The 69,584-nt window shown below is 48.0% G+C and overlaps 7 protein-coding genes across 8 annotated transcripts; 2 read left to right on the top strand and 5 right to left on the bottom strand.

The window, feature by feature from the left end:
• The first annotated feature begins 10,409 nt into the window (after positions 1 to 10,409).
• LOC100273462 (Pentatricopeptide repeat-containing protein mitochondrial) lies at positions 10,410 to 14,749 on the top strand. The gene is made up of 2 exons (NM_001147899.1): positions 10,410 to 11,677; positions 14,363 to 14,749. The coding sequence occupies exon 1, from the start codon at positions 10,474 to 10,476 to the stop codon at positions 11,653 to 11,655; it is 1,182 nt and encodes a 393-aa protein (NP_001141371.1). The 5' UTR covers positions 10,410 to 10,473; the 3' UTR covers positions 11,656 to 11,677; positions 14,363 to 14,749.
• Positions 14,750 to 34,954: 20,205 nt separating this feature from the next.
• On the bottom strand, positions 34,955 to 39,075 carry LOC100276151 (F1F0-ATPase inhibitor protein). Its single transcript, NM_001150007.3, has 3 exons — positions 38,747 to 39,075; positions 35,961 to 35,999; positions 34,955 to 35,523 (listed from the first exon to the last, which is right to left on the bottom strand). Exons 1-3 carry the CDS (start codon positions 38,849 to 38,851, stop codon positions 35,311 to 35,313), a joined length of 357 nt encoding a protein of 118 aa, NP_001143479.1. The 5' UTR covers positions 38,852 to 39,075; the 3' UTR covers positions 34,955 to 35,310.
• Positions 39,076 to 39,270: 195 nt separating this feature from the next.
• Positions 39,271 to 41,153, top strand: LOC100283674 (40S ribosomal protein S25-like). The gene is made up of 3 exons (NM_001294291.1): positions 39,271 to 39,329; positions 39,406 to 39,615; positions 40,756 to 41,153. Exons 1-3 carry the CDS (start codon positions 39,327 to 39,329, stop codon positions 40,867 to 40,869), a joined length of 327 nt encoding a protein of 108 aa, NP_001281220.1. The 5' UTR covers positions 39,271 to 39,326; the 3' UTR covers positions 40,870 to 41,153.
• Positions 41,154 to 41,799: 646 nt separating this feature from the next.
• Positions 41,800 to 43,432, bottom strand: LOC100502180 (uncharacterized). 2 transcript variants are annotated; one of them, XM_008675123.4, is made up of 3 exons: positions 42,517 to 43,432; positions 42,285 to 42,423; positions 41,873 to 42,198 (listed from the first exon to the last, which is right to left on the bottom strand). In XM_008675123.4, exons 1-3 carry the CDS (start codon positions 43,356 to 43,358, stop codon positions 41,986 to 41,988), a joined length of 1,194 nt encoding a protein of 397 aa, XP_008673345.3. In that variant the 5' UTR covers positions 43,359 to 43,432; the 3' UTR covers positions 41,873 to 41,985. The 2 variants fall into 2 exon arrangements, with proteins under 2 accessions (NP_001183586.1, XP_008673345.3); NM_001196657.1 differs by having other exon boundaries at positions 41,800 to 42,423; positions 42,517 to 43,280.
• A 334-nt stretch (positions 43,433 to 43,766) lies between these two features.
• On the bottom strand, positions 43,767 to 44,484 carry LOC100191569 (uncharacterized). Its single transcript, NM_001136999.1, has one exon. The coding sequence runs from the start codon at positions 44,410 to 44,412 to the stop codon at positions 44,023 to 44,025; it is 390 nt and encodes a 129-aa protein (NP_001130471.1). The 5' UTR covers positions 44,413 to 44,484; the 3' UTR covers positions 43,767 to 44,022.
• Positions 44,485 to 48,050: 3,566 nt separating this feature from the next.
• On the bottom strand, positions 48,051 to 48,675 carry LOC100277429 (uncharacterized). Its single transcript, NM_001150991.2, has one exon. It carries the CDS (start codon positions 48,511 to 48,513, stop codon positions 48,202 to 48,204), a length of 312 nt encoding a protein of 103 aa, NP_001144463.1. The 5' UTR covers positions 48,514 to 48,675; the 3' UTR covers positions 48,051 to 48,201.
• Positions 48,676 to 51,646: 2,971 nt separating this feature from the next.
• Positions 51,647 to 52,612, bottom strand: LOC103651120 (uncharacterized). The gene has a single exon (XM_008676719.4). It carries the CDS (start codon positions 52,277 to 52,279, stop codon positions 51,914 to 51,916), a length of 366 nt encoding a protein of 121 aa, XP_008674941.1. The 5' UTR covers positions 52,280 to 52,612; the 3' UTR covers positions 51,647 to 51,913.
• Positions 52,613 to 69,584: the final 16,972 nt, after the last annotated feature.

Raw genomic sequence — 69,584 nt, 5'->3', positions numbered from 1 at the left:
ACTTTCATTATCGGGACAGTTAGCAATGAAATGACCAATCTTACCACATTTGAAGCACGAGCGCTTCTCCTTTGTCTTGGTCTTGCTTGGCTGTCCCTTGTGACCTTTAAGCGCCGTCTTGAAGCGCTTAATGATGAGGGCCATCTCCTCATTATTTAGCCCGACCGCCTCAACTTGCGCCACCTTGCTCGGTAGCGCCTCCTTGCTCCTCGTTGCCTTGAGAGCAATGGGTTGAGGCTCATGAATATGACCGTTCAACGCGTCGTCCACGTATCTTGCCTCCTTGATCATCATTCGCCCGCTTACGAACTTCCCAAGAACTTCTTCGGGCGACATCTTGGTGTACCTAGGATTTTCACGAATATTGTTCACCAAATGAGGATCAAGAACGGTAAAGGACCTTAGCATTAGGCGGACGACATCGTGGTCCGTCCATCGCGTGCTTCCGTAGCTCCTTATTTTGTTAATAAGGGTCTTGAGCCGGTTGTATGTTTGGGTTGGCTCCTCTCCCCTTATCATCGCGAATCGTCCAAGCTCGCCCTCCACCAACTCCATCTTAGTGAGCAAGGTGACATCATTCCCCTCATGAGAGATCTTGAGGGTGTCCCAGATCTGCTTGGCATTGTCCAATCCGCTCACCTTATGGTACTCGTCCCTGCACAGAGAGGCTAGCAACACAGTAGTAGCTTGTGCATTTTTATGAATCTGTTCATTAATAAACATGGGACTATCCGTACTATCAAAGTGCATTCCACTTTCTACAATCTCCCATATGCTAGGATGGAGAGAGAACAAGTGACTACGCATTTTGTGACTCCAAAATCCGTAGTCCTCTCCATCAAAATGAGGAGGTTTACCAAGTGGAATAGATAATAAATGAGCATTAGTACTTTGAGGAATACGAGAGTAATCAAAAGAAAAGTTCGAATTGACCGGTTTCTTTTTCTCGTAGTCGTTGTAGTCGTCGTCCTTTTGGGAGGAAGTAGACTCATCGCTGTCGTAGTAGACGATCTCCTTGATACGTCGTGTCTTCTTCTTCTTCCCATCTTTGCGTCTGTGGCCCGAGCCCGAGTCGTTGGACTTGTCATCCTTTGGCTCGTTGACGAAGGACTCCTTCTCCTTGTCGTTGATCACGATTCCCTTCCCCTTAGGATCCATCTCTTCGGGAGGTTAGTCCCTTTCTTGAAGAGAACGCCTCTGATACCAATTGAGAGCACCTAGAGGGGGGGTGAATAGGTGATCCTGTGAAACTTAAACTTATAGCCACAAAAACTTGTTAAGTGTTAGCACAATAATCACCAAGTGGCTAGATAGGAGTCTCAACAAAACACAATACCACAAGAGATCAAACATAGAGATGACACAGTGGTTTATCCCGTGGTTCGGCCAAGACCAACGCTTGCCTACTCCACGTTGTGGCGTCCCAATGGACGAGGGTTGCAATCAACCCCTCTCAAGCGGTCCAAAGACCAGCTTGAATACCACGGTGTTTTGCTTTGCCTTTCAATATCCCGTTTGCGAGGAATCTCCACAACTTGGAGCCTCTCGCCTTTACACTTGAGATTCACAAAGAAATACGGAGTAAGGGAGGAACTAGCAACGCACACAAGACTCAAAATCAGAGCGACAGCACGCACACAAGTCGCAACAAGAGCTCGCAACACAACTCAATGAGTTCACAACTCAACAAGAGCTCTAGATGCTATCACAATGAACCAAATGCGCGAAATCGATGTCTTGGTGCTTAGGAATGTTGTAGGAATGCTTGGTGTGCTCCTCCATGCGCCTAGGGGTCCCTTTTATAGCCCCAAGGCAGCTAGGAGCCGTTGAGAGCAAATCTAGAAGGCTGATCTTGCCTTCTGTCGACTGGTGCACCGGACAGTCCGGTGCACACCGGACATTGTCCGGTGCCCGATTTCCTTCCTAATATGGCGCGGCCGACCGTTGCAGATCTGGAAGCCGTTGACGCACCGGACATGTCCGGTGCACACCGGACATGTCCGGTGCACACCGGACAGTCCGGTGCCCCCTTCCGACCGTTGGCCCGGCCACGTGTCGCGCGCAGATTCTGCGGCCGACCGTTGGCCCGGCCGACCGTTGGCTCACCGGACAGTCCGGTGCACACCGGACAGTCCGGTGAATTTTAGCCGTACGCCGTCGGCGAATTCCCGAGAGCGGCCACTTCACGCCGAGTCAGCCTGGCGCACCGGACACTGTCCGGTGCACCACCGGACAGTCCGGTGTGCCAGACTGAGATGAGTCTTGGCTGTACACAGCCAAGTCTTTTTCACCTCTTCTCTTTTCTTCTTCTTTCTGTTTCTAACACTTAGACAAGTATATTAGTACACAAAACAAATGTACTAAGGCTTAGAAACATACCTTTACTCTTGATTTTCACTTTGTCCATCCATGAGCATAAATTCTCATTTAAGCACTTGTGTTGGCACTCAATCACCAAAATACTTAGAAATGGCCCAAGGGCACATTTCCCTTACAGGTGGCTACCACTTAAGATTAACACACTAAATCTGGAGGGGTTGTTGGCGTTTCGGACCCGCGAGGACCCTCAACCGACCAGTGAATTTGTCGATGCGTGTCCCTGCCCAGATGGGTTGATGCAAGATGGAACACAAGCGGGAGGAATGAGGCTTATATTATCTTGCACCGGGGTGCTCGTAGTAGGGGTTACAAGCGTCGCGAGGGGGAGAGAGAGAGAGAGAGAGAGAGTCCGGCCTGGTGGCGAGGTGTCTGAGTTAGCCTCCACCACGTCTCTCCTACTCTGCCTGCTTCTGTCTGCCCCCCTTAGGAAGGCCCTGGACATCCCCTTTTATAGATACAAGGAGATGCCCAGCTGTACAATGAGGGTGTAGCTATGTGCTAACGTGGCTGGCGGAGAAGTGCCTTGAGCCCTGTACACGTGCTAACGTGGCCGTCGGAGAAGTGCTTGAGCCTCGTAGAAGCGTAGCTGACGGTGCGGCCCGGGGTCCTGCTGACGTTTCCTTGCTTCCGTAAGGAGCTGAGAACCATCGACGTCATGGTCGCACGCGGGGAACCATCATTACCTGCTATCGGAGTAGTTTGATGTGACTCCGGTCTTGTTCCTTCGTAGCAAGGGGTGGCTAGCTAGCGGTAGGGTAATGATGTATCCCCTGTAGCGTAGTCGGTCCGAGGCCGAGGTCGGGCGAGGCGGATACTTCTCCTGAGGCCGAGGCTGAGGTCGGGCGAGGATGTGCCTCCTCCCGAGGCCGAGGCTGAGGCCGAGGCCTGGGGTCGGGCGAGGCGGAGACCTTCTTCTGAGGCCGAGGCCTGAGGTCGGGTGAAGCGGAGCTCCTTGTTGCGCCCGAGGCTGAACTCGAGGGAGGTCGTGACTCAGCTTTACCCTGGTGGTTGCCACAGTAGTCGGAACAGGGTGAATAGTGCTGTTTTCCTGTCAGAACGGTCAGTAAAGGGGCGAAGTGACTGTGGTCACTTCGACCTTGCCGACTGAGGCGCGCATGTCAGGATAAGGTGTCAGACGATCCCCACATTAAATGCACATGCGATACAGTCGGTTGGTAAGGCAATTTGGCCGAGGTCGCTGCACGACAAAGTCTGCCCGAGCTGGGCTTCGGGCGAGCCGAGGGTGCGCCCACTGCCTGAGGAGGCCCTCGGGCGAGGCGTGAATCCGTCCGGGACTACTGTTCCTGCCCGAGGGCGGGCTCGGGCGAGGCGAGATCGTGTCCCTTGGTAGACGAGGCCTTGACTTGAACCGTGCTTATCAGCCTTTGCAGTTTGTTCTGAAGATGTTTTCCAGCCAGGTTAAGGAGCATTGGGGGTACCCCTAATTACGGTCCCTGACAGTAGCCCCCGAGCCTCGAAGGGAGTGTAGGTACTCGCTTGGAGGTTCTGTCGGAGTTTTTTCAAGGGGACCAGCCCTTCTCGGTCATGTTCCGTTCCGATGGGTGCGCGCGAGCGCACCCGTCGGGTGTAGCCCCCGAGGGCTCGAAGGAGTGGTTTGACTCCTTTGAGGTCTTAATTCTTTTTGTGATGCCTCGGTCAGCATTGTTGTTCCCTCATGCGGCCTAGCCGTAGCCCGGGTGCACGGTCAGGCTCCAAGTTTTTAAGCTGGTTTGTTGACGTGGTCAACAGTTTGGCCGTAGCCTGGTGCGAGAGCAGCCCCCGAGCCTCTGCACGGAGCGAGAGGATGATCAAGGACTGTCTCGACTTTTATTGTACACCCCTTCATCGCCTCTCCGCAAGGAGGAAGGGGGAAAGCGCCATGTTACCCTCGAAGGGCACCAAACATGGTGTTTCCAGTGAGTTGCTAACGAGTGATCCGAGTGGACGCCCGAGCCCCGTTCGATAAGGGTCGGCTAGTGGCCCAGAGGCGCGCTCTAAAAATACCTGTAGGTGATTTGCTGGACCCGGACCCATTCGACAGGGTCCGAGGGCTCGATGCCTCCCTCCGGTGGGATTCCATTACAAACCGTTCCCGCTGGTCTCGGAAATGTCCTAGGGTACCTTGGGAGCGTAGTCCGAGCCTCGGCCATGTAACAGACGTACCCAGGGTCATCCCTGACTCTGCGTGCTCTGGGGCGGCTATCGAACCCTTCCGAGGGGCCAGCCTTCGAACCCCTGATCAGTAAAGGGCTCGGAGCCCGAGTGCTATGGGGTGGTTGCCGAACCTCGCAGGGCGCAACCTTCGAACCCCTGATCAGTAGGAGGGCTCGGGACCCGTTTCCTTCGCTGGGAAGGGTCCCTTTTCGAAATATCCCCTTTCTCGATCCCTATGGCAAAAGAGAGAGAGAGAGAGTAAAAGAAAAAGGATATGAATTTAAATAATGTGGCACACCTTTTTTGACACGGTCATCGTGACGGAGGTGAAACGGCGCCCGCTTCGCCTGCCAGAGGTGTCGCTTGCCTTGCCAATGAGTTAATGCGTCAGGACAGGCGATTCGCGGGGCGTCTGTTGCGCGTGCGCGAGTCGTTCGAGGAACAGAACACAAGTGCATCTTCTTTACGCCGTGGGAGAGGGCTCCCCTGCCGCTTCGTGAGAGGATGCGAGCCTGTAGGTGATTGGACCGCTGCTTCCGCACGTCTGTTGCTGCAATTACTGCCGGCCCGCCTCTGGTCATATCAACTCGTGCCTATCCCCGCGGCTGAGTGACCCATGATCGTCGCACTTAATTGGCACTGTTGGGTCACGCGCAAGGCTGCCTTGAGTCACTGCACTGGTTCTGCAGTCGAGAAGACGCGGCATTGGCGCAAGTGGCGGTGCGGTTTCCTTGCACGTAGCAACCGGCGCGCCGGTTACATGACATGTGGGCCTGGGCCTCCATGCTGGACCGCCGGATGCGACGAAGCCGAAAGGGTGCACAACCGTGGTGCGGTTGCATGCTTCTTGCGTGGCGGTCCACCCTTTCGACCGCTGGTTTCGGCGAGGATGAGGGAATGCTTATAACCGCGGGGCAGTTACATGCTTCGCGTGCGGCGGTTTGCCTTCTTCGCGTTTCGGGTCGGCTCGCATGACGTGTGGGACCCAGCCCCCGTGTCGTAGGGTGGGAACCCTGGAGCACGTCGGTGGAGACTTTGCCCGTGACGCCTGGGGGTGCGAGTGAGGAGATCTGCCTTTAAAAAGGGATCGACCCCTCGGGCGGTAGCCATGCCTTCACACTCCTCGCATTCATCGCGTCTTTCCACCTTCTGAGCCCCCAGATGGGGTGCACCTGTGTTGCCTTCTTCTTGCTGCTGTTGGAGGAGTGTGACCTTGTGGGGGTTGGCGCTCTTCAGTCATCGCTCGGCTTCAAGGATTTTCATCATGCAGCCCGACTGCAGTCCCCCGCCGGCGGTCACCCAGGATGATGACCGTAGGCCTCGTGGTGGGGAAGAGCGAGCCGGGCCGTGGCCTCTCCCTTGCCCTCACCTTCAAGGATGTTCATCATCCGTGCTGGGGAGGAGGGCGAGCCGAGTTGGGTCCCGCCTCCACGTGGGCAGCGGCTCGCTCCTTCCCTCATTGTTCGGGGGAGAAGGGCGTTCGCCGTCCGTGGCGCCGTCAGCTGCCGCGTGTCTGGCTCCCCGGCCTAAGCGGCTCTAGTGCTGCTTCCGGTGCCGCCTCCTACCGCTGGGGCAGAGCATGGCAGCCCATCCGCCGCATGGGTGTCGTTCGCGCCGTGCGCGGGCCGACCACGTCCAGGTCCTTCTTGCGCCGCCGGCTGCACCGGGGGGTCGCACAACACGTCGTACGCCACGAGGGCGGTGTTCGTGTTCTGGGACGGTCCCGTCCTCGTTCTTGTGGCAAGGACGGGAGTGAGGACCTGCCGGTGCGCACTTGGGCGGCCGCCGTTCGCCGGTGCGGTGTTGGTGGGCAGGTGGCCGCTGTCGTCGGTGTTGAGGTGGTGGTCGTCATAGGTGAGGCTTCCCCTTGCAGAAGCGGTTGCCTCCGCCGACGAGACTGTCAGTGCCACCTGCGCTCTGGACCTCCGGCTCTTTGGCTTTAATGGCTGGTTCTCGTCCCTCGTAAAGGGACGTGAGCGAGGGCCTTTTCACAGTAGCGTTTGCCCTGAGGCAATCGTTGCTGCTGTCTAGCCGCCCGAGGCGGAGGTCGTTGTCGTTGTTGGTGCAGTGGTTGCCGGCGAGCCGCCTGGAGTTTGTTATCCCGCATGCCTTCTGGTGTGGAGGTAGTTCATTCCCGCGGGAATGGAACCAGAGTCCCGTTTGTAATGGTACTTTCTTGAGAGCAAGATGTAACTACTTCAAGTACTAGACATCTGCCGCAGGTCGGTAAAACCGCCGAGGGCGCTGCCGACGTCTAAGTCTAGATACCATATTTATCCCAAGTACGTGTGTTTGTTCTTTGTGGCTGCTGAGGCCTGAACATTCGGGTATTCGAGTATAAAGTCGTGCTTCTTTCCTCTTGTTTCGAGCATTAGGACTTGTTCGTCGATAGCAGAATCACTTATCCGAGCGTGAGCTACCTTTCGCGGAAGGTGATGAGTGATGTATCCGTATCCCGGAGGCGTAGGAGTCCCTCGGCTCGGTCGTCCTTGCCGTTCAAGGTCTCTCTCGCTCGTCATTAGGATTCCGTTATCGACGCAGTCGAAAGACACGAAAGTCGTTTTGGCGGAAAACTTTTCCGAGGAAAATTTTGACACAGAGGGGGTTCCCCCTCTTCCAGACCCGAGGCGACCGCTCGGGCTGGGACCCTTGCGGAGGGTCTGGAACTTGGCACGGACAGAGGCTTAGTCGGCCCAGGAGCAGGTGGCTTCACAGGCTGAGGGGATGCAGCAGCGGTAGCTGGAGCTTGGCCAGGTTATCGGCGAGCGGGACCAATTTCGGAGCCAAGCTACCGAGGTCGTGAGCCGGGCTGAGGCCCTTAGGGTTCAGCTGGCTGAGGCTACGAAGCGGCTAGCCGAGGCGCCCGCTCGGGCCAGGACCCTTGCGGAGGGCCTGGCCGTGGCCGTCGGGTCTGCCAGTGTGCCCAAGCCGTGGCCTCGCAGCAGCGTGCCCGGGCCGAAGGTATGTTTTGCCCACTTTGTGACTTTGTTTTTGTCTCTATTCTTCACCTCGTGTCTGAAGGACACTGTCCGGCTGTCTGCAGGGTTCGAGACGGCTCTTGACGAGTCCGTCAAGAACTGCAAGGCGCTTGCCCAGGCGACTGAGCAGAAGGAGGCCGACCGCATGGCCATGTCCGAGGCTATCTCGGCTTTCTGCCAGGCCTTTGGCCTCGACGACGTCCCCTCGGGTAGCTCCCTCCAGAGTCGCCTGCGGGCCTTGGGCGGCCATGTGCGCAGCAGACTCCGCGGGGCGCTGCACCACGGTGTTAGGCGGGCCTTCGTCGTGCTCGCTTCCCACTACGACGTGGATCTGGAGCGGGTCAGCGAGGGGTACTGCTTACCCGACGAAGAGGAGGCCGCCTTAGCCGAGGTCCAAAGGCTTGACGCAGCTGTCGAGGGCCTAAGCGCGGCGCTGGCTTCCTCCTTTGAGGTGGAGGTCCTTCCGCCCGTGTCGCCGTCTGAGGCCGGGCCAGATTCTGCCGAGGGTGGAAACGACGCCGAGGGTGCTGCTCCTCCCCCAGCCGATGTCTGATCCTGCAGGAACAGTTTGTTCTAAGTATGTGTATGTTTTTTGCGGCCGCTGAGGCCTAAACATTTTTATTGTCGGATTATAAAGTTGTGTTTTCTTTCCTCTCGTTTCGTGCGTTAGGACTTGTTTGGTAGCAGAATCGCTTATTAGAGCGCGAGTTGCTTTTCGCGGAAGGTGATGAGTGAGGTATTCGTATCCCGGAGGCGTAGGAGTCCCTCGGCTCGGTCGGCCTTGCCGTTTACGTGTTCCTCTCGTCGTTTTAGGATTCCGTTATCGATATAGTCGAAAAGCACGAAAGTCGTTTTGGTAGAAAACTTTTCCGAGGAAAAATTTGACGCAGAGGGGGTTCCCCCTTCACTGTCGGCGTTTCGGACCCGCGAGGACCCTCAACCGACCAGTGAATTTGTCGCTGCGTGTCCCTGCCCAGATGGGTTGATGCAAGATGGAACACAAGCGGGAGGAATGAGGCTTATATTAACTTGCACCGGGGTGCTCGTAGTAGGGGTTACAAGCGTCGCGAGGGAGAGAGAGAGATAGTCCGGCCTGGTGGCGAGGTGTCTGAGTTAGCCTCCACCGCGTCTCTCCTACTCTACCTGCTTCTGTCTGCCCCCCTTAGGAAGGCCCTGGACATCCCCTTTTATAGATACAAGGAGATGCCCAACTGTACAATGGGGGTGTAGATATGTGCTAACGTGGCTGGCAGAGAAGTGCCTTGAGCCATGTACGCATGCTAACGTGGCCGTCGGAGAAGTGCTTGAGCCCCGTAGAAGCGTAGCTGACGGTGCGGCCCGGGGTCCTGCTGACGTTTCCTTGCTTTCGTAAGGAGCTGAGAACCATCGACGTCATGGTCGCACGCGGGGAACCATCATTACCTGCTATCGGAGTAGTTTGATGTGACTCCGGTCTTGTTCCTTCGTAGCAAGGGGTGGCTAGCTAGCGGTAGGGTAATGATGTATCCCCTGTAGCGTAGTCGATCCGAGGCCGAGGTCGGGCGAGGCGAAGACTTCTCCTGAGGCCGAGGTCGGGCGAGGATGTGACTCCTCCCGAGGCCGAGGCTGAGGCCGAGACCTGGGGTCGGGCGAGGCGTAGACCTTCTCCTGAGGCCGAGGCTGAGGCTGAGGCTAAGGCCTGAGGTCGGGTGAAGCAGAGCTTCTTGTTGCGTCCGAGGCTGGACTCGGGGGAGGTCGTGACTCAGCTTTACCCTGGTGGTTGGCACAGTAGTCGGAACAGGGTGAATAGTGATGTTTTCCTGTCAGAACGGTCAGTAAAGGGGCGAAGTGACTGCGGTCACTTCGACCTTGCCGACCGAGGCGCGCGTGTCAGGATAAGGTGTCAGGCGATCCCCGCACTAAATGCGCATGCGATACGGTCGGTTGGTAAGACGATTTGGCTGAGGTCGCTGCACGACAAAGTCTGCCCGAGCTGGGCTTCGGGCGAGCCGAGGGTGCGTCCACTGCCTGAGGAGGCCCTCGGGCGAGGCGTGAATCCGTCCGGGACTACTGTTCCCGCCCGAGGCTGGGCGCGGGCGAGGCGAGATCGCGTCCCTTTAGACGAGCTCTTGACTTGAACCGTGCTTATCAGCCTTTGCAGTTTGTTCTGAAGATGTTTTCCAGCCAAGTTAAGGAGCATTGGGGGTACCCCTAATTACGGTCTCCGACAGAGGTGTTTAACACAATAAACTTACAAATGGAAACTTATAAGTGAATATATACAACTTTCCTAATGAGAAAATAGAACGAAGAAAGTAGCAAAAGAACATATATATCATATAGTATAATTATGTTGGTGCAATCGTTCAATAAAACGATACGAAATGCTTAAGCAAAAGTTAACTTTGACTGCTAATTTATATTTAATATCTTTCATCTTAAACACAAACAGTAGTTGCCTCATTTTTTATTAAAAACAATACTAGATTGTTTGATTCAGATTACGCTCCGTTTGGATCATTAAAATTAAATTCTATTTTAATAATAGTAATTTAAACTTATATCAATTAAGCTAATTCGGCTTTTATGTAAAATATATTTATATATTATTAATAGCAAGATGTTGGAGATATTTATGTGCTACATTTTTACTATATATGAATAGAATGAAGAGTGTCATGTAAGTTATATAGTAGAAATAAATTTTCTAGTAATGTATAAAATCATTTTATATTCTCCGCCCTATAAATTTGAGATAGTCTTATATCTGAACTTTGGAAAGTGGTGGAATGTAAAATTCCAAACTAAATAAGTTACTTTATTGAGTGAATTCTAATTCTGAAGAGATAGTATTATTTGTTGCGCATGATATTTTTCCAAAGTAGCAAATGGGATGGCAGTTTGGGACCCGTACGCTGACGATAAGTTGAGCGAAGATCAAGATCACTCACTCCCAGTTCTAAACCCTAAACCTGACGCCGCCATGGCCGCCGCCGTTCGCCACATCGTGCGCCGCCGCCTCTCCACGGCCGCCGCCATCACTGCACCGGTCCCCACTCCGGCCTCCATCCTCAACCCGTCCTCGCCGAGCACTCCCCTCACCTCGCGACATAAGACCCGACTCGCCATCTCCCTCCTCAAGTCTTCCCCGCCGCCTCCCCCCGACCAGATCCTCTCCATTTGCCGCGCCGCGGCACTGACCCCGGAGACACACATCGACCGCATCGCGCTGTCGCTAGCCGCATCAAAGCTCTCCTCCGCTCCGGACACCCTCCGTGACCTCGCCTCCACCGTCCTCACCCCGCGCCACGCACCCCACGCCATCGCGCTCTTCGGCCAGGCACACCTCCTCCCCGACGCCATCTCCACTTTCCAGTCCTCCCCCTCCACCCGCTCCCTCAACGCCCTCATCTTCGCGTGCATCGTCTCCGGTAACCACACGGAGGCCGCCCGCGTCTTCCAGACATTCCCAGACGCCCATGGCGTCAAGCCCAACACTGAGACCTTCAATGCCATCATCAAATCATTCGCCGAGTCTGGCACCATAAGGTCCTTTTACTCGGTTTTCGATGAAATGTGCAAGAAGGGCTTGAAGCCCAACTCCATCACATTTACCACTGCGCTCGCTGGTTTCTACAAGGAGGAGAAGTTCGATGACATCAAGAAGGTATTAGAGCTCATGAAGAAGAATGGATGTGGTGAGTCCCTGCCGGTATACAATGTGAGGGTGCAGAGTTTGTGCAAACTCGGTCGGAGTGGTGAGGCGAGGGCATTAGTGGACGAGATGATGAAGAAGGGCACAAAGCCAAATTGGGTGACCTACAACCATCTGATTTATGGATTCTGTAAGGAGGGGGATTTGGAGGAAGCAAAGCGTCTGTACAAGGAGATGGGAAGAAAGGGGCTTGTTGGGGATAGCGATTTCTATTTTATGCTTATTTATTACCTTTGTAAGGGTGATGATTTGGACACTGCCCTTGGACTATACAATGAAATAGCAGCTAAGAATTGGGTGCCATGCTTCTCAACCATGAAAATGCTTGTGAATGGACTTGCTGGGAGCTCAAGGATCGATGAGGCAAAGGGAATCATTGAGAAGATGAAAGAGAAGTTCCCAGATAAAACTGAGGGGTGGAAGGAGGTGGAGGAAGCATTTCCTCATTAGAGTAAAACATCGATGATCTCAGGTATTCTTTTTTGCTGGAGTACATAGCAAAGTGGAGATAGAGGGAGAGTTCAATTTACATGTTTTGGTAATTCAAAATAATAGTGCTGATAGGACGGATATTCTGATTTTCTTTTTGATCTATCTTTTGCACATTGACATTTTTTTTACTCATCCACTGTATGAAATGCTGACAATGAGTCATCACATGCTATTGCATTTCTGGGATTTTTGCAGCATAACTTCCAGTTGTGGTGGTGCTGAGTGATATATACAATGACTTGTACAAAATAGGTGTTTTCCTTTATGAATATGGTTAAAAACAGTATATGAACTACATCGTGACTGACTGACTGCGAGTCTATTACACTATGTAGTTCTTAGTCTGAGCCTGCAAGAAACAAATAGACCAAGAGAGAGCTCCATCTCCCACTCCTTTGCATGTTTCAAACTTTCAATGCCATAGTTTGATGCTTGCTACTCATGTCTATTGCTTCCACGATTGGTCACAGCTCACAATACATATGAATTTCAGTAAATAATTGTTTCATTTAGGAAGAATGTTCATCATTTAGACTTTAGAATGTGTGATTGTAGGACTTAATTTGTGTTGAAAGTTGAGGGACTCTGAATGTATGGTCATACACTATTGATAGAATTTTAGAATTAGGGTTGATCGTAATAAGAATTACTATTGCTCAAGTTTATTTTTTGAACCAAATTTGAAATTTTAATTATACTAGATAGCAAGGTTATTAAAACGTTAAAACGTTATGAACCAACTTTTCAACGTTTAAACGAACGTTGAAACGTCTTTTCAGACTTGACATAGAATTTCAAATATAGAATAAGTTCATACGTAAGTTGAGTTCACAAACCAAATAGCATTAGCATAAAAAGAAACAGATCAAGTTTGAGGCTGGCTGCTGCTGGTCTTGCTCAGCCAAATCAACAGAAGTGGGCGGAAGTTGAGTTCATACATAATGTGAGCAAAATCAACAAATTAATTTGAGGCTGGCTGCTGGTCTTGCTCAGCAGAAGTGTGCGGAGGCGGCTATGGACTGGCGGCAAAATCAACAAATTCACTGTCAAGTGTCAACAAATTAATTCACTGTCAGCAGAACTGGGCACTGGCGGCGGCTATGGGCACTGGGAGCTGTGGGCGGAGGTAAAAGGGAGGAGGGAGGAGGGGGGCCGGCGACCGGCGGCGTACCTGGCGGCTCTGGAGTGGCGGCGGCTATGAGCACTGGGGCACTGGGAGCTGTGGGCGCCGACGGAGGTAGCGGGCAGCGCAGACCACAGAGGACGTCGGCTGGGCGGCTGGACGTCGGCTGGACGGCTTGGCGGCTGGCTGTGGAGGCTTAGAATTTAGGGTTTGAGGAATAAGGACGGCTAAAGGCCCAGGAAGGCCCATTAACTCTAGAACGTCCAAAACGCTGTAAAACGCGTTTCAGACGCTCAGAGGACGCTTAAACGTCCAAAACGGACGCTCTAAGCCTTTTTCGTAAACGTGCGGACGTTTTACTCCTTAATCACGTTTTACTGTTTAAGCGACGCTTCAATAACAATGCTAGATAGTATAGTGGATTTTATGAGGTAAAGTTTGTTGTTCTGGAAATGTCAAATTTCAAATAGAGAATGTGAAAGTAAATTTGGGTGTGCTAGCCTACTAGAATTTCTTCATAGCTGGTACAGCCTTCTAACTGCTTGGAAAATTGTTCAGTTTTTGTATGTCAACTTTCATGTTAAGTATAAGCTGTCTTGAACTAACTGCTAGGGAAACTGCTATAGTTTCTTTTGGAATATAGGGGTTAGAGGAAATTAACTTAATAGAATTGGACTTATTATATATATATGGATTCCACTAAACCTTTGTAGTTTAAAGTTACGTCTTAATACAATTTGGGTTTTCAACATGTAAAAATCATGCCTTTTGACCCTATAAGGCTAACCTAAGCATCTCAACCCTGTAATATGTAGGAAAATCTAGATCCAGCTGATCTGTGCACCTGCTTTTCTTGGAGAAAATAATGGGTTTCCTTAAACTACTGTTTGAGCATGCAAACATAAAATTATTTAGTAGCTGATGTATTGCTCCTCTTGTCTTTCTTTTTTCATGAAAATGACTTCTATCAATTAGCATTCACGAACATCAAGGAAACTTGAATGCACTCACTTGTGGGGGGTAAGACAGCCCCGAGAATTGTATTAAGAAGTCATTCTCACACAAGTCGAGAAAACCCCCGAACCCCTGCCCCACCCATACACAGCGGCATCGAAGCCCATGTGAGAACGACCATGATCGGTACTGAGCCTTAGACCTGTGCTTTGGCGTGGGACAGACGAGGGAATTGTTTTAACCACAGCCTGAAATTCACTCCCACGAGGAGTCGAACCCAGGACTTGAGGAGTGCTACTCGGACCACCTAATCAACTCGACTAGAGGCTCTTTCGCGGAAACTTGAATGTAATTGACTAGGTTAAGTTATATTCACGGTGGTAAGCTGGTTATAAATGTATTTATGTTTATATTTTGGGTTCTGCCAACTTGTTTTTTTTTGTGATACAAACTTGTTTTTTTTCTGATTCTTTACAATGCTATTTGCCTGATGGTTGTATCTACTCTGTCGCCTTTTTTTATTTGTTTCTCTTAAAATTAACCGGTACTATTATTAATTAAATTTATTTGGCAAATGATTATTTTCAGCAAATTTGCCAGTGCTGAAGACATTGTTGGTTGGTAGTTGGGACTGCATCTATATTTGATCAACTGTTTCGAGTATATGAAGATATGGCCTGGATTCAATTTTATATAGATGTGAATCATGCTCCAGCTGTGATGACTGATTAACAGTGGCAGCTGCAGGTTGTTCTTGGCGATGCCCCAGTAGTTAATACCTTTTGCATATTGAAGTTTTAGTTGTGGGAATTAGAGAGAATAAAACTGTCAGTTTTGTTGGCACAGGCTGAGCCTGTCATTGCCTTGTACGGACCTTGCGCCTGCAATTTTTGCAGTCTGTAAGCGATGCAATGTATGCTATAACTGTAACGACTTCCGTTTCAGTTTGAATGGACTGAAATTAATGTTTCCTCCCTGGAATTGTGTCTAGCAACGTAGATGTCATTCTCGGACGTGTTGCATGTTTCATATTTGCATGCATATATGCGCCATGTAATGTAGCACCCAAAATCCTAATTTTTGGTTTTTGGTAAAATTCTTCCAAAAAAAATAATAAAATTTCATAGTGAGGGAAATAGAAAAAAAGAGTCTCATATAAATTATACTTTCAAAATATTTCTAAAGATTTAAACTAAAGTATTTTATGGAGATTATGTGCTATTAACATAAGTAGTAAGAAAACATTGAATTTTAAATGTGCCTTTAATTGGACTATGCATTCGTAAGGGTGTTCGCCTAAAACAAATTATTGTGTGTGTGTGTGCACTATATATTTGAGCAATTTGTGAAAATGAACAAAATAATTAATATATGTTGTATATTTTGGATATTGCATATAGATGCAAATTTGAAATCTGAATTTAATTCTAATTTGAAGATTGAAAATGGAAATCACAAATGAAAATAGAAATGAAAGGATTAAATGAAGTAGGAAGAGGAGAATATGTACTTAACTTGGCCTAGCCAACCGTATACACGTACAACCCGTAGTTTTATTCCTTTCTTTATTTCCCTTGCCGCGCATGACATTAAGCTGGAGGCCATGACGGGTGGGCTCTCCTGTACACGCATTATCTCTGGCAAGTGGGACAACATCTGCATCAGGGACTTCTCGAAGCCGGACTTGCAACAAAACTGTAACGGACGCGAGATAAATCGGAGGGGGGTTACGATACTAGCTTAAGCCCCTTGGCGTATATAAACTATGGCCCTGTTTGGCACAGCTTATTTTCAGCTTCTTCACAAATTTAAGCAGAAGTTCTGCCAAACAGTCAGCTTCTGCAGCAGCTTATCAGTTCAGCTGCTTCTCAGAATACACTAAAAGCAGCCAACACGCAGAAGCTGCTGTTCACCAGCTTCTCAGATAAGTTGCTTTTTCAACAAGCAGCAGCTGTGCCAAACAGGGCCTACTTCGTCCGATCGAGTTCTCCGCATGTCGTCCGCCGCGGCCGCTTGGTTGTTGGCCAACCGGTTACCTAGGTATCCGCACTGACGCGTGGACCCGCCTTGACCGCGACACCGTCTCCGTGAACTTGTTGCAACAGAGCGCGCAATCGCCGGAGTCTGGTGGGATTCGTCCTCATCGCATCCGGATGGCGAACCCGTTCATTAACCACCCCCTGTCCCTATATAACCATCGGGTCGCGATTCCTTTGCATCCCAGCTCAGTCTCCATCATCTTCTAGGCAGAGCGACCGAGAGGAGAGACAGATTGAAAGTGCATTCATCCCTTTTGTGAGTTTTGGTGATTTGGATAACAACACATTTAAAGGTCTAACGAGTTTGCTAAGTGTTGAACAGGAAATTCAGTATGATGAACATACTTGAATAATGTATAATGATTAGTGAACAAAGGTTCAACATGAGGTTAAATAACCAATGAGACAATGCAAATGGATATAATATGATCTCTACATTGGTTTGAATATATGGACAAGACCTGAGAAATCACTACATACATATGATCAAAATAGAGGATGGAGTGATTAAGAGGATAGGTCAAGCCAAAGTGAATAAGATATGAGGAATCGTGAATTGGCTTGACCATATTACTATCAGTCCATATATGCTTCTATGAGAATCAAACTAGAGCTTGATTGATCTTAACGGTTATATCTAGAAGACATTCAAGCAAGGTTCACAATATTGAAGAAATGATTCTCTCAATGGATGCTCAATATGATGTGACTCAAGAATGGCTTGATAGGGTGAAGATAGCAAGGAAAGGGCTTCGAGGAACTAAGCGAAGGTGAAGGCCAAGCGACGGCTTGTAGACCGAGGTACCATGGCTAAAGTGAAGAAGAGAGTACTTGCACTAAGTCGATGAACTAATCAGCTATGAAGAGTTATAACATGTTGATGCATCAGCAAGGTGACTTGAAGCCATGATTTGAACTCATATAAAGTGATATGGTACAAGTCACAGGGTTTGATTTGTGTTTGCTTCAAAAGGTGAGACAAAGATGTTTGTGATCCTTATGAAGCAATGCCATGGAGAAATCACACATGAGACACCAATGACTCAAGAAGTTTACTTCATTATATTTTATTTAACTTGAGTATAGGAATCGTCGTACTATAAAGGGGGATCCAAAAAGAAGGTTGGTGTTTGCCAAAGCTCAAACCTCTATATTCAAAAGCTATTTTTGAAAAGCAAAAATCTCTTTAACGTTCTATGGTTGATCGTGGTTAGGGTTGAGAAACCTAGAGTGTTCTTGCTGAAAAGCAGCTGAACTTCTTCAACTGCAGCTGAGCTTTCCAGCTGAACTTGACTTCAGCTGAGTTGAGCTTCTTCAGCTGCAGCTGAGCTTTTCAGCTGAGCTGAACTTCAGCTGAGTTGAGCTTTCTCAACTTCAGCTGAACTCAACTTCAGCTGTGAACCTCTTTGACCATACACCAGCTGAACTTGCCTCCGGGCAGTTGAGCTGGGGTTTTCTCTCCTAAACTCTCTGGTCAAGACCAGTTGAACTGGTCCTGAGGGGCAGTTCAGCTGGTCTCTGACCCCTCTGACCTCTGACCAACAGTCTGCAAGTCAGACTGGCAAACAGGTCGCCAGAGGTGTCAGGGGCGGTTCAACCGCCCTGGGGGGGCGGTTCAACCGGTTTGGTCAACCCTGACCAGTCTGCAGGTCAGTCTGCGCGTCAGTCTGCCAGTCAGACTGGCAGACAGGCTGCCAGGCCTGCCAGGGGCGGTTCAACCGCCCTAGGGGGCGGTTCAACCGGTCTCAGGCAGAAAAATCTGCCCAACGGCTAGTTTTGAGCGCCACCTATATATATACTACCTCCTACCTCTCTCCCCAAAGTAGTGAGCACGATTTGAACTCCATTTCTAACCCAAGAAACACCTCCCTCTCTCTCTCACACATCTCTTGCCTCTCCCATTTCAAATCTTTGGAGAGAAATCTTTGAGTGAGCTTGAGAGCTGCGGTTTTGTGCTTCATCTCTAAATCTCTCTTGCTCTTCTTCTTCATTCGAGCTTTGGTACTACATCGAGTTCTTTGTGGATTCATTACTCTTGGAGCTTCTAGCTCCTAGACGACTAGGTGTCTCTTGTGAGTCTCCAAATCTTGTGGAAGACCACAAGAAAGTTTGTATTACCCGCTCGTTTGAGCAAAGATTATTGTGTGGGCTTGATCTTTGTGGTCGGCAAAGGGAGGATTAGGGTTGAAAGAGACCCTGCTCTTTGTGGGCGCCTCAACGAGGAAGTAGGGCACCTTTTGTGGTGTGACCGAACCTCGGGATAAATCTTGTGTATCTTGTGTTCTTGCTCATTGTGTTTGTTAGTGTTCTTCGTTCTCTCACCATTCCGTGGAAGATTGTTTATATTTTTTTGGTGTGTGGATTTTGAGAAGTGCCCTTCTCTGATCTACTACTTTGAACCCTGTGGATCATTTAGAACATCTCATTTCCAAAGTTAACTGGGTGAATTTCGAGATCAATTCAGTTTTACCCAGTTTGCTTCTAGTTTTTGTTGAAAAAGTTTTAACTTGCCTATTCACCCCCCTCTAGGCAACTTTCAATTGGTATCAAAGCCTAATCCTCGTTCTAACGCTTAACCGCGTGAGGAAAGATCATGTCGGGGGGACTAAGAAACGAAAGTGCTTCTAAGCTTGAAAAAGTTGAGGTTGCCTCGACTTTATCTTTTGGTGCAGATATTGATCCTAGGGCAATAGATCTTGCCATGAAAATCGCCGAAAGGATGTTCCTCAAAATGAAGGAAGATGAGGCGAAGAACAAGATTGAAGAAGAAGAAAATGATCGATGAAGACCAAACGACGAATCCACCTCTTCACAAGGTTCGTCTTTCAAATCCACTTCTCATATGTGCTTTATTGCTAATGGGAGTGACAGTGAAAGCGAAAGTGAGGATGAGGAGGAGCAAGAAAGTGATAGTGAAGATGAGGATGATCTTCAACAATTCTTCGCTCAGCTAAGCAAGAAACATCGGATGAGCTTGCTTAAACTCATGAAAAGAGCGGAAGAACAAAAAGAAATGCTTCATAAGCAAGAAGACTTCCTCATTAGAAAAATTGAAGACTTAGAGAAGTTGACCAAAGAGCATGAGAAGCTAAAGTGCTCTCATGATGATTTGGTCCAAAGGTATGAAGACATTTCAATTGAGCAGATTAAAGTTGTTAATCATTCATCATATATTGCTCAATTAGAAAATAAAAATGCTATGTTCAAGAACACGATAGAAAGGCTAAATATTGAAAATCTAGCTTTGCAAGAAAAACATGATATGCTTGTGTGCTCTCATAATAAATTTATGGATTCACATATCATGTTAGAAATGGCTCATGAGGTTGTGTTAACTAATTTGAAATCATACCAACCTCACATGTGCACATGTGTTGAAATTGAAACTATATTACCATGTGCTAACAAATGTTGCTCTCAAGAAAGCCAATCTTCCATTGAGCTAGACATTTCAGGAATTAGTGATATTTCTATCACACAAGAAAATAAAGAGCTCAAGGAAGAAGTTGAAATGCTAAGAAGGAGCTTAACTCGTTTGAAGGGAAAGTGTCATGCTCAACCTTCTCAAGATAACCATGATAATGTGGTGAAAAAGCTTGAGAAGGGGACAACCGTAGCATGCACAAAACCCCTTCAAAAGAATACCAAGCTTTCCAAGAAGGGCATGAGCAAAATCCATGGTGAGAAAATTAATGCTCATATGATTTGCTCTAACAATGTACCTATGTGCTTCAACAAAGAAAGATCAAAGAGAAGCGATAGGAGATGCTATGGATGCAAGGAGAAGGGCCATGAAATTGATTCATGCCCCCACATGAAGAATCAAGACCTTGCACGATCAAGAAAGATGACCATCAAAAAGGATGAAAGCAAAAGGCAAATGCATTGCAAGGACAAGCATCGCATTTGCTACAATTGCCGTGAAAAAGGTCATCTATTCAAGGTTTGTCCAAAGGGTAAAACTCCTAAGCCTAACTTGTCAATACATTCAAATATGCTTAGGAGACCCAAATTTGACTCTTGTGCTAGAAAGGTGATGAGTTCACCACATTCTAGGACCAAGGCTATTTGGGTGCCTAAGTCCTTATTGGCTAACCTTGATGGACCTATCATGAGATGGGTACCAAAATGTACTTAATAAGTTTTGCAGGTACCCAGAGATGATATGAAGCTTTGGGGTGCGTGAGCGGTTTAACTCAATTCTTATCTCAAGCTATCAATCTTACATTGTCTATCATTTAAGATTGACCCAAAAATGAATTGAGTTGTTATATCACTAACATCATATTCTTCTCTAGCAAGAACTTGTGTTGTAGGGAATAAGGATTAACCTTTGTAGGAATCAAGCAAAAGGCCTACAACCAAGTGATATCCAAAGGATGGTAACAATTAACTCTTAAGTGCACATTGCTTTTAATTGGTATATTCCTTTGTGTCTTTTGTAGCCACATAGGAAAAATGAAGCACTTGAGAATGAACTTAAAAGATTTTACCTTGCTTTGGAAAGGATCTAATTATATGGTAGATTGCAACTTCATATTTTTATATTGTGACAATCTACATGCTCTAAATTGATTGTATGTATCTTGTGGCATATTTCAAGTTATTCATCATATTATTGCCATAACCTAGACATAAAAAGTATTATCCCATGTTCTAAAATGAATAGAGTGCTAAGTAAGAAATTCAATTTCTTAAAGCACTTACCAAAAGGGAAATTCTCTATATGACTAGAGTTGTGAGACTAATGTTTTTGTCTAAGTGATTTATGTAGTTTCTCAACATGAGAATGTGTTTCTCAAATGGAGTGTGCCATTCAATCTATGCGTACATTTTAAAATTTGAAATGAGGTTTATTGTAAAAAATTATTTTAAAATTCATTCCAAGCTCAACTGGTTTGACCAGCTGAACTTTCTAGTTCAGCTGGGGAGACCAGCTGAACTTCTGAGTTGAACTTCAGCTCGGCTGGTATTCACCAGGAAACCCCATGGCTGAAACCGGTTGAACCGGTGTCCAGGACCGGTTGAACCGGTCTGGTGCAGTCTGAGCCGCTGGCGCCCGTCAGTCTGACCGTTTGACTGACCGCGTCAGCCCCCTTTTTCAGACGCCTTTTCAGACTGCGCCAGTACCTTTTTCAGGCGTCAGGTCACCTTTTGCAGCACTTTTTCAGTCATTTTTTTGTCGCGTCAGGTCACCTTTTCAGAAACCTGTGCAGTACCTTTTCAGCTTTATTTTTGCAGACTTTTACTGTTTCATTTGGTATGTGACCAATAATTGTTTCTTTCAAGTGACATTCTTTCAATTGGTAATAATCTATTTTATAAAAAAAATGTCAATATGAAAGTTAAATTCTTTTTGGCTTAAATTTGTAAATTGGTGCATAATATTAAATGTGCATTAATTTAAAAGGAATTTAATTTATGCCTTTATGTCTCATAAATGATGGTTTGTTTGCCATTCATATATAGATATCATCATTCATTAAATACTTCCTTGGACTACTAATACCTCTTTTCAAAGTGTTTTATCAACTAGTTTTAAAAGTAAAAGGAGATAACAAAAAAGGAAGTCTCCACAAATGATGAAAAGAAGAATACTAAGGTGACACCACCACAGATAGTAAGATCTGTCAAATTGGTATAACAAATGGTACGTTCTATATGGTGGTAAGTATTCTTAGGCATAAGTTAATTCATTGCAAATTTATCATGCCTTGAACAATATATGTAATGTACTCCTCATGAGTCTCTTAACTGAATTGAAAGTGCATGTGGTAAGTCATTCAAATACTTGATGCACATATCTAGTGGGAGAACATTATATATCTTGTGTCGTAGAGAATAAGTTTCCCTTGAGTAAGTTATACTAAGACAATCCAAAATGGTAAATTTGTATCTCATTCATATGGATTGTAATCTTTGTTTTCTAAATAGCTACTCTTGATGCAGTTTAAAATTTCCTTATCGTTAAATCTAAAAGTGCATAAGAATTCTTTTTGTTGATATTCATCACATACATATGCACTAACATGGATACGATTTTAAACTGTAAAAGGTACAATTAGTGATCCATACTCTCTAAACTTTGGAAACCTACAAATTGATGTCTCAGGAATCTACTTCAGTCGGTATCCATATGCTTCACTAGGATTGGATCACTATGTTGTAAATTCCATGCATAACTTGTCTTTATGATATGAATGCTTGTGCGACTAACCTTGATAAGCTAGGTGCACCCAAAGTCAAGGTAGGTTCATCATCAAGAAGGCAACACAACGATGTATTAATAAAAGGAGAAAAGGCTCCTACTCTTAACTCTAGTTTTTATCTACGTGATTAAATATTGACTTGAAACCATGTAAGATGGTTGTCAAGTATATGTGGATGCCTACACAAAGAGAAATGCCACAATAAGGAATGTGTGGGTATCCAAGGCTCTTACTACTAATCTTAAAGTACCCAATTAAAATTGGGTACCAAAATACGAAGCTTAAACTTGTTTTGCAGGATCACTCCTTCAATGGATCAAGTTGGGTGCTCGATAATGAATATATAAATCATATTTGGAGATAGTAGCAAGGGTGGTAACAACTGAATCTCAAGTGCATATTATTTTCAAATCTTATCTCTTTTGTGACTTGTGTAGCCACTAAGGGAAAAGAAGCACTTGAGGATATACATCAGTTATTGATTATGAAATAAAGGTCTAATTGGAAGATGAATGAATATTATCATATGGTGAACAATCCAAAATTATGTGACGTATTCTCTATCTAGTTAATTTGGATTTGATTCTTCTATATTAGACACACACAATAATATGGATTAAGTCATCCCTCTAGGCTTCATTGAATAACCATGCATATTATCCATGTCTTTCAAAATATATTGTGCATGAGGGCTCAAGGGAAATTCAGTCCATATTATGAGGTTTCTTTATTTTAGCAACTCGCTTGCCTTCCACATATAAAGGGTTGCAAAATAAGAAACTAGTGCTTGTGCTACTAATGCCATCTCTTGTGTTGAGTTTATCCATAGAAAATCTATGTTAAGAGATGGTGCTTGTTTTACATTGGATAAACCACAAGCTTAAAGGATACTATTCAACTAAAGTAAGATGAAGTTGATAAGAGGCCAAGGTATAAAAACTTCCTCTCCTTCAGTTGTTTTAGTATTCTATCCTTAGTGGGATGTTCCATAGTATAGGTTAATTTCCTTGCAATATAAAATGTTCAATAGTGCATATAACTTTGACATCAACTATATGTGTGCACTAATTTAAAGGAATTTAATCTATCTTTTTGGGTTTCAAGAATGATGATTCATTTTCCATCCACATATAAGGATTATCATTTGTGAAACCCTCCCTTGTGTTTCTAATGCTCTCTTTTCTAAGTGTTTAAATAAGGTCCTTCCAAGTGCTTTCAAGATGGATTCAAAATCCACGGATATAAGAGTCTTGGTTGTTTCAATCATTGAGTTTCAATGGGTCTCATATCAAGTTTGATTGAACCAAGCCAAGATCAATGAAGTTCAAGATCGCCTGGTTGGATGAAATCATAAAGAGAAAAGAAATCATAGTGATTCAAGAAGGGAGTTACACTTTTTGTCAACCTAATAATGAAGATGTAGTGACATATTTATATGATATCCTTCATTATGAGGTTTAAGGTTCATATTAGCATGCTTTACCCTCCAAGATTTCAATTGATATACTTTTAGTTCTTAAACTTTTAATTGGTTTAATTTTCATCATCTATGTAAAGCATGTTATGTTAAACCAAGATATAGTGCAAACATCTCCTTTAACCTCGTATTGTTGATGTGCATAAGTGTACTTTGTGTACTCTTGCATGCACAAATTGAGGGAGAGTTTAGCCTATATCTTGTGAGACTAATGATTTCTTTCAAGTTCATGTTGTGTAGTCTCACACCTTGGAGAACATCAAATGAGGATGAATGGTTCCATAGAAATGAAAATGAATTTCTCTTAATCGTTTGAAGAGGATAAGTTTCTCTTTGAAATGTCAAGCCTATCAAAAGCTAAGATGGAAATTCATGATTATAATGGAGACCATGTGGCGTAGAACAAAGGTGTGTCACTCCATGAACTATTGTATTACATTTTTGTATCTAGGCTCTTACATGCTAGTGTGTGCATGTATATGCAATATCTTAAGTCACATCATAAGGTTGCACTTGTGATGACGATTAAAGAATCTCTAGATATTTGATTAATACCTCTTGTGGTGATGTGATAAGTTAGTCTTAAGTCATCTTAGTGAGGTATGAGTCAAACATGCTAACTTCTCAAGAATCTTAGCTTAAACATTGCATATCATGTCTATTAGTATACCTTTTGATTATGAGTAATTCCTTCAATTGGTACTATTTCACATTTTCATACTTTATTTGTACCAAGGTTCAAATTGTAGAACTTAATCCTGTGACCTCAAGTCCAAGTGCATAAGCTAAATAAGTATTCATCACTGTATGCACACATTTAGGGGGAGAATGGTCTATAATTTGAATCTTTGAGACTAACTTCATTTTCAAAGTCTATTATGTGTGTAGTCTCAAATTAGAAAGGAATCTTCAAGCAAAGACAATGGCTTCCACTGCAAATTTTGATGGGTATCAAAGATTCTTTGCTCCAATAAATGTATCTTCTATACATTTCATAAGAGAATGAGTTTCTCTTTTATATGCTACTCCAACGTCATCTAAAATTGGTAAATATGTATCACATCCTTTTGGATTGCAAATGTCTGAAGTAGCAAAGCTTATAAATTCTCCTGTCTAGAACTTAATTGATTAAATAGTGCACATGTTTCTTATGTTGCATGATTATGTTCAATTGATACTCCTTTTATGCCAATGGTACTTTAAGTTGCAAATAAGTACTCTCATCAGATATCAATTGAATTCATATATATATGTGTGCACTAAAACTTGAGGAGAACTTAGTGTAATATGCAATTAGTGGTCTGCTTATCTAAAAAATTGTATCAATTGGTGTTTTTCAATTGGTATTTTCATACATGATCACTAGTTGTATAATCCATACTTGTGCAATTTTCATGTTGCCTCTTGTTATGATAAGAAAATGCTAGGTGACATCTAGACTCCAGGTATCAAGACTTATCTTTCAATTAGTATGACAATCTTCATTTGATATCTTGGACCTATGCCACAATTATGCCAACAAGAGCTTGCAAATGAATTCTAAATCCAACACAAGTCTGGAAACCCCTTGAAAAGGTAAAACGCAAAGGTACATCACTTATGACACTTATCCATTACCTTTGTGCCATCTAAGGATCCCTTTCATGATAGTGTGTTCACATCTCGCTTAATCATAATTTCGATCCTTTATATTCTTTGTATCCTTTTTGGAGATTTATGACAAAGGGGGAGAAATTGTGCATTAAAGCTTACCTTTAGTCTTATGTAACTAAGTGTTAGAAGACTTTTAAAAAGGGGAGAACTAATTAACAAAAAGGGGAAGTCATAAGAAAAACATAAGATGAAGAAAGTTGATAAGTGCATTCCATGTCATGAGCATCACGTTTATTTTATGACACACTGCATCCTATGAATAGTATGATATAAGTTGTCTATACTTTGACCTAAATATGTGCTTTTGTCATTTGAGTACAAAAGTGATATTTTCTGAAATGCACATATTTAGGGGGAGGAAACTATATCATAGGATTCAAAATCTTATTTATCAAATCTTATGTAAGCTTTAAATGTGTTGTCATCAATCACCAAAAAGGGGGAGATTGAAAGTGCATTCATCCCTTTTGTGAGTTTTGGTGATTTGGATAACAACAATTTAAAGGTCTAACGAGTTTGCTAAGTGTTGAACAGGAAATTCAGTATGATGAACATACTTGAATAATGTATAATGATTAGTGAACAAAGGTTCAACATGAGGTTAAATAACCAATGAGACAATGCAAATGGATATAATATGATCTCTACATTGGTTTGAATATATGGACAAGACCTGAGAAATCACTACATACATATGATCAAAATAGAGGATGGAGTGATTAAGAGGATAGGTCAAGCCAAAGTGAATAAGATATGAGGAATCGTGAATTGGCTTGACCATATTACTATCAGTCCATATATGCTTCTATGAGAATCAAACTAGAGCTTGATTGATCTTAACGGTTATATCTAGAAGACATTCAAGCAAGGTTCACAATATTGAAGAAATGATTCTCTCAATGGATGCTCAATATGATGTGACTCAAGAATGGCTTGATAGGGTGAAGATAGCAAGGAAAGGGCTTCGAGGAACTAAGCGAAGGTGAAGGCCAAGCGACGGCTTGTAGACCGAGGTACCATGGCTAAAGTGAAGAAGAGAGTACTTGCACTAAGTCGATGAACTAATCAGCTATGAAGAGTTATAACATGTTGATGCATCAGCAAGGTGACTTGAAGCCATGATTTGAACTCATATAAAGTGATATGGTACAAGTCACAAGGTTTGATTTGTGTTTGCTTCAAAAGGTGAGACAAAGATGTTTGTGATCCTTATGAAGCAATGCCATGGAGAAATCACACATGAGACACCAATGACTCAAGAAGTTTACTTCATTATATTTTATTTAACTTGAGTATAGGAATCGTCGTACTATAAAGGGGGATCCAAAAAGAAGGTTGGTGTTTGCCAAAGCTCAAACCTCTATATTCAAAAGCTATTTTTGAAAAGCAAAAATCTCTTTAACGTTCTATGGTTGACCGTGGTTAGGGTTGAGAAACCTAGAGTGTTCTTGCTGAAAAGCAGCTGAACTTCTTCAACTGCAGCTGAGCTTTCCAGCTGAACTTGACTTCAGCTGAGTTGAGCTTCTTCAGCTGCAGCTGAGCTTTTCAGCTGAGCTGAACTTCAACTGAGTTGAGCTTTCTCAACTTCAGCTGAACTCAACTTCAGCTGTGAACCTCTTTGACCATACACCAGCTGAACTTGCCTCCGGGCAGTTGAGCTGGGGTTTTCTCTCCTAAACTCTCTGGTCAAGACCAGTTGAACTGGTCCTGAGGGGCAGTTCAGCTGGTCTCTGACCCCTCTGACCTCTGACCAACAGTCTGCAAGTCAGACTGGCAAACAGGTCGCCAGAGGTGTCAGGGGCGGTTCAACCGCCCTGGGGGGCGGTTCAACCGGTTTGGTCAACCCTGACCAGTCTGCAGGTCAGTCTGCGCGTCAGTCTGCCAGTCAGACTGGCAGACAGGCTGCCAGGCCTGCCAGGGGCGGTTCAACCGCCCTAGGGGGCGGTTCAACCGGTCTCAGGCAGAAAAATCTGCCCAACGGCTAGTTTTGAGCTCCACCTATATATATACTACCTCCTACCTCTCTCCCCAAAGTAGTGAGCACGATTTGAAAACTCCATTTCTAACCCAAGAAACACCTCCCTCTCTCTCTCACACATCTCTTGCCTCTCCCATTTCAAATCTTTGGAGAGAAATCTTTGAGTGAGCTTGAGAGCTGCGGTTTTGTGCTTCATCTCTAAATCTCTCTTGCTCTTCTTCTTCATTCGAGCTTTGGTACTACATCGAGTTCTTTGTGGATTCATTACTCTTGGAGCTTCTAGCTCCTAGACGACTAGGTGTCTCTTGTGAGTCTCCAAATCTTGTGGAAGACCACAAGAAAGTTTGTATTACCCGCTCGTTTGAGCAAAGATTATTGTGTGGGCTTGACCTTTGTGGTCGGCAAAGGGAGGATTAGGGTTGAAAGAGACCCGGCTCTTTGTGGGCGCCTCAACGAGGAAGTAGGGCACCTTTTGTGGTGTGACCGAACCTCGGGATAAATCTTGTGTATCTTGTGTTCTTGCTTATTGTGTTTGTTAGTGTTCTTCGTTCTCTCACCATTCCGTGGAAGATTGTTTATATTTTTTTGGTGTGTGGATTTTGAGAAGTGCCCTTCTCTGATCTACTACTTTGAACCCTGTGGATCATTTAGAACATCTCATTTCCAAAGTTAACTGGGTGAATTTTGAGATCAATTCAGTTTTACCCAGTTTGCTTCTAGTTTTTGTTGAAAAAGTTTTAACTTGCCTATTCACCCCCCCTCTAGGCAACTTTCAGAGATGCAAGAAGAGAGAAAATAGGGTAGGGCGTTCGGTCGCCGGAACCGTGTGGGCGAACATGCCGCCGTGGAAGATCTCGGGCAGCGCAATCGCTCGCTCCGGGCAGTTCTCCTCCTGCTTCGGGATCGACTGGATGTTCGCCGTGGAGTGCCGCGCCGCCGGGTGTGTCGCGCGGGCCACTGCTGCTGGGGGCTGAGAAGGAAGACGATGGGATAAACGTCGATTTCTGGTGGACGGCTCAGATTGAACGCTGCCTACACCCCTTCGCTGGTTTGATCTGTGCAGTTGGTTCCGATCGGACGGACCTGGTGTGATCACGGTTAATTAAAATATAGGTCGTTGATCTGGCCAGGGACGGTTACGATTAGACTGGGCGCTTACCTCTTCGTTGGTTGAGTATGTACCGTTGATCTATGATCTAACGGTTGTGATGCGCGCGGGGTTAGGCAGCCGAGCCAACTTTACATAAGAGCCCTCGAGTTTTAAGGTAATAAACCCGCCGTCCATTTTCAGTATAAAGAAAGTAAAATTAAATGAAGACTTTGCGTTTTAGCCCATGGGGTTTGTTTTTAGGCACAAAATTGATACAAATATGCACAAAAGCTAAGAAAATCCATATCTTGCTCATGTTAACTCATTTTTAGTTCGTTCAAGTTGCGTTAGCTTCGTAATAAAATTATCTACACTTTGGTAACCTTATTTTATCATGAAACATGTTTGTAAATAATTAATTTGTTTACTCATTGGATTAACTTCTTTAATTTAAAATTAAAGTAAAATTTTCACTTCCTAGTTGTAATTTGACTTAAATATGTTTTCTAACTTGGGTTAAAATTAAATTAATGGTTTCTTAGGAATATCTTTCTCACGTGATTTATAATAATCAACCTAGAACCTAGTTTTCCTGTTTAATCACATAAACCTTCGGAAAATCATAACTTTATAACCGTAGCTCCGAATTTAGCAATTCTCGAGCCCGCGATCTCATAGCTTTGCGTAGATTATTATTACTCAGTTATTCTTATGCTTGGTGTGATGTTAATTTTGCCTATACATGTTTGTCTGTATTGCTACGACTAGCGTGAGGTCACGAGTCACCTGAAGAGCAAGTTGGTACCTGGAATCTCAAGTCTCAGGCAAGTTGTGCCCTTGATCACTTCTTTTTACCCAGTCATGTTCTGATTAATCATAATGATCTGCATAGGTTAATTTTGATGGGACCCAACAGGTTACCCTAGTTTGATTATCTTTATACCTTGACTTCACTAAACTTTTTAGGTAGTACCTGCTATTGCTTTATGTGGTTTTGGGTATGAAGATTACACTATTCATGATTATACTTTTGTTATCAGTTGTTATTTATTGTTCATGTTAAGATCATTATGTTAATTGGAACATGGAGAACCACCCGGGAAAACAGTGCTACCACAGGGGTTTATGGACGCCCTTGGCTGATTAACTAGGAAAGCTAGTGGATGATTACCTTACCCGAAAGGGGCAAGGGCAGTAGGGGAGTGGTCAGTGTAGGGAGGTCCTTGGTTGATTTTGCTGCGATGACGGTCAGTCGAGGGACTCCTGCACTGGAGCTTCCTATAAACTGTAGCGGGTTTTCTAAAGCTAGTGGAACTTTGTAAATGCCTCGTAGTGTTACCCTGCCTCGCCTCCTCGGTAGAGGTGTATGAGATTGGCCGTCTCTTGGCAGATGGGTAACATGACTTGTGGGTAAAGATGTGCAACCTCTGCAGAGTGTAAAACTGGTATACTAGCCGTGCTCACGGTCATGAGCAGCTCGGACACTCACATGATTAATTTATGGAACCTAAATTCAATTTGTCATATGCATTGCATCGCAGGTGATGTTATTACTTTTGTTCTACTACTTAATTGGGTTGGTATTTACTTATACTTAGTAATTGCTAATAAAATTTTGACCAACTTTAAAAGCAATGCTCAACTCTAACCATCCTCTTTGGTAAGTCTTACACTTCACGTGAGCTCCCACCTTTGACGAGTTCATGCACATTATTCCCTACAACTTGTTGAGCGATGAACGTATGTGAGCTCACTCTTGCTGTCTCACACCCTCCCCACAGGTCAAGAACAGGTACCACAGGATGAGGCGCTTGGAGGATGCTGTGACGAGTTCGTGAGAGGTCTAGGTCATCGTCTCCCAGTCAACTTTGGGTTGCTGGACCATTGTCTCCTTATAATATAATTATTTATTTTGTATAGAATTTCTGTTAAGCAGTAAAGATGTGACATTTGATCCTGTGCCATGATTCATCATATGTGTGAGACTTGGTCGCAGCACACCTGATAATTATGTTCGCGCCCGGGTCTTGGTGCCTCTGAAACCCGGGTGTGACATGTAAGCAGCCATATATGCCTATATTCAGCCGTATATGCCAATATATGGAGCCTATAGTCTCCAGTATAGCAGTTATGAATGCCACGTGAAGGTAAATAACTAGATTTTGACATGAACATGCACGGACTGATTTGGATAGAATGATATTTGTCATCTGAAGGTAAACAAGCAGTTTTTGACGTAAACATGCAGACTGATCTCGATAGAATTTTGATTAATCGTAGTTCATTGTACTAATCAAAGCACGGGTCCTAGGTTTTTTGATAGCTTGCCATATGCCATGCCTCCTAGGTTTGAGTGTTTGAGGGATACATGTATTATGTATAACTGAAGATCTAATGCTAAAGGATCCAAGCAGGCTTTATCCACTAGGACAGATTTATCACATAGATCTAGTTTGGAAATTCAAATTTACAGCAGGATTGAAAGAGATTTTTTTTGGAGGAGGGAGGGATTGAACTAATTTCCCTCTCAAGCCCGAAGGAAATTTAAGTTTCCAAACTAGTTCATAATGAAAAGAAAAATATGTAGGTACCCTTTCCTCATTTGGTATTTTAGAATGCAAGTAACAATACTCCATCCGTTCATAAAAGTATGATATTTTGACTTTTTTTAAAAAAACTTTGGTCACTCGTCTTATTTAAAATATTTATTTAAAAGTATAAGATTTCAAATCACGCTCAAATAATTTTAAGTGATAAAACAAATCACAACAAAATTAAATAATAACCCATGTTTCTTTTTGAATAAAAAGAGCGGTCAACGGCGTCATATATTCACATATATTTATGAATAGAGGTAATATCCGTTAGTTGTGTTTGTATATTTACTAGTAGCCTTACTTGCGCGTTGCGCGAGTTTTCCCCCTGAACGATGTACATAATAATAAAAAGTTATTGTTATAGATATATGGAAGCATATTGCATAGTTGTTACACTATTATATAATCATATACGTAGTATTATTTTACTTGCGGGGGCTATAGGTCTGGTCACAAAAGGTAGATGGATGTCTGTACTCTGTAGGTGTGTGAGACATGTTTGCTCAAAAGAAAAGGTAACCAGATGTGTTAAAACTGAAAGAATAGGAAACCTGTGTATTAAAATCTAATCAACACATGTTTGAGTTACATATAGCTTCTTGTGGCTTTGAGCGTTCTTGTTCTAAATCAGAGCACACCAAATCAGCAATCTACTTTTGGATTTTCTAAACAACTATGATTGCTTCTCATTTGTATGTGGTCTCAACCTTGCTTGCTTAGTTTCAGGAAGACGTTCACTAAATTAGCAGGTAAACTGAAGTGGCACCACTGGTTCTTGATGTACATAGCAGTTTTCAGATCTGTTGCTTTTGTAAAGGGTTCCACAAACACGGCTAGCTCACGAAGGGAGCTGCAGTCTCTTAGTTATTTTGGAGAACTCTCCTGTTATAGCAAAACTATAGTCTTGCGCCAATACTATGTGAAGTGTATGCGTTCTCTGTGATCCAACAAAACTATAGTCTTACAGTTTTTGTTGTTAGTAAGCTAGGGAGAAGTAATGTTGTGTTAGTCCTAATATAATAGTTCACTTAATTAGCAGATAAGCTGATGGTTTTTTTATGTACTTTCGAATCTGTTGTGAGGAGAAGTTCCCCTGTTAGAACAAATCTGTAATTTTGTGTCCATATATGTAATAAAGTGTATACATTCTCTATTCTCCGTGTACTGAATTGCCGATGATTCAAACCCAGTTTTTCTGCTTCTCTCAAATCTGATAGAAAAATCATGACAACCTTGCTGCCGCAAGGCTACGATGGTTGGACGATTGGATTCGCACCAGCATGCAAGATCAAAGCCGGGGAGGGGTGGATGGATCATGGATGGATGCAAACAGTTTGCAGTGCCAGTCACCAACTCTCCTGCCTCCCCTCCCGTAGCCAGTCACCGGCCGCTGAGGCACCGAACACGTTCACGGCACAGTACTGACCGCCGAACAGCTTGGCCACGTCGCGCACAGCCCACTCGTCAGTGCCGGTGGTCGCCTGACGTCGAGGGCTTCGAAGGTGGCGCCCTCGAATCCCCCCCATACGGCGTCGGAACACAAGAGTTGCGGGCACCACACCGCTTGTCTGCACGCCGCGCACAACCCGCTTGTCGATGTCGGCGCCGAGGGATTCGCATGCAACGCCTTAGAATCCCCAGATGGCGCCAGCACGCAGGGGTCACGACTGGACGTCCATGACGAGAGCAGGCGACCGTTGGGTCCAGCGTGGCCCGCAGCGCCAGCATCGCGCGCACCTCGCTGTCGTCTGCCGTGCGGGCCTCGCCCGGACCCAGTGGCTAGTGCGAAGAGGAGAGCGAAGGCAGCGAGAAGGTGGTCTCTTCCTTTGGAGGCGTCTGGAAAGCCCTCGTCTCGTGGAGCGGTGGATATATGCGAAAGGCGCCCTGGCTCATGGCTTTGTGGCCGTTCATACACGATCGAGCGGCTAAAAAAAATTAACGTGGACACGCTCACGTCGCTTCTTTGCGTCCGCGTTTAATATATAGTAAAGTAATGGAGGTGTCCTCACAATTGTCAGGAATAGAGAACAACTAGTTTCAGATACTAGACTGCATCATGTATACCATAGAAATCCATACTGATACTGCTGTTTACACCATTGATATTGAACTTTCCGTGCTGTTTCACGTATCCTAGTTAGAGCACTGGGTGAGGCTAATCAAGGTGTCCAATATTTTTTTAAAAACGAACTGAATTCCTTAAAACACAAAGGTGCGGAAGGTATCCACCGGTAGTCAAAACAGTTGTGCCGGTGGATGGTAGATTTGAGCACATAGTTCTTTCTTGCAACGCCGTAGCGGACCATGCCATTATTTGGGTTGAGAGGGAGGCACAGAAGGCTTTGGATGTGAGTTGCTTATATAGCCTTATATGTTTGTAGTCATGCTGATACTCTAGTCTGTGTGTAGCCTTTATCTTTGGTAAAGTGAACCTTGCATCTCACTGTTTTTTTCCTTTCTTAGGGCCTGTTTGTTTACCCCTCAGATTATATAATCTTGATTAAATAATCCTAAGAGGCAAACAAACAGTCCAACTTATTTGCCCAGATTATATAATCTAACCCCTTGGATTATGATAATCCATAAGCAAGTGAGGAGGTGCTTATTTCAGATTATTTTTTTCCCACTTCCCCACTACCCTTTCAAGTTTCCTAGAAATTACCCACCAATGCCATTATAATCCACCGAATCGTTTTTGCGCCTATCCGGCATCCAGCGACCAGCAAATCCAGCATAATTCCTCCTCGACTCCTCCTAACCCTAGCCGCCAGGCTCCAGGTGCCATTGTCTGGTTCGACCTAGTACAAATATAGAGGGCATTCTTGTCTTCCTCATACAAAAGAATCCTATTAACAACTCAAATAATCTGGGTAAACAAACAGGACTACTCAGATTATATAATCCAGATTATATAATTCAGATTATATAATCCTCCAAAAATAATCCAGATTATATAATCCATGGGGGTAAACAAACAAGCCCTTAATCGTTCATGTTAACTAATACAAAGTAAGCGTTATATATGCCCATGTGGGGAATGTTTTAGATTCTAATGTCAGCGTTATAGAAACTAGAAATGTTAAAGTAAAAGAAATTTCGAAGTACTAACTCAACTAAGGTAATGACAATGAAAATCTTGTTAAAAAATTCTTTACCCGCAAGTATGAGAAAATCTTGTTAAGAATTATCTCATATCTGATATAAAGGTGGATATGAGATAATTTCTTTACCTGCAGGTATGCTAATGGACGAGAATCTCTACCTGTCGGGTAGGCAGGTACAGGTATGGGTGAGTACTACCCATATCCGTGTACCCATGATATACACATATGATATCGATATTTACTATGTAATTAAAGTCGTCTTAGCTAAAAGAAAATACTTTTCCGTTTATTGTATTTACTTATCAAGTTATGTAATCAAATGGTTTGTTGTATTTTAAGTTGAACTATTTTTTATGTGTTTGTTTGACATTTTTAGTGATCGACATATCGGTGTTTTAGACTTTTCTAGCGGGTATAGGTGACTCGAAAGATAAAATTACCTGCACAGGTACAAATATGGGTAAGATTTTATACCTGTGACCTTATATGGGTAACCCCGACGAGTAAGATTTTATAATAGATATAAGTATGTGACAGGTACATGCCTGTTACCATCTCTAATATGACCCTTGGCAGGCCCCCCAGCATCCTTTAGCCTAGTAATAGCCAGTGTGTGGGGCCTCAGGGCTTTTAATGTTAAGTGTCCATGATGTCAGGGACTACAGAGGCTTTGTATTGTTAGGTATCTTTAAGACGTGAGGAACCTAAGTTTATAATATAAGGTACCTCAGCATGGGAGGGAACCTAGACGCTTATCTTATTAGATTTGTTCGATTATTTCTATCTCATGTAGATTAAAAAAATTTATAAAAAATTTTGATTTATTTAAAATTTAAATCCACTCAATCCCACCTCCCACCAAGGATAGTTGAGAGCCCTTAGGTGTTCCAAAGCGTAAGAGGCCTACAAGGGTTTATACCATCGGATGCCCCATGACATGAGGTTTGTACGGAGTCTGTGTAAAAAAGAGCCCTCGCCCAAGCATATATTGTATGCTAGAGAACATACATAAAACCGCTGCGGCAAAGGCATATGGGACTGGGAACGCGTGTAACACATTCTCATTATCACAGAATGCTCTTCGTCATGTGTGCTGGCCAGTGGCAACGAGTTTACATTCAAAACATCAGTACCAAAAAAACCTCTCCACTTCTCCAGCAACGACGTAGGACAAGCATCACTCAACATTTGCAACCTGTCAAGCGAGGGAGAGAACTACGGAACGTCTCGAGTACAGACTTCAATGTTCGGTGTTGCAACAGGCCTCAGAACAAGTAATGCAGACTGCAGCGTATGTTTCAACAATTATTTCCAGAAGGTGTGCGCAGAAAGTAAACCATGGTGAAATATAAGGCCAACCATCCACAGCTCGCATTCGTAACCCCCTCTTCAGTCCACAACCTCCTCCGACTTCTTAGGCTTTGACAATAGATACCAACCCAGGCCACTCAGAGCAGCAATTGTGCCTGCCAGGACAGCGTAGTTCCTGTTCTTGTCGGTAGACACGTTTGCAGACGCTGACTCTGTTGGCCCAGCCCCAGTCTTCACATCACTTGCTGCAGAGACTGTAGTCGACGAAGGTTGCTCTCCTGAGCTGGGGCCCTGGGATCAATGTTAGATCTTGTGTAAGAGCAATAGACAGTTTTATGTTTTCATAACCTCCAGCAACAAAACAAAAAAGACATAGCTCCTACTCAACAAGAGCAAACATACATATAACCAAAGATATACACCAGTAAAACATTCATGATTCCAAGAGAATTTGTAAAATACATAGCATCAACATAGCATAAGATTATCATTGAGCCAATGTTCACAAGAACGCTAAATGGTAAACAGATGGGCGCCTATCATTTAACATTTATTCAGGCTACATGGTCAAATAAACGGGATAAACAGCCAATCAAATGGACATAGCTAGTCAGTGTGTAGTGTTTAAACGGCATGTACGGACTACACAGCCTTTTATGACAACACTGGATTGAACACAAAAGGATGTTGCTCAATTCAATGTTTAGAGATATTGTGTATTTGCATACCTTGCGTGCGAGCTTCTCCAGCTTCTCTTGTTCCATTTTCTGCAGTAAAATCAAAATGCAGCTGGCATGTTATTACCATATAGCATCAAGAACAACGTCAGGGCATATCCAAAGAATAGGAAATAACCCCAAAAAGGGTACCTGAGGATTTCTACTATAAAAAAAAAGAGGCAATGAAAAAGGTTAGCTTATCCAAATACCACTTGAGCAATTATCACACCATGTATGACACTCTGAGGTATAAATTTTTTACAGTTGAAGGTATCACATAAAGCATTCATTTTCATCATTCAACATGTAGCGCAAGTTTTCACTGCAGTAATGCAGTCATTTTTAATGCAAATGTTTACCTTGAAGGCCAGGCACATACAAAAAAGTAACATTTCACATATATACTAGAAATTCCCAAGTTCTAGAACTCTAATTGTATTACCGAATTACATACTCAAAACCAGTTTTATTCATCTACCACATAAGCCAAAAGTGGATGATAAAACTAACTTATGGTTACTTATGACAATACATTCAGAGTGTGAAGTACTGAAGTTTTACAAAGAGTCAACCAATGAAATGTAAAACCAGGAGCAAGTCACAAGAATCGACAATGTCACAATATAGAAACAAAAAGTAAAATAAGCACGATGAACCAAATAAATATAAATTAATGCATTACTGGATCATGGGTGCAGAATGCTATCCTGATGTCACTAAGGACATGTCTGCACCACCACATAATCTTGTTCTGCAGTACACTTGCAGTCTCTAACTACACTATAAGAAGGCAACATTTAAGAAAATTCCAAAGACACGTCATCCTTCATATGAACAACAAGCTCATATGCCTTCTTTTATTTTAGCATTGTTAAATCTGAAATTTTAATAGTAATACACGCAAAACCAACTTTTCAAGAAGTAGCTGTTTTGGTCACACTAAGGCTCTGTTCCAAACCTCTAAAACTAATAGTTAGCAGCTAAAATTAGCTGAGACTGAGAGTTTTAGAACGGATCAGCTAATAGACTAGCTAATGTTTAGTTATACCTCTCAAATAGCTATTAATTGTTAGCTGCTTCAACCCAACTAAAACCAACTAACAACTTATTAGCTGACTAATAATTAGCTCTAGAGGTTTGGAACAAGGCCTAATGAGCGCTTGGCATGATCCTTAACTTGGCCATGCCAATCCATCTGGAGTGACTCAAGACGAGTCACACCAGGATGAACGGAGTAATTGTCATGCAAAGTATCACGACAGACTCACCTCTTGGGTCACACCAAGCAGCTTGGCAGTTGGAGGAGTCATGCCAAGCTCATTGGCGTGACCTAAATGTCTAGATCTTGAAATTCATTTTGCACATGTAAGTGTTAAATTTAAATTAAGAAAGGCTAAAATAAACAGATGGCATCAAAATCCAATTATAACAGGCTTATGTGGATAACATAACTCTTAACATCTATGCCTTAAGGTTTACAAGTGAAAAACTGCAAAGCAAGCAACATCCACATTAATGATTCCAAACAAATGCTTATGTGAATCACAAGACTTTTATGCATTAGTTCATTAAAAGTGGCGATGGATGCTTTGTAAGAAGACAACAAAATAGTCAGCTAATGAAATCATCATACACAAAAGAAAATAACATGTATGCTTTTCAATGAGCCCACAACAATCTGGCTGTAACAGGAGCTTATAAAGTAACCTTCATAATTTTAAAACCAAAAACAACCACATTCAGTCAAAGATTGTAAAACAAATAAGCATGCATCTCAAACAAATGCCGACCAAGGGCCAAAAGTATGGCCAGGTAGGCAGCCATCATAAGTTGATGTGTTACTGGCTCAGGAGTGTAGGATACTATCCAATTTCATTAACGAACAGCACACTTAAACCACACATAACCACATTCATCAGCATAAGGCAACCTAAAAAATGGGACAATTGTGATTATACCCTTCGTTGGTAATTGTGATTTTACCCCTCTGTTTTGAAAACAAAGCTATCTTTGCCCCTCCATCTCAACACTGTTAGTGAAAATCAGAATTAGTAATTAAAAACTAAAAAATGTGAAAACAATGGATGAAAGGTCCGAACTACCCTCCTATTCTGTATTGGCACAACCCCAACAGGGGTAAAATCACAACAAATTGCATAGGCATTTTTGTCTTTCCACATCAGATTTAACACCGTTAATTGCACGTAACGGCGCAGAGGTATGACAGAGCTTAGTTTTCAAAACGAAGGGGTAAAATCATAAAGTTGAAAAGCGAGGGGTAAAATAACAATTGCAAGGCTATACAGGGGTATAATCACAAATGCCCCCATAAAATTCCCCAAGCCACAACACTTGCGGACCCACTATGAGCACCAGGCTTGTATAGATGGTAGATAGGTCATATCAAGACTCAAGTATTTCATGCAGTACATCTATCAGAGCAGCAGCAACTTCTTAAATTTAGCAACATTGTTTAGGGTACTATTAGAGACGTGTTTTTTTTCCTAATAACTCCTTAAACTGAGATTTAGAGATGCTCTTACTACAACAAGGAACCCCAGGGGGAAAAAAACCTCCATTCTCCATGTCCCAGCAAGCACGGAGGTCGCCGCAAGGACGCGGTCACACAGAAACACCGCATCACAACTCTGCTCCAACACTTGCGGAACTAGAAGAGAGTCCTAAAATCGTATCACCGGTCGCATACCCACAATCGCGTCTCGATCAGGAACCGAAGGCTCTACCTGAACAGAGCAAGGAAGGAAGGGCGAGAGAAATAGGGGACAAATCTGGACCTTGATGTACACTTTCTCCGCGGCCTTCTCCTCCTCGCTGAGGACCTTGCCGCCGGAAGACAGGAGCCTGCGCTGCAGGAATCTCGACGCCGCCCTGGTCGCCATAGCAGCCGATCGAGAAACCTTGGAAAACGATGACGTCACCGCGCTCCCTTGCTCTCGAGACTCTCCGCTTCGCTCCCCTTGCCGGTTTTTGCCCTCTCTCGAAGAAAGAAACGAGTTGCTGGGAGCAGCCTTGGAGGCTTGGACCTTGGAATTGGAACGCTAGGCTGTCCTACTTTTAAATTTTGACCCTCCTATAACTTTTGCATGTGCACTAGTACTGTTGTACAGTCCTTCTTAGGGAGTGTTATGTAGTAAATAGATAAAATATGGAGTACTCTGGATGTATGCGTAGCGCCAGCTGCATCACCGAAAAGGCATCGCAGACCTTCGATCGCATCAGACGGTGGAGAGCAACACCAGCTCAAAACCCTAGCGTCCAACTCATATACCTGCTGCTCGCCCCGACGCGCATCAACTCCCGCCGCCGCCCCTTCCTCTCCGTCGCTCGCCTCGCGCCTACGCCACCACCTCTGCCATGGTGCATCTGTCGCCTCTTCTCTCCACGCACCTGCGGCCTAACCGTCTGTTGCTGACCGTTTCTGTGGTTCTCTCAGGCCCCGAAGAAGGATAAGGCCCCGCCGCCGTCGTCCAAGCCGGCCAAGTCCGGAGGCGGGAAGCAGAAGAAGAAGAAGTGGAGCAAGGGTAAGCAAAAGGAGAAGGTCAACAACGCTGTGCTCTTCGACCAGGCCACCTATGACAAGTTGCTCTCCGAGGTGCCCAAGTACAAGCAGATCACCCCATCCGTCCTCTCCGAGCGTCTCAGGGTAATGTACATCGCCTTCTCAGCTTCACATGGAGGGAACTATGTATCGGTTCCTGACGATTGAGCCTCGATGTGGTAGTTTTGGCCTGTATGTTTAGCATCTGGTGAATGAACTGGGCATGATTTCCCAAATGATATGATACTACCTCCGTTCTCAAATATTTGTCGCCAGTTAGTTTATTTTGAACTAAACCGTAACAAATAAAAAAGAACGGAGAGTAGTATAGTAAATGGGTAGTGATATATACTCTAGTCTCTTGTAGAATTAGACCGTCAGTTTGTGCCTCTTATGTTTTGCATGGATTGGTTTTTTTATGTTTTACATAGATTTGGTTTATATTTGCTTCATACAGGTCCCTAGTCTGCACATTTTGCATGCAATTAATTTTCTGTGTCGTTGAAAACAATCCATTGTGCTTATTTTGACGAGGGCTGTAGAACTTGTTTAGCTGTTTGGATACAATTATAGGAAAGCAGCATCCTTGTTTGTGACCTGCCATGTAGCATTTGTTATCCTTTCTTCATTTCAGTTAATGTGGCTATTGGTTAGGCTGTTGGATTGTTTATAAAATGGATTGTGTAGTCACCTGGGATTAGGGTATATATAGGATCAGTTTGGGGTGTCCAATATGTTTGTATTTTGTGTAAGATTTGATGAGGCACCTCATGCCATGCCTTGTGCACTGCCCTGCCTCTCGTTGCCATTCCTGGCCGCTTGAGCCTCTTCTCCACTGCTGGTTGTGTGAGTGAGGGAGGAGGAGCCACAACTTGTCGACCTAGAGCAGCAGTCCATCCTGTGTGAGAAGGGGATGGTGAAAGCTACTTTTTTCAGCTCGCGGCTCTCTGTTTTTTAGGGAGATTCACCGAGGAGCTTGTTGTCATGAACCTGTTTGGTAGCATCACGCCCAAAGCAGCTCCTGAAGCTGGTCAAGAATGACCACCAAACGCTGTCTTAACATGAATTGTGATGTGGATGAATGATTCACTCATGTCTCTATTTACCATTTGTAAGACCCCATTTCCAGTCCTTTGTACATGGATGTTCATGGTAGTTCCTCATGTGATGTAAGCATGGTAGTTCAATATATCTCATTAAGCAGCATGTGAATAAAAGCAAAGTTTTGTTTCTTTTGACTCATAGATTAATGGATCATTGGCACGGAGGGCAATCAAGGATCTGATGGCAAGGGGATTCATAAGGATGATCTCTGTTCATTCCAGCCAGCAGATATACACCAGGGCAACCAACACATGAGGGCTGTTTTGCATCTTGTCGGCGGGTCTCTAGACGGCTTAATGTTGCTATTATATCATGTTTATTTCAATCATGGCTCAGTCAGCCTTACTGTTGTGTCGGATGTTGGAATATTTTTAGATTACTGTACTGTTTAAGCTCATGTTGCTATCCAAATATCCATCTTGAGGAATACCAATCTGTCTCTGCTCTAATATTACAACAATTGTTAAAGTTGCGCGTGTTGTCATGAATTCAGTCCTATTGACATGCGCTCACCGTTACCCTGAGCATTTTTTTGGGGTCATTCCATGTCTATCAAGGATGTGATTCTCTTTGCCATTTGTATTTAAGGCTTGGAAATGCTAATCCGGATCTCCGCAAGTTTTTGGTGGATTGGTGCTTTGGTAGAGCGGGAATGGCGCTTGTGCGGTTGTCCCAGAATCGAACAAATATAAGAAAAATACAACGAGCCTCGTAGATCTTCGTTACTAGTCTGTGGCGAATGTGCAAAGACCAAAATGGCCCATAGAAAGGGAACCGACCAGACCATCTTTATGCTTGGTCTTCCCCTGGGGTCTGACCCCACTTTCATGTTCTTTTTAGGTTGGTTGCTCCAACGTCTAAGGCTGTCCGTACGGGTTGTCGCGCGAGGCCCCCTCTCTTTACCCTCGGCTACAGAGTGCCCGCTATGGCCGCAGCGGCGCCCCCTGCCAGGGCCCCTACGAGGCCGAAGTAAACAGCGCTCCGCCACAGCCACCGTGCTCCTCTAACACTGTTCACGTATTTAATAGTTGAAGAAAAAATGATAATAGATGATGAATAGGGTTGAATAGTGATATTTTATAGTTGTAGTGGGGTATAGTGGGAGAATATATGGGGAACCGCTGCGGGAGATAAAAAAAGTAAGGGATAAAATGTTAATGATGTGACACAAAAAAGTGATATGGAGAGAAAAATTTAGAAGTAACCGCTGCGGATAGTCTAATAAAACTTCATGTTGTTCTGCCGCACCATGCATGGCAGAAAGGAGACGCATTGAGACACAGAGGCTACGACAGACGAACGTACAAATATGTAAGAGTGCCAAGCTAATAACGAAACATGTATAACTCTGATAGTGGCGGGCGCATTTGATCAGCACGCAGACCCGACCGAGCAGCTGAGAGCGCCGGCGTCCTTGGTCAGCGACCTCACTTGGTTGGAGCTGGCCGCCGCGAAGGCCTGGTGCTTGTTGTAATTCGGCTGCACCCTGCTGCCCGTCTGCTTGAAGAAAGCGCCGTTCTCGAAGGAGTCCCCGACGGAGGCCCAATCCCAATCCCTCCCGGCGAACGGCATCCTTCTCGTCACCTACACAGATTACAATACAATGTAACCAGAGCTGCAAACAACAAAAAAGAGACAACGCAACTGATAAAAGGCTGAGACTGGAACACCTTCCTGTTCTCCGCTGTGCCGGAGGCCACGAACAGGTTGCCCTCGCTCTTGACGCTCGGTCCCATGCTTCCTCCGATGGCGTAATCTCTCCATCCCAAGTACACATTGTTCACGACGTGAGCGTAGCCGTGCCTAATCCTGCAGTACAATCACACTGCCTAGTAGTACTCGCAAGTCCTTAATGGTGCAAACAAAGCCACGATCAGGTACAGTACAGACTACAGACCTCACCTCGGCATGCGCTGGTTGACGTTGGGTCCGAACCGGTTGAACGCGACGGTGACGCGCATCCGGCTGTCGGCGGCGTGGCCGTCGTCGTGGCCGAGCAGCATGACCTTGTCGTGGTTGAAGAACCAGTTGTTCGAGACGGTCACGTCGTTGGAGCCGACCGTCACGTCCACCAGCCCGTCCTCGCACCGCGACAGCGAGTTGTGGTCGATCCACACCTTGCTGCTCGCCACCACCCGGATGGCGTCGCCGTCCGTGCCGCTGCCGCTGCCACCGCCACCGCCAGCAGGCCGCACGGCGCCGCCGGGCCTGACCGCCGGGCCCTCCGGCTGCGAGCGGATGTCGTGGATGTGCAGCCCGTGGATGATGACGCCGCTCACCTCGTGCAGCACGATGCCCGCGCCGCCGGCGATGTGCACGTCGGCGCCGCGCCCGTCGATGGCCGTGAAGCTCCTCACGAACAGCGGCTGGGCCAGCCTGATGTGCATGCCCCTCTCGAAGGTGATCCAGACCTTCCCGCCCAGCACCGTCGCGCCGTACCGCAGCGTGCCCGGCCGCGGGCGCACCGGGTCGTCGCCGGGGTCGGTCACCGTGTACGCGGTGACCCCGGGCCCGCGGTTCTGCCGCATCTTCCCGGCGAAGCCCACCGAGCACGCGGCGAGCCGCTGCCGGTTGGCCGCCCAGTTGGGCTGCCGGCGCCAGCACCGGTCGATGATGTTTGCGGCATGGACCGTGGTCGTTGCGGCTGCGCCATGGAGGATGATAACAAGGAAGGCGAGGAGGAATTCTTTGGAGGCCATGCTCGGGACCTGTCCCAAGTCCCCAAGACGACGAGACCTCGCCATTTTGAAGACGGCGGGCGGTCTCAATACACTGGGCTGCAGCTAGCAGGCCGAGATGTCATCGAGGCGTTTGTGTCACTTGTTCGTTTGAACTGCCGAATGCATGTAACAGCGTGCGTTTGTGTTTGTTTCAAATAAACTCGTAACGGCATTGGTTAATGCTTCATTGATGAACAACAATAACCTTTGCCACAATTTTAATTTTCACATTTATGAAATAAACTCGTAACATTGAAATGTTGAAAAAGCCCTGCCCCTGACCGCGGCCGAGTGAAAAAGCCAAGTTCCTCTTCCCAGGCCTCGGCGCGCGGACGGCGATCCAGTTTAAGTTTCAGTCGTATTTCCGCATTACTTTTGTTCCTATAACCAGAAATTCCTCTGTATATATATCCTCGTGGACGGCGCATGCATGAACACAAAACAACAACTTGAGCAATTGGCCATGCACAGATTCTTCTTTTCCCACACATCTGAAATATAATGGACCTAACCTAACAATGAACTCCCACCTCCCTAGACCTATATGTACATGTCTGAAAACTTTGATATGTACACCGTGTCACCGATTAGCTAGCGACTACACTTGCACACCGAACAAGAGGCGAAAATAACGACCCCTGATCGAGCTACTGAACCACCAAACACCAAGAAAGATCATGCATGACAGTCATGATGACTCGACGGTCTCGGGGATGCTCTGCAGCGCGGGCTTCCAGTGCCAGTGGTCCTCCCTGTGGTGGTCGCGGTGGTGCACCTCGCCGGAGTCCATGATGTCGGCCAGCAGCTGCTCCGCGGACGACCGCCGGCGCCTCCCGGACCCCGGTAGCGGTAACCCGTGGCCGCCGCCGTTCTTCTCAATCAGCTCGTGCAGCTGCCTCTTGGTGATCCTGATGGTCACCTCGGAGTCGTGGTGATCCTCTCTCCTCTCGTCGCGGTGATGATGATGGTGGTGGTGGTCGCCCTCCGACGACAACGGCGACGATGACGCCGCCTCCTCCCACTCGCCGTCGTCGGCCCACGACTCCGCTGCGCGCTGCGACGCCGTGCAGTTGCCCATGGACGGTACTGCTATATATCTGCTTGAAGAAGGCCTGTGGACTGGACTGACTTTGCGGCACTAGGCTGCTTTGAGACGGATAAGTAATGTTTAAGCAGATGGGTTTCGGGGAGTATTTATAGGGTGGGGGGCGAGAGGGGTGGCTGCTGAAGTGGGGAAGGAAGGAGGCGGCCGTCAGCTGCGACTGCGAGACTGCACGTGCCGTTCCGATCCTTCTCTGCCGTTCTTCTTGTCCATGATGTCACGTGGGAGGCGAGGCGGGTTCCAGATCCCGACGTGGCGTGCAGGTCATGCCCCAGGTCAGAGGAGCTCATCCTCGCCGGGACTCCGACGAGGCAGTCGATATGACAGATGCCTCGCGGAGACGCGTTCCCAACAAGCACTACCCGACGTCGGGCGAGGTGGCGTGCGATGCGAGTGTGACTGGGCCTCTCCGTCGACGCGGCTACGGTACTCACGACTCACCGACACGCGGCTTGTTGGGGGTGGCTGGGGTTGGTCGCGGGCGGTTGGGCCGGCCTGGTGTGAATGGGCTATCGAACGAATCTTTTGCGGTATCAAGGGCCTACTGCCTCGCGTTTTTTTTTCCTTTTCCTCTTGCGTAATAAAAGGAACCAAGAAACTCCGTGGAGACTTGTGTGGGTGGGTTCAGAAGCTGTATCGATTAGGATGAGGGTTTCAGTCTGCAGCTTGTTCCTTTAGAGGTACAAGAGGGTGAAATGGCGGAGCACAGGATCAAAGGCATGCTCTTGCAGAGATGATGGGAGATTCTATCCATGTGATTGGTTATCTGCACTATTTGATCCTGAGCTATCGTATACATTGACTTTATGCAAGCACCTGTTTGATTATCTGTATATGGCAGACGTGAGCTACACGAGTAGATGTAAAATAATTTATTTTACAGCTATTTTTCTGCATCCGCCGGTACGTGCGAAACGTGCGTATGCGGCTGGACAGGCTCGCGCCCGTATGTGTTATTAATCTCATTGTAAACGGTGTTTGGTTCAGAGAGACGCTAGGATGAGTCGAGTCTGTCGAGGATTGTTTCTCTCAAAATTCAGGATGCCCTTACACCCTTACAGGATCCAGCGGGCGGGTGACGTCCTTACAAATCCAGGACTAGATAGCCACTTTTTTCTACTAGCTTAGCTAGCGTTTGCGGTACATTTGTATGAACTCGAAGGTGGGCAGAATCTCTTTGGTAAGATGTGCGTGTGTGCTTTTTTTTTTTCAATCGGAGTAGCGGTTGTCAATTATTTTTTTGGATTAGTAAAACCTTTTGTTCTGATTTAGGCAACCAGGACTAAAGATCATGCTCTTTAGGTTTGGATCTCTAGTCCTGGTTTCAAAAATATCGAGATTATTAAAAAATCCACAATCGAAACTACAACCGCTTCTTTTACTAACTAGCGTTTGCAGTTCATTTGTATGAACTAGGAGGTGCACGGAATCTCTTTGGAAGATGGAATTTTCAACCGGAGCAGTGCCGTGGTATTCTTTATATGAGTATATACGTAGGCTTGTCAAGGAATTCAAGGTTGTTGGGTTTGGATTCGTCCAAAGTGTCGTGCCAGTCCTATCCGACATATATATATATAGTACATCTCACCAGTGTATAGCAGCAGCCAGCAGGACAGCAATTGTTCCATGGTATTTCCACCTGGCACCTGCTCAAGGAAATGGAGGTTAGTCCGTGTGGGTACGTATTGGTTGTCAACCCCAAACCCAAAGGACAACACGCCCATACGGCTCTCACGTGGCCATCTAGAACTTCTAATCATATGGTCATGAAAATATAAATCTGGATAGCCTTGACGTCTTGACAAATTCATGGGAACCTTACCCATTACCAAGACGGATTCTTCTTCAATCGAGCTGTTCATTCAAAGGGACTTGCTACGACTTAGGGCTGGTTTGGCAGTAACGTGCGAAAAATCCTAGGTAAGATATCCATCAATGGGATTTTAGATGTCACTTAATTTCCTAGAAGAATTTTTCCTCTTGGGTGTATTTTCTCGCCACTGTTTGGGAACAAATGGGGAGACCTCTTGAGGCTAGCATTGATGTCGCGGGGAGCCAATGGGAAGAATCACCTGACCTCGAGAGGTCCAGGGCTGTTTCCCGCTGGAAAAAAGTTTTTCCCTAAGCAAATATCAGCCGGATGATAGGCTTCCAAACAATCAGATGGACAAACCCAAAGAAATAATTTGTGTGAGCTTTTTTCCCAAAGAAAAGGCCAGGAAACCAGTGGGGTTTTGGGCTGCCAAACCAGCCCTTAGTGTAATATATTATCCATAATATACAAGTCTGTGACCAGTCCCCTTCCCCTTGAGGCCATTACAGCAAGAAAACAAGGAACCTATGTTTAGGTTCTACTGATAGATTCATAGCACTGGCATATTGGATAAGTCTCTCATGTAACACATCCTGACAAGCGCACGTCGCCACGATTTGGGTACCAGGGTACTCAAGGCCACTATTCGATATACCTACATCGATCTTATAGCCACACGTATACATGTTTGCGTACCATAAAGTATTATTAAGTACATAAGGCTACACCTGCTACCAACTACGTCATGCCTAACAGTACAAGCCCCAACGTCAGTAGAAGCGATATAACATATCTACCACTGCAGCTAGGGATGAAGACAGTAAAAAACATATACTTATTCGGTTTGACTTTTTTTTCCTTTGATGCGAATAAATAGGATATAGAATCTACAAATTCATATTCTTGTTTTTAGCATTGAGTTGGTAAAGATTCATAAAAGGTAAACCTCAAATTTACTATATATCTTCTTAAATTATAAATATAAAATTCGAATATAGATTCGAATCCGAATCCGAATATTGCTATTCTTATTTGTAATAATGTGCTTGATAATATAAGAAAAGATGAATATTAAATTTTTTATATATCTGTTTAAAATGTTAAATTCGATGGAGGGTTTGGTATTTAGGGCAATATTATGTCTATCTCATCTATTCCATCCCGTAATTGGAGCAAGAGTATCGTTCACAGTAGCGGTAACAAGACACAAATTTTTTAATCGAATGGTTTGGTGTATAAACCGAGACGGAGGGAGTATGTATAAACTATAGTGATAACACACCGATCACGACCCTTTATTTAAGTTGATGAAGCCTTGATCGTTCGACGCATAGCAACAGATGGACTAGTTCAATCTTCAATGCGGAGCTTATGGCCCTGTTTGTTTCGGCTTCTGACAGCTTTTGGCCACCAAAAGCTGCTGCGGATTGCCAAACGCTCAGTTTTTTAGCCAGCTTTTATAAAATTCGTTGGGGCAAAAATCATCCAAAATCAACATAAACATATAATCGGTTGAATTGTTGTAATAGTAGAAAAGCTGGTCAGAAAAAAGCTGAACCAAACAGACCCTATATAGAATAAATGGACGCAGATACATAGATGGTGACTGTCCATTCTCGCTACAGAGTTCCCGTTTGACGGTCCTCAAATTCTTGGTGAGACGAGGTGGGCCGTGGGGCATATGCATGGCGCCTGCACTGACTCGCTGGTTTAGGAAGTAAATTTTTCCATGTGATCTCTATTTTCGAAAAGTAAAATGAACTAATTGCCCTTAGAAAATAGAAATCCTTGGGAAATGCGGTTTTCAAACTAGCATCGGTTTTTGTTGCATTTTCAGTCTGTAAGCCTGTACAATACTATCTCAGAAAGAATCGCTAAAACCTGCATCTTCCTAGAGCAACAACACTGCACATAACACAGATTCACATAACTAGCTCGTGAGCCATCATCCATCACGACTCCTCGACGCCCTCCGGTATGCTGTAGAGGGCGGGCCTCCAGTGCCGCCGAATCTCATCGCGCTGGCGCGGGTAGTACACCGTGCCGGAAGTCATCAGCTCCGCCAGCACCTCCTCCACCTGCCGCCGGCTGGCCTTCTCAAGCAGCTCCTGCAGCTGCCGCCGAGTCACCCGGATCTTGACCTCCACCTTGTCCTCGACGGCTGCGGGCGCCGCCTTGGCCTTGCTGCAGGGCTCCGCCTCCTCCTCCCACTCGTCGCCGTCCGCCCACGTCGCCGCGCGCCGCAGCCTGAGGCAGTTCCCCATGCGCGCTCGCGGTCGACGACAAGTATACGCTGCGCTGTGCGTGCCTTGGCGCGCGCGGACGGACGGACGGACGGACCTCTTGGCAATCAGGCTCTGGGTTCTGGATCAGTGCTCGTTGTTGGTCGGCTATCGTCGCCGTGATCTCCGTTCCGAGAGGGATTCTCTCGGTCTGGTGACGGAGAAGCTTATTTATACTGTACGGGGGCTAAGAGAGGTCGAGAGGGTGATTAGTGCGGCGTGCCAATCAGCTTGGACGGGAGACCGTGTCGCGTCGCGGGGGCGGCTTCCGCTTTCCGTCTGGCCACGTGGACGGCCGCGGCGACCCAGCGCTCCAGTCCTCCATAGGCTAGGCTAGTGCGGGAGTGGCCGGGCGCACGGGCACGGCGCAGGCAGCCGCGCGCGAGTTCGCGACCGGACGGCGTGACGTGGGTGGGAAACTGGCGGGGGAGACAGAATCTTGAGAGCCCTTTTTTTTCCTTTCCACGCCAAGGACGGAAGGAGCGCGGCGACGGCGAGTGTGAGGTGTGAACGCGGCTTTTGCAGAGGATCTTGCGCTACCCAACAACCATGAGAAGCCACCAGGGACAGGGAGGGACGGACGGGGTCCAACTGGTCTCGCTCTCGGCTTCTTCTCCTCCGCCCGCGCGCGTGCGTGCGTGCGTGACTAACTAACGGTACGCACATTTGAAGGCTTCAGCTGCCGTGCCCGCAGCCACTGTCTAGCGATGCCTGTTTTTAAATTGCCACAAATTCGTGAACAAGATCACGCAAAAGGCATGCTTTTGGAAGTTGGAACTTGTTTCCGTCTCTCGCTGCTGTATGTCGACGATGCTCTTTGCTCCCACGGCCGGCACGTCGCACCGGTCCGTAGCCTTCTCCTTCCGTTCGTTCTTGGCGAATTGCCATTCAGGCATCATCCAGCACCATAATATTTTGAGGTCCCTAGAGCAATTGATCAAAAATTCAATCATCTGTGTATCTATGATGTGGAATAGAAACCCTTGGTTTTTGTTTTCAGAAAAGCCTAGATCCACATGCCTGCTATCTGCTTTTTTTTGTTAATTACTATGTTTAGTGGCAGGTGATTGAAACTGGATCTAGCTAGCTCCAACAGGTTTCTGTAGGGACGTTAGAACTAGGTTCTGACTCTGGTTTGTACAAAAGTTATGAATATATATTTTTTATAATTTTAAGTGAAAAGTTGCAGAAACATCGTTTAAAAAAAAAGGACAGTTGTAAGATCATTTGGTGGTTTCTAGTCCAACAAGTGTTCGCTGACTAGTAGCTAGAATCGTGGTTAGGACTCACTCTAGCTGGAATATCTTGCTGCTAAGTCTGATTAGAACTGATTACTGCTGAGTATGGTCCCAGAGTTGTAAAGTGTAGTTATTATCTACTGGCCCCAAAGCATTTTTTTTCCAGCAAACGTTTTTTGAAGTAAAATTCTATGTCTCGTGTTCGATCTATATTAAAACAATGGTTGACAAAGGAAGTCTTAAAACTCTGAACTGTTGTAGATAATCACCACGGCTCGGCTGCTTCAAGAATAGATGGCATATATGAACTGTGTTGAATTAACCTAACGAAGCAAAAAATCATTAGTTCAAACCTTAGCTTGATTAAACTAACGGATCGGGAATTTTTACTCCAAGTTAACCAACCATCGCATCGGAGTTTGGTAACACTAGGACTCGGTAACAAAGTAGTTGTCGCTAGTTGATGAGCATGCTGCGGCGTTAGCACTATAAGAAAAGAGTTCTTTACCGAGTACTTGTCTCTAAAACCCTCGTCGAATGTTTTTTTGTCAAGTGTCCAATAAATTACCCTCGGCAAAATGCTATGCACTCAGCAAAGAGCTGGATTGTAGTAGTGCACAGAATGTACGCTTACATACATTCTCTACTCATGAAAGATAACCACGAGAGATATATATAGGAGCACTATATGTTACTTATCGTGTTATATATGTTTCGATGGATTTTAATTAGGCAGGCTAGCTGTATAGTTGTTTAATCTGTGGTCATCTCCTGCATGGTCACGAGCATTCTTATTTATGCAGATACACGCATCAGCATATCTTTGCATGTAATCGCAGCACTCAACTACAACCGGCCGGTTGCTTTCACTTGGTTTATAAATGTAGACATCTACTTATATTAGCTTGTAGCGTCACTTAATTAACACTGTAGTTTGTGCGGATAACCTTTGTTATTAACATCCGTTCAGACAAATAAACACCTCGAGGGAAATGCTGCCGTGTTATTATATTTTTCAGGGGGCTAACATGCAGACGAACAGTGGTTAGAATACATACATACATACTGTCATACACGGAGCTGTCACTTTGCTGGAAAACACTAGTTCCTTCCAGCGAGCGACAGCCTCGGTCGGTCAAACCGGCAGCAATGCAACACTCTCGGGCCACCACCTAGAGAGTTATTAGTCGACTGATGGCTACGTCCAGCAACCTTGATTTGGACCTCAGCTCGCCTGCTTGTCAACGTGTTGGTGTGCGCACCTACTGCAGCTAATGTGGATCGCCCATTTCATCGATCTCCACCTTCTGAATTGTAAGCACTACTACTAGGCGGGGTTTTATTTGCGGTAGATTTTGACCTGCCGAGCGACTGCGAAATGTGTGTGGATCGTTTTTGTAGCGAAGGTGCTTCTCATCATCCCGGCCCGACAGAATGATGAGACGGGCCATTTGCGCGCTTTCAGAGTTAGGTCAAGTGCTCAAGTCTCACCAAAAAGATGGTCCCCGTTTCCTAACTACTAGTAAGATTATCTTTTTTTTTACTATTTGTTTGTAACTAGCTCTTCATCATGTATATATTTAGTTGCCTCTCGCGTCAACCACAATTTAACTACGCATTTTATGTTATTCTCTCTCTCTCTCTCTCTCTCAAGAATATGGTTACGTTCTTTTACATTGCTGGATATTCTCTCTTCGATCTACAGTGCATCTATCTCCATGCATATCCAAAGGTGTATGAGGTAGGAGTACAGTTTGTCCTGGCCCTGCATGCATGGTAACGGCAACACGACCATCCAAACACAGAGGGCCGATCAGAAAACTTTTGCAGCAGACCATAATCTAGCTGAGCATTAGGTGGTGGTGTTGATCATGCTCTGCTGCATAAAACATGGATGGTTAATTGCTCATGAAATCCACAGTTCGTTTCCAAGTTTTACTAATCCCTACTTCTGTACATCGTTAGTTGCATATTGCATCCAAACTAAAAAAAAAAAAGAAAAAAGAAATGACACGGCGCGCGAGTCACCCGGGATGAGAAGCTAGCTGGACGGCTGCAACTTAACGGCGAATAAGCGAGCCAAGAGAGGAAGGAACTAGGAAGCAGTGTGTGGTGTGGTGGTGCGTGCGCGTCGATCGTGCGTGTCACGACTCCACGGCCTCCGGGATGCTCTGCAGCGCGGGCTTCCAGTGCGCCGCTCTGCAGTGGTGGAAGACCTGCCCGGCGTCCATGACGTCCGCCAGCAGCTGCGCGGCGGCCCGCCGCCTCTTGAGGCCGTGGAGCCCGCCGGCCCTCTTCTCCATCAGCTGCTGCAGCTGCTTCCTCGTGATCCTGATCGTCACCTCCGCCGCCCCCGCCGCGTGGTCCTTCCTCCCGCTTGTCCCGGCGGCGGCAACCGCTCCTCCGGCGCCCTCCTCGTCGGCCGCCGCCGCCGCCGCCGAGGGCACGTCCCACTCGCCGTCGTCCGCCCACGACGTCACCGCGTGCTGCGTGACGGCGCAGTTGCCCATGGATTGGCCGCGCAGCACGTACGGATCCTTCCCCTTGTTCTTCCTGTTCTCGCCGCTGAGTCGAGGTTAATCGCCGTCGCCGGCTCGCCGCTCGCTGTGCTGCGTAAGGGATGACTAGATTGGTGGTCTTTGTGCGACCGGCTCGTCGCTCGGGACGGGAGGTTACTTTTATATATAGTTTGAGGGAACGTCGAATCGGGAAGGCGCGACCGCTTCACCTTAACGACGTAGCGCGGCAGCGGGACTCCGACGTGGCCGTGTAAAGTCCTGCGTGGACGCCGAGCTGGAAAGCGACGAGTGCGCGGGCACCGGCACCGCAGGGGTCGACCGGTCTGAACGCGGAGGCGCGGCGGATCTCGGGCTGCAGCAGAAGGGGCCCGCCGGCCCGGTGGTGGGAACGCGGGCGTTTCCAGGGGATTCGCCTGCGCTGGTCTGGTGATGGTGAGTGGTTAGCCGCGGCGCCCACCACAGCACTCAGAGTTGCCTTAGCCGCGGCGCGCGCACGTGGTTTTGCGGCTGGCACACCATATAGCCTGATAGCCATGCCATGACGCGGCAGTGCCGCACCCGCAGGCCGCCCGTTTCTGTGTGGCGGCGGCCGCCTCGTCGGTGCCACCGGTGTCGCACCGCTGCGATGCATCGTGTTCGCGTGTGCCTCCGACTCCGAGTATATTTCGATCGGTTAGCAGTGTAAGGACCGTCACCGAACGAAGGTCGTCACATGCATGCATGAGCTGGATGTCGATTGTCGACGCACATTGGCCTGTTGGTAACCGTTGTGGTTAACTGGTTATTACTGTAGACAAGTATTATTAGGTTATGGGATGGAAAATGGCAGGTGTCGCCGTTTCTTGTAGGTCGTGCCTATAATAAGGACGATCGACGACGACGACCCTGGCCCTATATATGTTGTAGGAGTTAGTAGCAACCAGAAACGAGAAGCCGACGTGCGAGCTAACCGCAGAGATCGACGAGACCCGCGACCTACCGTTCCGCTTGCACGTACGGTTGATATACATAGGATGGGGAAAAACTGTCAGGTTGCGTTGGCCACTTTAGCTGGCCTGCCTGCGTGTCAGTGCCTAGCTCGACCGAGTGAGGCCGGAGCAGCCAGCCAACGCTCGCTACAGGCTACAACCCACCGACTGGTCCGGGCTCGTTCGATCGGTGAGGCGTACATTTCGGCGTCCCTGTTCCATATGACGCCATCGACCGCGAGGAGTTTCAATTCCGTAGCGATGACCAGCTTGTACGAGCACGCCGGCGTGACCAGCCGCGGCGTACGTCAGGGACCACGCGACTTGGATGATGGCGCCAACTAGGAAACTAGGGGCGAGTGCAATCCTATCTGCACCGCATGCAGCAGAGATGTCACGTCTCATGCGCTTGGCAGTTGCCAATTGGCATTCCATATTTCCATGAGAGACAGAGAGAGAAAGGGGGATGCCCTAGCAAGTAGCAGCCTGGCAGATCCGGCGGCAACGTACGTACGCCGTTGCTCTACGACTACGACGTAGCTAGCGCACGAATGGAAGTTGGCGTGTTCTTGTTCAAAGGTAGGATATATAGATCCTTTTTGCATTGTTGCAGGCGCGAGACCTGCTGATGGGCCATCTCCTTTACGCTTTGCTTGACCTGTCCATGCGATTGACCTGAGGATCGGAACTCTTTCTCGCCTGCGTGCGGCCGGTGCGCATCGGCATCACCAGCACTAAAAATAAAAAAAAAGGCAAACTGAACGGGATCGCTAGCTGACAGTGAATGTGAACGGGATATCTCAAACCGGGTCGGTCGACCGATCGAGCCGTTCCCGCTGCTTCTGCTTCTGCATGTGGTTAGGCGCATTCTGCTAAGTACACCGGCCGGACGCCTGAAGAGACCTGGGCTGTCGTGTCGGTACAACTATATAACTAGCAGTCTTGCACACACGAGTCGTTCAGACAATTCATGCGTGCGGCTGCGTCTCGCCTTTTATCAAAAAAATCGAATCCACGCATACTGTAAGCGTCTGAAAACGAACTATATACTCCCAAGTCCCACGTAGTTGCAATACACCTGTCCAAGACTCCGATCCAACTAGGCATGAGGGCATCTAGACCCAAAGATAAGATTCACACACTCTTTCGGACCTTCACGAGTCCCTTCATCTAAGGCCGTGTGTCCAACGGCTCCCTGCTCTCTGGATCTGCTCCAACAACATCCCTCTTTCTTCTCCTCTTCTCTAGGACTCCTAGGATGTTAATTTGACCATATCCAACCCGATGGAGCCAGAAATGTTACATGTTTTAACACGTGGGTTAGACCCGAAGCCGAACGGGCACTACACGACGGTTGATCTTTAGCGACCCTTATTTAGGACCGACGTTTGGTCGCTAAAAGTTATGGACCGACGGTTGGTCGCTAAATGCGTTTATAGCGACGGTCTCTGAGTCGCTAAAAGTCTAGAAATTTAACGACTTATGGTCGGTCGCTATAGAGATAAGTGTGTGACTGATGGTGGGTCGCTATAGAGGTATGTGATTTTTGTGTTTCTTATTTACTCACCAAAGCCCATCTAAAGGCCTGCTAAACAAACAAACGAAACCCTATTCCACGCCGCAGCCGCCGTCACTACTCCCATGGCCACCCCCTCCCTCAGCCATGGCGGGTGCACTCCCTGCCTGCTTGCACTCGCCCTCAGCTCCCAGGCATGGAGCTCGCCCAAGCTCCGTCTCCCAGCGCTCTCCCTCACAGCCGCGCTCTCCTCCACCTGCAGCTCGCCCCCATCTCCTCCTCTCCCCATGGCGGCTCCCCCTGAATCCCTCCCTGTGCGCGCTCCCTCTCCCATGGCCGCCAGCAGCGCCAGCTGAGCTCGCCCTCCCTTGTCTTCGGTTCTCCCTTCCTGCGCCAGTCCCTCCCTCGTCCCTGAGCTCGTGCGCCACGCGGCCCCTGAGGAATGGGGGGAATTTCTCCATGTCCCCGGCCGCCAGTTCCACGACTTCGAACAGATCAAGCGCGAGATCCAAGTAAGTGCCGTCTGCTGTGGTTTCTACATATCTTGTTTTTTGGCTGTAAATAGGCGATGTGTTTGATACTTTGATTCAATGCTTGAGACACTAGGGATCTACTCCTATTTAGCTGAAGGGTATTTGTTTGGGTACAATTGCAACCATAAAACCATTCTGAACCTGTAGTTCATACACCCCCCCCCAAACACACACAACTCATATATATACGCCTGCGTTCCACACTATCTGTCGGGGTGCCCCCTCCGCTGTGGTTTCCTCCTTTCCTGCATGTTTCCCCCCTCTCATCTAGTTTTCGAGTTTTAGTATGTTAATTATTACAAACTATTTGAATGTAGGCAAAAATAGAGCTCCCTGTTTATTTTGTTGAGCTTTTGGAGATGATGTGCGATAGCATATCGATACAGCCAGTATTATTTGCAAAAGCTAATAGGAGTTAAATCTTGGTGCGATGTTGTCGTTTTGTTTCAGTACAACCTCAATATGAAGATTTTTGCAAACTTTTAGTGTAGTTATGGTCAAGGCTGAATAGTGGAAAGATGACCATGTAAAGACTGACACTTTGTTTTGATTTTTTCCTAGGATCACAACATGAGCCATTTTAGCATACATTTGCATTACTGTGGATTTGCTTAATAGCAACTCCAACAGCCTTCGCAACCGCGACCAGCCTGCGCCTGTGCGTCCTGTGTCTTGCCTGTGGGATTTGGTGATCGATTTTTTGTGGCATACCGCCTGTGTGTCCTGGCACGGCTTCCTTCTCCTTCGATGACGCAAGTCAGTGCGGCGGCTCCAAAACTGAATGTTTCCATAAAGTGTTAAAATAATATCTTTTATCTAATTAAAAGAAGAACTTGTGAATGATTAGAAGAGATTGAGTTCATGCATTTTTCTTGGAAAGCTTGATTTGTGCCGTGATGTCAATTAGAAGCTTTAGGATTAAGTATGAGGGTGCAGAACTGAGTACTGGTTAGGTTTTGTCATAATCTTGCATAGGGAATCTGATTGTCCCTGAGCTAAATTTTGCTGCACACATCCTCTCCGTTGTTGTAATAATTGAGTAAAGTAAACCATGTTTTCTGTAGACATGTTATATAAGAAAGTTGTAGATAACTTCTTTATCTTACTTGTGTAAAAATTTCATGACCATAGGTTTACTAGTTTAGGAGTTATGATTTTTCCAAGTCCAGTTTCAGAATCTGTCCAGATTCTATACTGATTTCGAAAATTGCTTTGTTTGACTAAATTAAACTTAGAATCAGACCTTAGTAATTATAAAAGAATCAGACCTTAGATTCTATACTGATTTCGAAAATTTTACACTAGCGATTGCTACATATTTCAGTATACTTATCCTGGAGATGATAAGGAGGAATGTCTTATTGGAACCTGGTTTGGGAAAAAGAGTATTAAGGTAAAAGTGTTATCCAGAAATTCAATTTTGTTGTGATTTTTTGTGTTTCCGGTTGATGCTTGTACCAATCTCTGACTTTCTAGACCATAGTTGCCTAATTTTAGTTGTCATCTTTGAAGTTTGTAAATAAGATCTGAAAGATTTGAAGTACCAGATAACACCGATTTCATGTTCTTGGTGTGTGAACTAAAACCAAAAGGTTACCTATGCTGTTTGTGCATATTAATGAGATTCTGGATAACCTTATGTTTGTTGATTATGTAGTCTTCAATTATCTTGTTAAATCAACTTGAATAATAAAGGCTTTTTTTTTAAATTATTATCCAGGAGGATAGGCTAATAACAGTTTCACTTGCAAGCAAGATGGTTGAATTTGCTAAGTTTCAGGCTGTCCAGGTAACTTACTGATTTTATTTAATTAGAATTGTTAAACTGGATATAGACCCTTTTGTCTTCTCTAATTTATGCTTGCTTTCTAATCAGGCGCGCTTTTATGAGGGGAAAGAACCGATTCAGTTCTTTGTGATTATCAATCGGTGCGGGAGTGATGTCGTTGTGGTGCTTTTGAACCTATTATTAGAATGCATCAGTCAAACTCGTCTTCAGTCTAGTGCCGTTGTACTCCCATTTCAACAAACTGTAAATGATCTAGTTGTGAATGATATTATAATTGTGATGCTTTTGTGAATATATAATTGTGGTGCTTTTGTGTTTATGTGATGGATCTATGACTGTGGTATACTGATTAACTGTGTATGTCTTTATGATTTGTGTATAAAAATCTGTGATGTGTGGTGCTTAATTAAATATATATTATTATTAATAGCAACCGTAAAAAGAGCGACTTTCTGTTGGTTGCTAAATGTATAGTATAATGACTTACGGTTGGTTGCTAAATCTATAGTACAGCAACCCACGGTTGGTCGCTAAATATACAATATTAGCAATGGATGGTCGGTCGCTAAAAAGATGTCGGTCGCTAAAGCCTTTAGCGACGGCACTTACAGCGACCATCCTTATGGGTCGCTAAAAGTTTTTAGCGACCAACCGTAGGTCGCTGAAGGCCGTTTTAGCAACCAACCGTAGGTCGCTGTAAGTGAACCGTCGTGTAGTGGGGCTTGCATTAGGATATCACCTTTCACCCGCGAGTAATCTGTTGGATATCTAAAATCAATCCATGGTGTATTTTTGGACCTGGCCCATATTACAATGCAAAGAAAAAACTCTAAGGCTGTCTCCAGCAGCGTCCTCTAAATTTCATCCCCTAAAGGAATATTCTCTGTACTTTACAGGACACTCTAAAAGATTCTGTCCTCTATATCTTCTGTGTCTCCAGCAACGTCCCCTAAATTCGATCCCCTAAAGCTACAGTGTTAACATAATTCGTTTTTCCTTTTCTTTTTCTGTTTTCTTTGTTTTGTACCCATTTCATGCTATTGAAAGGATGCAAAAAAATTTGTAATCAATAATTTTAGAAATAATAATCTAAAAACTATGGTTGATTAATAATTTCGAAATGTACAAAATAAATAACATTGCATTTTATGTTGTGTGTAATTATTGCCGAAAACACGTGTCACGGTATTTGAATCGTATGAAAAAATGTTTACGAATTCACATACTTCCACCGTAAGCCACGACACTTCTTGAACAAGCCATTGTCTAGCTTCGGCTGCACGACAAGAGCATGGCTTCTCTCCGAAGCCTATCCCATCTATAAATAATCACTACTTCAACACTTCAGTCACACTTCCCATACACTCCTCAACAACAATGGTCCGGTTCGTAGATTCCAATATTTTCCTTAGGATGGCACAAGACATGGAAGATGAAGACCATGAGCTCGAGGTTGCGACGTACCAACATCGTAGGCGTCGTGCACTTAACGAGCGTCGGTATGCTGGTTCCATTCCCGGTCGTGTTCGAATCCATCGTGACCATATCAGTGGTGATGCAAGAATCCGAGCCGACTACTTTTGCGCGCAACCGGTTTACACGGATGCACAATTTCTGAGGAGGTATGTTTATTCATACGCACATCTATTAACGTCCATAGTAGGTACTTGACAATTGTACTCAAAAAAGTTTGCAATATAGGTTTCGCATGCGTCGCCATGTATTCGAGCGCCTCGTTGTTGCTGTGCAACAAGTGGATCCGTACTTCGTTCAACGTTCAAACTGTGCCGGTGAGCTAGGCCTATCTGCCCTTCAGAAAGTTGTTGCTGCCGTACGTATCCTTGCATACGGTGTTCCTGCGGATGCCGTTGACGAGTACGTACGAATTGGAGAATCTACAGCACATGAGGCTTTGAAACACTTTTGCACCGCTATCCAAACTGCTTTTGGGGGGGTACTATCTTAGGAAACCTACTCCTGCTGATATCGCTAGGCTTCTCCAAGTTGGAGAATCACGCGGCTTCCCTGGTATGCTTGGTAGTGTCGATTGCATGCATTGGGAGTGGCGTAACTGCCCAACTGCATGGAAGGGGATGTTTACCGGTCGTGGTAAACACCCTACAATGATCCCCGAAGTTGTTGCCTCATATGACCTATGGATTTGGCATGCATACTTCGGCATGCCCGGTAGCTGTAACGACATCAATGTTCTTCAGCGTTCAAACCTATTTAATTCGCATCTTAATGGTGATAGTCCACCAGTGAGTTTCTCCGTCAATGGACACACGTACAACATGGGATATTACCTAGCAGATGGTATTTATCCGGACTGGCCAGCGTTTGTCAAGACAATCCGTCATCCGTATGATGTGAGGACCCAACATTTCGCCACTGTTCAAGAGTCTGCTAGAAAAGACATTGAACAAACATTTGGAGTACTACAGAAGCGATGGGCCATAGTTCGTGGTCCTGCATATGGTTGGTCTCCACAACACATTGGAGATATCATGAAAACATGCATCATATTGCACAACATGATCGTAGAAGATGAAGGCCCTTCGTCTTTGAACACAAGCTTCGACAACATCGGAGTTTTGGCGGATACTAGTCATGGTTCCATTTCAGAGCGCAATGAGTACATCAACAACAGGTACGACCAACTACATGATCCAGTGAAATATAATCAGTTGCAGGTTGATCTAATCCACCACCACTGGGCGCGGCATGGATCCGGAGCTACTTAAGTATGAAGTTTATGTGTGTGATGTGTTAAGTATGTTAGTCTTATTGTCAAGTCTAATGTGTCATGTCGTCGGTTCTGTTATTCCCAAGGTACTATGTGTTAAGTATGAAGTTTATGTTTCTACTATGTGGTAAGTATGATGAAGTTTATGTTTCTACTATGTGTACTGAAAACATATGAAGTTCTTCACATTTTTGGTTGCCCAATGTGTCATGCTTTAATTGACGAATGATATAACAAGTCTACTATTTGTCGGCGTTTCGAACCCGGGGGGTCCCTGGACCGACGAGTAAATTGTCGCCGCGTGCCCCAGCCCAGATGGGTCGGCGCGAGACGGAGCGCGAAGGGGGGAAGAAGCCGGAGGGAGACAAGCGTAAAAGGGGAAACCCGCGGCCTTCGTGTTTGTCCCGTGCCCAGGTCGGGTGCGCTTGCAGTAGGGGGTTACAAGCGTCCACGCGGGAGGGAGCGAGCGGCTTACGCGAGCGCCGTCCCGTCCTTCCCCGCGCGGCCCACCCTCTGTAAGAGGGCCCTGGACCTTCCTTTTATAGGCGTAAGGAAAGGATCCAGGTGTACAATGGGGGGTGTAGCAGTGTGCTAACGTGTCTAGCGGAGGAGAGCTAGTGCCCTAAGTACATGCCATCGTGGCAGCCGGAGAGGTTTTGGCACCCGGTTTGTGTGATGTCGTGGCCGTCGGAGGAGCGCTGGAGCCTAGCGGAAGGACAACTGTCGGGGCTGTCGAGTCCTTGTTGACGTCTCCTTACTTCCGTAAGGGGCTGAGAGCCGCTGTCGTCATAGAGCATGCGGGGCGCCATCATTACTTGTTTACCGGGACGAGCCAGATGGGACGCCGGTCTTGTTTCCCGTAGCCTGAGTTAGCTTGGGGTAGGGTAATGATGGCGCCTCCTGTGACGTGGTCGGTCCGAGCCCTGGGTTGGGCGAGATGGAGGCCCCTCCGAGGTCGAGGTCGAGTCTGTCTTCCGAGGCCGAGGTCGAGTCCGAGCCCCTGGGTCGGGCGAGGCGGAGACCGTCGGCTGAGGCCAGGGCTGAGTCCGAGCCCTGGGGTCGGGCGATGCGGAGTTCGTCGTCTTCCGGGGCTGAGCCCGAGTCTGAGCCCTAGGGTCGGGCGAAGCGGAGTTCGTCGTCTTCCGGGGCTGAGCCCGAGTCCGAGCCCTGGGGTCGGGCAAAGCGGAGTTCGTCGTCTTCCGGGGCTGAGCCCGAATCCGAGCCTTGGGGTCGGGCGAAGCGGAGTTCGTCGTCTTCCGGGGCTGAGCCCGAGTCCGAGCCCTGGGGTCGGGCGAAGCGGAGTTCGTCGTCTTTCGGGGCTGAGTCCGAGTCCGAGCCCTGGGGTCAGGCGAAACGGAGTTCGTCGTCTTCCAGGGCTGAGCCCGAGTCCGAGCCCTGGGGTCGGGCGATGCGGAGTTTCCTATGGCGCCTGAGGCCAAACTTGGCTGCTGTCAGCCTTGCTCTGTCGAGTGGCACAGCAGTCGGAGCGGCGCAGGCGGCGCTGTCCTCTTGTCAGGCCGGTCAGTGGAGCGGCGAAGTAACTGCGGTCACTTCGGCTCTGTCGACTGAAGGGCGTGCGTCAGGATAAGGTGTCAGGCCACCTTTGCATTAAATGTTTGCGTTAAAATGCTCCTGCGATACGGTCGGTCGGCGTGGCGACTTGGCCAAGGTTGCTTCTTGGCGAAGACTGGGCCTCGGGCGAGCCGAAGGTGCGCCCGTTGCTTGAGGGGGTCCTCGGGCGAGACGTGAATCCTCCGGGGTCAGCTGCCCTTGCCCGAGGCTGGGCTCGGGCGAGGCGAGATCGTGTCCCTTGAGTGGACCGAGCCTTGACTTAATTGTACCCATCAGGCCTTTGCAGCTTTGTGCTGATGGGGGTTACCAGCTGAGATTAGGAGTCTTGAGGGTACCCCTAATTATGGTCCCCGATAGTAGCCCCCGAGCCTCGAAGGGAGTGTTAATACTCTCTTGGAGGCTTTTGTCGCACTTTTTTGCAAGGGGACCGACCTTTCTCGGTTGCGTTTTGTTCCGGTGGGTGCGAGCGAGCGCACCCGCCGGGTGTAGCCCCCGAGGCCTCGGAGGAGTGGTTAGACTCCTTCGAGGTCTTAACGCGTTTCGCGATGCTTCGGCCGGTCTGGTTGTTCCCTCATGCGAGCTGGCCGTAGCCCGGGTGCACGGTCGGGTCCCAAGTTCTCGGGCTGGTATGTTGACGCTGTCAATGGTTTGGCCGGAGCCGGGTTTGCGAGAGCAGCCCCCGAGCCTCTGCACAGAGCGAGAGGACGGTCAAGGACAGACTCGACTTTTTTTTACATATGCCCCTGCGTCGCCTTTCCGCAAGGAGGAGGGGGGGGGGGAAAGCGCCATGTTGCCCTTGGAGGGCGCCGAACATGGTGTCTCCAGTGAGCTGCTAACAGGTAATCCGAGTGGACGCCCGTGCCCCATTTGTTAGGGGTCGGCTAGAGGCCCGGAGGCGCGCTCCAAAAGTACCTGCGGGTGATCTGCCGGACCCGGTCCCCTTTTGACGGGGTCCGAGGGCTCGATGCCTCCCTCTGATGGGATTCCGTTACAAGATCGTTCCCGCTGGTCTCGGAAATGTCCTAGGGTACCTCGGGAGCGTAGCCCGAGCCTTGGTTATGTATCGAACGTATCCAGGGTCATCCCTCGCTCTGTGTCTGAGGCGACTGTGAACCCTTCGAGGGCCAGCCTACGAACCCCTGATCAGTAGTGGGCGTGGAGCCCGAGTGGCCTGAGGCGGCCGTTGTACCCTTCCGAGGGGCCGGCCTTTGAACCTCTGACCAGTAGTGGGCGCGGAGCCCGAGCGCTCTGAGGCGGCTGTTGAACCCCTCCGGGGGGCCAGCCTTCAAACCTCTGATCAGTTGGGGGGCTCGGGGCCCGTTTCCTTCGCGAAGAAGGATCCCTTTCGGGGTATCCCCCTTTCCCGGTCCCTGTTGTAAGAGAGAGAAAGAGGAAAAGGAAAAGGATACGAAATCGAATGACGTGGCGTACCTTTTTTGACGCGGTCATTATGGCGAAGGCGAAGCGTCACCCGCTTCTCTTGCCAAAGGCGCCGCCTGTCCTGCCGCAGAGTTAATGCGACGGGACGAGTGGTTCGCGGGGCGGCCGTTGCGCGTGTGCGAGCCGTTCGAGGAATGGGCGTTTCGCTTTGAGTTTTGAATCCCGTGGTGGGTTCGGGCGACGCGTTGAACGGGTCTCGCCTGGGTCTTTATATATTCGGGAGAGGGTCCGGTGACGGTTCTTTGCTCCGCTACTTGTCTCCTTCTTAGGTTTTTGCAACCCGAGGGATTAGCCAGAGAAAGGGAAACCGCCCACCCAGTCCTTTCCGCCGCCACCTCCTTTGCTTGGTGATGGCCGACCGGGTGACCATTGTTCCGCCGCGCGACCCATGGCCTTTCTCCACAGTCACGGCGGATGACCTGGAGGCCCTCGTCGCTGAGGGTTTACTTCGCCCTCTCTCCAATGAGAGGCAGCCGGAGTGGATGCCCCCCCCCCCCCGAGTGGAGCCGCCCCGTCCCCCCCGCCGGGGTATGTCGTGAGCTTCGTCTCCTTCCATGAGCGGGGGTTCGGAGTGCCGGCAAGCCGCTTTATGCGGGCGATTCTGCACGTCTACGGGGTGGAGCTGCACAACCTCAGCCCTAACTCCATCTCGCAAGCCGCCATCTTCGCAGCAGTTTGCGAAGGATACTTGGGGATTGACCCTCACTGGGACCTGTGGACTCATTTCTTCTCCGGGGAGCTTTTTGCTTCGCCGATGGGGGAGAGAAGGGTCCGCGCGGCAGTGCGGGCCGGTGGCTGCATCCTCCAGCTAAGGCAGGCACGGGCGCCGCAGTATATTCCCGCCATCCTTGCGTCCTCGAACAAAGGGTGGCAGCGCTGGTGGTTCTATCTCCGAAATGACGACGGGAGGCTCCTGTCGTTTTCTCAGCGAGTGGTGACCGTTCCGCCGATGCTTGGCGCTACGGGAGCCCGCACGATAGACAGAAGAATCTCCAGCCCCTTCTGAAGGCCCTGGAGGTGTTGCGGAAAGGAGGGCTCACCGCTGCGGGAGTGATTGCCGCCATTCATCGCCGGAGGGTGCTTCCCTTGGCGGAGCGGCGGTTGCCGCTTTGGGAGATGACGCTAGAGGCCGACTTGGAGGGTTCGCGGATGTCCCCGGATCCCCTTCCCGTCGATGACCTCCACGGCCGGGTAGCCATCGCATTGGGAAAACCGGACGCCGGCGCCCTTTCCCAACCCTTGATGCGTCCCAACCGCGGGTGTGTGTCCCTGGTGAGTGTCCGCTCCTTCTTTCTCCTTGCGTCGGATTGCCCTTGGTCCTCACGACCGAGACTTTTCGTCCGTCTCCAGGAGGTAGGGTGTCACAAGCCTTCCCGGCCACCGGTCCCGGAGGACGTGGTGGACCGAGCTGCGCGGTGGGTTGCCGCGGAGAAGAGGAAGGAGAAAAAGGACGCGAAGAAGGCTCGGACCCACGAGCGGACGCGGGCCTGAGACGCCTTGGAGAAGCTCCGTCGTCGGCAGGAGAGGGATGGGCTCCCGAGGGAGCCGTCGCCGGAAATGCCTGACGACGACGACGACGATGAAGACGATGACAAAGATGACGATATGGCTGCCCGCCTTGGCCTCAGCCCGGGTTTGAGGCTAGGCCAGGAGTCATCAAGCCAGCCCCCGAGCGTGCTGGCGACGTCGGTTTCCGGGGCCGGGATGTCGGGGTCCCGGTCCGAAGAGTGGGGGCAGACCGAGGGGGTACTTGACCCCTCGGCTGGGGAAGTTGAGGTGACCCCGGGGAGTCAGGCCGAGCTGCCTGTTCCCCGAAAACCGTCGCCTGTGCCGGCCGCGCAGGAGGGCGATCCTCAGGTCGTCGAGGCAGTGCCTTGGGCAGTCCGTCTCCCAGGCGTCTAGGGCACCCAAGGCGAGGATGGTACCGAAGCTGGCAGCAAGGCAGACCTCGGCGGTACCTTCGGGGGTCGAGGTTCGAGAGACCTCCCCACAGGCACGGTTGATCATGGCCCGGAGTGGGTAAGTACCTTAGGATGTCTTCGTCTCGGCTCCTCCTTTGTATGTCCCGACCCTGACTTTCCTTTCCTCCTTAGTAAGCGGAGTCATGGCCCGACCGATCTGGCTCCCCGGAAGGTCCTCAAGACGGTGTCGGCTTCCGCAGCCGGTGCCACGCCAGGCCTCGCCGGCCAGCTGACCTTCTCGCAAGACGCCCCACAGCGGGGGGCTCAGGCGGCACCAATTGCTGTGGAGCGAGTTCCCGAGGCTGGCTCTTCTGTCGAGGCGGCCGTCGCGCTGGGGGAGGCGGCTAGCACGGCCGTGGCCTCGGGCCCACCAGACATGCCGCCGGCGCTGGCGCCGGCTGCTGCCGAAGCCGTTGCTGTCCTGGCCGTGGAGCGACCCGTCGCCGCCGACGCTGAGATGGCCGAGGCGTCGCTACTTGGTGCCTCGAAGGAGGGGGGCGTGGAACCGCAACCCGTCCGGCCGAGCGGCAGCCTTGTCCCTACGCGGCGGAGCTCTGAGGGGCGGTGCCAGTTGCTCCGGTTCCGGACCCGTGAGGCCTCGGATCCCTTCTTCATTCTTGACGATGAGCGGGAGGAGCAGTCTTGGGACGAGCTCCACGAGTGCGCCGAGGCAACGGTGGGGTCGCTTTGGTCATCCTTGGAGGTCTTTTGCAGGGACGTCCCCAAGATCCTCCAGGTAATGATTTCATGCATACCTTTTTTCGTGATCAAGGCGTCCTTTGTGACGCCCCGCTTCCTTCCCTCAGGATCTGACGGATCTGAGCGCCGCCAAGTCGTCGTTCATCCGCCGCGAGGTCAGTGTCTAGGGTTCGCTGCGATCCCTGAGGACCTCGCTTGCCAGGGCTACCGCGCGCCTCTCCCAGCAGGGCGCCGAGGTGGCGGACCTTCGGTTGCTCTATGCCGATCTGGGAGCAGAGGCTGCAGCGGCACACGCATAGGTGCAGCGGCGGCAGTCGGAGCTTGACCAGGTCACCGATGAGCGAGACCAATCTCGGGGTCGGGCCGCCGAGGCCGAAAGCCGGGCCGGAGCCCTTGCGGCAGACCTAGCCATAGCCCAAGCCGCATCCTCGGAGCAGCGTGCCCGAGCCGGAGGTATGTCCTGGCTGTTTTAAGTTTTCGTTTCAGCTTTGTTCCTCCACTTGTGTTTGAGGTCTTGCGCTTTGGCTGTTCGCAGAGCTCGAGTCTGCCCTTGATGAGTCCACCAGGGCGCTTGCTCAGGCGGCCGAGCAGAGGGAGGCCGACCACACGGCCATGTCCGAGGCCATCTCGGCTTTCTGCCGGGTCTTCGGCTTCGGCGACGTCCCCTCGTGAAGCTCCCCTCAAAGTCGCCTGCAGGCCTTGGGTGACCATGTGCGTGGCAGACTCCGCGAGGCGCTACATCACGACGTCAGGCGGGCCTTCGCCGTGCTTGCTTCCCACTACGTCGTGGATCTGGAGCGGGTCAGCGAGGGGTATTGTCTCCCTGACGAAGATGAAGCCGCCCTGGCTGAAGTCCAGAGGCTCGACGCGGCCGCCGCGGGCCCAAGCGCGGTGCTGGCAACCACCTTCGAGGCAGAGATCCTCCCGCCTGTGCCGTCGTCCGAGGCCGGCGCGGCTCCTTCTCCGGGCGACGCCTGACTCTGCCGGAGCAGTTTTCTTTGAATGCACATGTGTCTTTTGCGACCGCTGAGGCCCGAACACTTTATTATCGTAGTATAAAGTTGTGCTCCTTTTCCTTCCATTTTGCGTATTCGGCCCCGTTCGTCAGTAGCAGAGTGGCTTGCCCAAGTTGGAGTCATTTTTCGTGGTAGGTGACGAGTGAGGTATCCGTATCCTAGAGGTGTAGGAGTCCCTCGGCTCGGTCGGCCTTGCCACTTACATGCGCCCTCGTTCGCTTCTTGGGGTCCTGCTACTGATATAGCCGGGGAACGCAGAAGCCTTTTTGATGGAAGACTTTTTTTCGAGGAAAATTTTGACACAGAGGGGGTTCCCCCCTTCTAGCCCCCGAGGGAGGGTCGGGCTTTGCCGAGGCAAGGCTGACCCTTCCTTGATGACTAGACTTCGTGTGTGAACGAGGTGTACGAATAACTTGAAAACATCTTAAGGGTAGAAGCGACGTAGCTGTCAGATGTTCCAAGCGTTGTCGTAGACCTCGCCTTGACTGTTGGCCAGCTTGTACGTTCCGGGCTTCAGAACCTTGGCGACGACGAACGGCCCTTCCCAGGGAGGCGTGAGCTTGTGCCGGCCTCGGGCGTCTTTTCGCAGCCGAAGCACCAGGTCGCCCACCTGGAGGTCTCGGGACCGAACCCCTCGGGCGTGGTAGCGTCGCAGGGACTGCTGGTACCGCGCCGAGTGTAGTAAGGCCATGTCCCGAGCCTCTTCCAGCTGGTCCAGTGAGTCTTCTCGATTAGATCGATTGCTTTGGTCGGCGTAGGCCCTCGTCCTCGGGGAACCATATTCTAAGTCTATGGGCAAGATGGCCTCGACCCCATAGACTAGAAAGAACGGTGTGAAGTCCGTGGCTCGGCTCGGCGTTGTCCTCAGACTCCAGACCACCGAGGGGAGCTCCTTCATCCATCGCTTGCCGAACTTGTTGAGGTCGTCGTAGATCCGCGGCTTGAGCCCTTGCAGGATCATGCCGTTGGCACGCTCTACTTGCCCATTCGTCATGGGGTGAGCCACGGCGGCCCAGTCCACCCGGATGTGGTGATCCTCGCAGAAGTCCAGGAACTTCCTGCCGGTGAACTGGGTGCCGTTGTCGGTGATGATGGAGTTCAGGACCCCAAAGCGATGGATGATGTTGGTGAAGAACGCCACCGCCTGTTCGGACCTGATGCTGTTTAGGGGTCGGACCTCGATCCACTTGGAGAATTTGTCGATGGCGACCAACAGGTGCGTGTAGCCCTCGAGTGCCTTCTGCAAGGGGCCGACGAGGTCCAGACCCCACACAGCAAACGACCAGGTGATGGGTATGGTCTGCAGAGCCTGAGCGGGCAGGTGAGTCTGCCTTGCATAGAATTGACACCCTTGGCAGGTGCGGACAATTCTAGTGGCATCGGCCACCGCGGTCGGCCAGTAGAAGCCTTGTCGGAAAGCGTTTCCAACAAGGGCTCGAGGCGCTGCGTGATGGCCGCAAGCCCCCGAGTGTATCTCTTGTAAGAGCTCCTGGCCTTCGGCGATGGAAATGCATCGCTGGAGGATGCCTGAGGGGCTGTGGTGGTAGAGCTCCTTCCCGTCTCCCACCAAGACGAATGACTTGGCGCGCCGCGCCAACCGCTGAGCTTCGGCTTGGTCGAGGGGTAGCTCTCCTCGGTGGAGATATTGCAGGTACGGGGTCTGCCAGTTTCGATTAGGTGTGACCCCGCTCCGCTCCTCCTCGACGCGCAGAGCCTCACCCTCGGGGGCCGAGGGTACCTCGGGCCGAGCCGAGGGTGCCTCGGGCCGAGCCGAGGGTGTCTCGGACTGAGCCAAGGGTGCCTCGGGCTGGGCCGAGGCCTTCTAGGGCTCGGGTGTGTCGTCGGTCTTGACGGAGGGTTGATGCAGGTCTCGGGAGAAGACGTCCGGGGGAACCGTTGTTCGCCTCGAGGCTATTTTAGCCAGCTCGTCCGCAGTCTCGTTGTAGCGTCGAGCGATGTGGTTGAGCTCGAGCCCGTAGAACTTGTCTTCCAGGCGCCGAATCTCATCGCAGTAGGTTTCCATCTTCGGGTCGCGGCAGTGGGAGTTCTTCATGACTTGGTCAATGACGATCTGCGAGTCACCGCGAGCGTCGAGGCGTCGGACCCCTAGCTCGATGGCGATGCGCAACCCGTTGACCAGAGCCTCGTACTCGGCCACATTGTTGGACGCCGGGAAATGGAGGCGTAGCACGTAGCATAGGTGCTTCCCGAGGGGCGAGATGAAGAGCAGGCTCGCGCCTGCTCCTGTCTTCATCAGCGACCCGTCGAAAAACATGGTCCAGAGTTCCGGTTGGATCGGAGCTGTTGGGAGCTGGGTGTCGACCCATTCAGCCACAAAGTCCGCCAAGACCTGGGACTTGATGGCCTTCCGAGGGGCGAACGAGATCGTCTCGCCCATGATTTCCACCGCCCACTTTGCAATTCTACCCGAGGCCTCTCGGCACTGGATGATCTCCCCCAGGGGGAAGGATGACACCACAGTTACCGGATGAGACTCGAAGTAGTGTCGCAACTTCCGTCGCGTCAGGGTCACCGCGTACAGCAGCTTCTGAATCTGTGGGTAGCGGATCTTGGTCTTGGACAGTACTTCACTGATGAAGTAGACTGGTCTCTGGACGGGCAATGCATGCCCCTCTTCTCGTTTCTCAACCACGATCGCGGCGCTAACCACCTGAGTGGTAGCGGCGACGTAGATCAAGAGGGCTTCTCCGGCAGCGGGGGGCACCAAGATGGGCGCGTTCGTGAGGAGCGCCTTCAGGTTCCCGAGGGCTTCCTCGGCCTCAGGGGTCCAAGTGAAACACTTGACCTTCCTTAAGAGGCGGTACAGAGGTAGGCCTCTTTCGCTGAGGCGCGAGATGAAACGGCTCAGAGCCGCAAGGCATCCCGTGACCCTCTGTACGCCTTTCAAGTCCTTGATGGGCCCCATGCTGGTGATGCCCGCGATCTTCTCCGGGTTGGCCTCGATGCCCCGCTCGGAGACGATGAACCCCAAGAGCATGACTCGGGGGACCCCGAAGACACACTTCTCGGGATTGAGTTTTACGCCTTTCGCCTTG

Source organism: Zea mays, chromosome 3 (assembly GCF_902167145.1).
Source record: "Zea mays cultivar B73 chromosome 3, Zm-B73-REFERENCE-NAM-5.0, whole genome shotgun sequence".
NCBI classification, from domain to species: Eukaryota; Viridiplantae; Streptophyta; class Magnoliopsida; order Poales; family Poaceae; genus Zea; species Zea mays.
Note: the sequence above shows the minus strand (reverse complement) of the source record. Positions and strands in the feature narration are given on the sequence as shown.

Coding starts and splice junctions, on each gene's coding strand:
- LOC100273462 (NM_001147899.1), top strand. CDS start 10,474: ATGGCCGCCGCCGTTCGCCACATCGTGCGCCGCCGCCTCTCCACGGCC.
- LOC100276151 (NM_001150007.3), bottom strand. CDS start 38,851: ATGGCGACCAGGGCGGCGTCGAGATTCCTGCAGCGCAGGCTCCTGTCT. Junction 36,000..38,746: donor CGGAGAAAGTGTACATCAAG/GTCCAGATTTGT, acceptor ATTTTACTGCAG/AAAATGGAACAAGAGAAGCT. Junction 35,524..35,960: donor TGGAGAAGCTCGCACGCAAG/GTATGCAAATAC, acceptor CATTGATCCCAG/GGCCCCAGCTCAGGAGAGCA.
- LOC100283674 (NM_001294291.1), top strand. Junction 39,616..40,755: donor TCCTCTCCGAGCGTCTCAGG/GTAATGTACATC, acceptor TTTGACTCATAG/ATTAATGGATCATTGGCACG.
- LOC100502180 (XM_008675123.4), bottom strand. CDS start 43,358: ATGGCGAGGTCTCGTCGTCTTGGGGACTTGGGACAGGTCCCGAGCATG. Junction 42,424..42,516: donor GTCAACCAGCGCATGCCGAG/GTGAGGTCTGTA, acceptor ATTGTACTGCAG/GATTAGGCACGGCTACGCTC. Junction 42,199..42,284: donor GCACAGCGGAGAACAGGAAG/GTGTTCCAGTCT, acceptor TAATCTGTGTAG/GTGACGAGAAGGATGCCGTT.
- LOC100191569 (NM_001136999.1), bottom strand. CDS start 44,412: ATGGGCAACTGCACGGCGTCGCAGCGCGCAGCGGAGTCGTGGGCCGAC.
- LOC100277429 (NM_001150991.2), bottom strand. CDS start 48,513: ATGGGGAACTGCCTCAGGCTGCGGCGCGCGGCGACGTGGGCGGACGGC.
- LOC103651120 (XM_008676719.4), bottom strand. CDS start 52,279: ATGGGCAACTGCGCCGTCACGCAGCACGCGGTGACGTCGTGGGCGGAC.